Consider the following 72,089-nt stretch of genomic DNA (forward strand, 5'->3'; position numbering starts at 1 on the left):
TTTATTTTTGTTTTTCTTTATTTATTTATTTTTGTTTTTGTTTGTTTCGCAGCACCACCACCCGCCACTGCCGAGCCACTTCGAACCTCCGCGCTGCCCCAGCCGTGCCCAGCCTCCTCCTGCGCAGCACCAGCCATCACGCACGCTGCCTCCACAGCAGTGAGCCGTTCCATGCACGGCCTCCTCCTGCGCACGTCCTCCTTTCGCCACCACTGCAACTCAGCTACCCATGCACAGCCGCAGCCACTAACCCCATGCATGCACTCCATGCATGGCCATCTTCTCCTTGCGTCGCGCACACACGGCAACACCACCATCCACTGCCACCGTGTGTTACCACAACATCCTCCACGTAAAACCCACGGTCTCCTCCACAGCATCTCCACCGCACTGCTGCAACACCACCAGTCAAAATGATGAGAACGGAAGTCAGGCGGAAATGCTGGGCAACTCAAACGAAAAGAAGAAAAAAATAAACATAAGAAGGATTTTCGTTTGGACGGACGCAGGGCTAAAAAAAAAAAAAAGACCCAGCTTGCGCGAAACACGCAGCAGAAAGAGGCTAAGGCCTTTGGCCTCTTACGGAAAGCACAAAAAAATAAAAGAGAGAAGGCCAGCGACGGAAAACACGGAGAAAATGCGGGACCTTGCTTTCGGTGGAGGAGAATATAAAAAGGCCTCTTGGATAGACGAAGAAGGCAGTTAGTTCTAGTTTTTCTTTAGTTTGGTCTGGGGGAGGAAGATGGGTAGCGCGGTTGTAGAGCTTAAAGCCCAATTGTCGCTGCCCAGCCTCCCTCCTTCCTCCAAAATGCAAGAGATAGTTAGGAGTACGAGTAGTGTAATTTAGTTTGCTCGGTCTTTTCTTTAGCTTTCGGAGAGAACTCAGGTGAGAGAGGGAGTACGGCAACGCAGCTGAGGGCTTAATGGATCAATTGTTGTTGCCGAGCTTTCCTCCTTCACTTGTAGCCCCCATCTCCAGTGTTATTTTTATTTTATTTCAGTCTGAAGTCTATGATAAATTATTGCAATCTCTAACTCTAAGCTTTCATTTTAATTTCTACTCATTTAAATTAATGTCATTTATTTTTCTTGCACCTTTAAATTTCAGTTAATTAATTTTAGCAATTTTAATTTATTGTCTTGCATTTCAATCTCCTACTTTTCATGGCTACACTCAAATCCAACAAAATGAATCTGGTTCATGACCAGTAACTTTTCATTTTCATTGCACTCTTCCATTCATTGTATATATCACCACTTTTATTTTTTATTTTTTATTTTTTCTCATTGTAAATATTTTCACAATTTCACATGAATTTGATTTTAAGCACTTTTTTTGAGGAGATGACCTAGGAATTTTATTCATTATTATTACGCGACACCCTTTTACACTTAGGATAGCCTTTGTGCTACTCATTTTTTAGTGAGTCAGCAACCTAAGTCTCATTTCATCTTAAGAGAAATTTCTCATTCCAACCTCATTTTCCACTTGTTTCTTAAATGGATCGTTCGTTCTTCTGCAAATTGCTACTTAACTTATATTCCAGAGATGAGTTTGAGGCTGTTCTTAATGAAGATGGGGGATCAACATCGACTCATTGTGGTAATCGCCAACGTCGTAAGTATATTCGATGTGATCATATTCAAGGGCACAAACAGCTATTTCGCAACTATTTTGACAGAAGCACTAGTATATCCCTCAAATTGATTTCGTATGAGACGTCTTCTATTTCTTCATATTCAACATGAGGTAGAGGCTTACAAGCCCCATTTCATCCAAATAAGAGATAATGCAGGAAGACTTGGTTTATCTTCTATGCAAAAAATAACCAATGCACTGTAATAGAGAGCCTGAAAAAAGTTACAACAACAATCGTAAATGTTTTTTTTTAATGAAAATTTGTGGTCCTCAAATGTCAATGATATTTGGAGAATGTTCGATTGCTCATTGTGGGTAAACAATGTGGATTTCCAATGATGTTAGGAAACATTGATTGCATGCATTGGAAATAGAAAAAATGCTTGCCTACCTGGAAAGGTATTTACTCTGGCTATAGTTGTGAACCAACTATTATATTAGAAGCGGTTGCTTCATATGATTTTTGGATATGATATGCATTTTTTGGATTACCCGGTTCTCATAACAATATCAATGTGCTAAAGGAATCTTTCATTTTCACTGAACTTGCCTAAGGGCATACTACTCCAGTAAATTATTTCATTAATGGCAATGAATACACTATGAGGTACTACCTTGCCAATAGTATTTATCTGAAGTGGTCAATTTTTGTGAAGATTGTTCCATCTCCACAAGGGAATAAGAAGAAATATATTGCAGCGGCACATAAATCAGTAAGAAAGGATGTAGAGCGTGCATTTGGTTTCCCTTCAACAACCCTTTGCAATCGTTCATGGAAATATTCAAATGTTCAAGATCAAGGATCTAACAAATATAATGAAATGATGCGTTATTCTACATAACCTGATCATCAAAGACGAGCGTGATGATAATGGGGTCTCGAATTCGAGTATGCATGATCAACTTGATGAGGATCGTCCTCAACTGCTACACAATCCTACAACTAAATTTATGGAGTTCATTCAGCGCCATCATGAAATTAGAGACACTTCGGCTCATCATCAACTCCAATTAAACCTAATTGAGCATCAATGGAAATTATTTTTCCAAAATTAGAATAGCTACAATCCATTATAATTTATTATGTTATCAGTAGTGACTCAATATTTATGCTTGTTCGATTTTCATTCCCTAAAAAATGCTGGTAGAACGACATTGGCCAAGTAAAGCTGTAATATTTTCGTTAATTGTAATATTATAAGCATTTTTAATGTTTTGTTTATCATTTTCTATCCATGCATAAAATCATTATCCAAAATATTAACGTGTCCATTCAGTCTCTTCTTTTATGTCGAACCACTCTTGGTCTAGCCACCGTCCGTAACACTTATCGTTTACAAGAGATGAGAAAGTGTTATTGAGATTAGAGGGATCTTAATCTCATCACATGTGAGAATGTTTTGGTTGGTGTCATTAAATAGGTTTAATGGGGCATCGCCTTTTGATCTTTTTGGTGGGCACAGATTCATTCTAATAAATGAAGATATTATAAAGATAGGGTGACCCAGAGCCATAAACACTTCTATATAAACCTGGGGAACCATACTTTCGAAAATAGGTGTTGTTACGAAATTCTCGTGTACCGTGTATATCGGCGCTGGCGGCATCTTTTCATCTAAAATAAGAATATGCTACAAAGTATAAAATAATAATATCTCCAACGTCAGCCTTTTGTTCTCTTGTTGTATTTTATGCCCCTCCCTTTTTAGATCATATTGCATATTCTCCTCTTTCATATGAAAAAACTCTTTCTCCTGAGTGTGTGACTCCTCAAGAAGAGTATACTTCATTTGTCTCTCCAACTAAATAACATACTTGTCTAGAACATTCTCCACCTCGAGATCATTTAATGAATCTACAATGCATTTGAGGTATGAGTCAAGGTTGGGGTCATCTTCGATCTTCGCTTCGAACCTTTCTTTTAGCAATGCTGAATCCATTTGGGTTGGTCTTTCAACAAGTGCCAACAATGCTCGAAGAAAAACGAGGTATTCTGTAGCATTTGGTACATAATCTTCGCTTTGTCAAACTTTCGAAAAAGTGACAAACAAAAAATAATTACCAAACTCAATCCAAAATTATATAAGAATAGCATCTACAAGAAGTTCAAAGTAGTGGATGGTTATACCTTGTCTTGCTCGATCATGCCACTTTGATTCAACCCTTTGACTTAGGCCGGTTTTGCACAAAATTTGTTGGTCTCATTTTGAATGGTTGACCACCTATGTATTAAGGTCCCAACGTCCGCTCAGTTCTACTTTGTTTATACTCATTGAAACTAATTTTATCTTAAAGTTGGGCATATTTTTTGTCTATTCCCTAGATGGCATGTATGCTAGTATTCAACCATGTCGAGACAAGTAACTTGTCTTCTTCTTCGGTAAAGGTCGCATCCCAAACTGATTTTTTACGGAAAGATTCTCTATTTTAGGTGGCGGTGGAGAGTCTTCAACTGTCACTAGAGATTGTTGAGTTTGACTAAGGTAAGTGTGGTCAATGTAAGTGTCCTGGCAGTGTAGGGTCATGAACTACATATGTCCATGGTCTTGGGAATCCATCTCTAACAAATTCTAGATGCAACAATTGGCAGACATGTTAGAAACTCAAGAACAATGGAGATGAGATTTTGCAAACCGGCTCAGGAAAGGAATGGAAACATATAGGAAGTGACAACATCCTCATTGGCTACAATAATCAGTTGCTAGTAGTTATTGGCAATCCCTGTTACTCTATCATGGAGTACATGCCAAATTTCTTATGTCCCACTCAACTCTGTCATCATCACAACAGAGGGGGATAGACAAGGAAAATGAACCTAAAGAAGAAACTAATCCAACCAAGAAAATTGAACCTTGGACTCCCCCTCACCATTTGACCCTTCTAAACCCTGGTACAATCACGCAGTCTCAGACTCATCATCCACTTTCAATCGCATCCTCAAGCGCTGCCCATCGAAGTCGGTAAGTTCCTACACCAGTTGAAATTTAGGGTTTATTACATGTTATGTGACTGATTTTGGTTGTTTTAGTGTTCAAGTCAAGCAATACTTGGTTGGTGCTCACTGTTCATGATAATACTTTAGATTCCATTTGGATAGAATCCTTTACATTTAGATTTTGAATAAATCCATAGATAGCTATATGCTTTATCCTGCCTTCTCGAAATATGTGTTTGGATTTAATAGATGGCACGTCTCTGACTATATATCCCTAATTTTGGTGAAGATTCAATAATACTTTCCTCCATGATATTATTTTCCAAGTCATGTTCACATAGAGAAGCACATGATATTTTTCTTCCATGTCATCAAGAAGAACACGATATAAGACACCACATGTATTCCTAAATACAGACCCAAGTTCCTAATACAATATATACACATGAGAAAGAAGCCACTAGTTTTATATCTTTGTTTTTGAAAAAGGAGACTTGAACACAAGTCTTTGGAGTTTGGTATAATTACAAATTAAATTAATGCAGAGTCACAAAAACTTGTCGTACTTCCATTATAAGATTTAGTCACACTCTAAGTAAATAGAAAAAAAAAGATGTTTCTTCAACAAATAGAAAGTTGTTGAACAAATGTAAATGAAGGTGATAATAAAAAGGTGTCTTCTTATCATATTGTGCGCTTTTAAAGTGGAAGTTTCCAAGAGGTTGGCAACCCCCCACACCTCCAACTACAAGTTATTTGACTCATTGGTCAGAGATTCTTTTCTTGTTCAAGTGACTCTAATTCCCTGCTTGACTTTTGATCAATGCATTTATATTCAGAGCCTTTTGAAAGAAAGGAAAAAATGCTTAGTCCTTGAACCTCTTGAAAGAGAAGGTCTATGATTGGGGAGGATTGATAGATATCATCCACACTTTGGGAAGCTATAAGTTTCATTGAGAATGACATGTAATGCTTGTTGGAACTATCAAAACAGCTGAAAAATCATTATCCGATCAACAAGGTAAAACAAAAATATAAAATAATTATTTTTCTTGGTTGATCAGAGAATGATTTTCATCTATTTTGGTAGTTCCTATAAGCATTACATGCCATTCATAATCTATGAAAGCATAACACTCTAACATCCTTTAGTGCTCTGTTCATTTTTGTTTGATGATGTTAGTGCTAGTAAAATCAAACTATATTTAATAAGCTTTGTCAACATTCATGAATACTTATTTTTATGTAGACATTGTGGCATCACATTTAAATTTTGGAGAAAACACATCATCTAATTTTTTGCTATATACCTCTTTGATTATGGGGCTGTTTTTGTGAGGATGTTTTGAATGTTTTGTAGGGAGTTAATATTTATGTTGGGCTCTGTTTATGTCATACTAAGTAAGTTGTGAATCCTTGGTTCTGAATCTAGTTGTCAATCCTTGGTTCTGAATCTAATCGTGAAGCTTTTTTGTCCGGTTCTATTGTGTTTTAGTTTTAATTCATGAATATTGAAGGTGCAAGCACTCCTACATCCACCTTTGCATCATGTTCAGAAGGACCACAACAGCATATTGAGGCTTCCATTATCAAAGAGTCTAGTGAGCCATTAGATTCTTCGATCAGCACTACTAATACCTTTCATCCTACCCCTCCCTCCACCAGGTAGTAGAACCCAAGAATAGGTCTGAGGTGTCTTCACAAGAGTCCCTAATTGTGATCTCAGTGAACCTACAACCACTTGTAACCATTTTCGGAGGTTGTGGAAATGCCATCCCAAGAGGTAGGGCACTTCAGCCTTGAAAGCACACATCTCCCTTTGTCTTAAAATCCGTAAGAGTAGATCGGACAAGGGTCAACAATTCTTCATCCTGGAGGCAAAAGTTAAAGGCTAGGACGGGTAAAGGCACTAAGGATGACCAAGTATAATGAGAAACAAATTAGGGTTGTCCTTGTTAGGATGGTGATAGTTGATAAGTTTCCTTTTACAGTTGTAGAGGGCCAAGGGCTTTTGCACTACACTAAGGCTCATTTTAGATTGAGAAACACTCTCAACCCATCTCATGTCATCTCACCTTATCATTATAACTTTCACAAATTCTCACAGAAAATACTATAAATAATTCAATTTTTTCAAATCTCAAAACTATAATAAAAATAAAACTAATATTCTAACAATATTTTATTCAACTTTTAACTTTCATCTCAACTCAACTCATCTCATCTCATCTCAACTCACTATCCAAACCTAAGCTAGACCCCTTGATCCTAGGTTTCCTATTTATTCTTGTTTTACAATAAGGAGGGATTGTATGAGTCTATTCTTGAGAGAATGATAGTTTGAAAAAAATGTTTTTGACTACTAATCAAATAGTGTGCTTGACTACCGACACTTAGACGTCTATCCAAAACATAAATTACATGTATATCACAGCTCATTTTATTGATAATAGTTGGAAGTTGCATAAGCGGATAATTTCATTTAGTTGAATTGGTGATCACAAAGGAGCAATGATTAGGAGGGCATCGGAGGAGTGTATGCTTGATTGGCGAATTGAAAAAATTCTTACTATAATAGTGAACAATGCTTCCTCTAACGACTCCACTATTGATTGGTTGAGAACAATTGAAGTTGGAAAATTGAATTGTGTTGCAGATCACGACTTTATTCACATGAGGTGTATTGCCCAATAAGGTTTAAAACAAGTTGATGAGTCAATTACAAAGATTTGCAATTTGATTAGGTATGTGAAGTCTTCTCCCCAAAGACTTGAAGTGACAAGTCTTGTATTGAGAGGTCAAAAGTTTCATGTAATAGTTTATTATGTCTTGACGTACCTACTAGATGAAACTCGACTTTACTTGTTTACAATGTGGCTTAGATATATAAAAAAGCCTTACATGGGCATGGGAGAAGTGGATTAGGAGCTCCAGTACTTGATGATTGGGAGGCTATAAGAAACTTTTTGAAGTTTCTAGGAGTATTTTATAATGGCACATTGTGCATTTCTAGTACATTATATCTCACTGTGAATCTGTATTTTCAAGAGCTCATTAATATTCATGCCAACTTGGATAGTTTTTATGACAGTAATAAACGACGCTTGAGTGCAATGGCCTTTAGAATGAAAACAAAATATGATAAATATTGAGGGGATCTTGGAAAGATAAGCAGGCTGTTGTTTGTTGCTACCATCCTTGATCCATGCTATAAGTTGGTTACTCAAGCATATTGATTCAATCAAATATTGGGCGATGAGAAGCATGAGGAATTTGTTGAAATCCTCAAGAGGGATATGAAACTTGTGTATGAACAATATGTTACATTTTGTGGTGAGTACACATGTGCGTCTAAGTCAAGTATTTCGGACACTCGTAATGAGAGTAGTATTTCTAACACTTCAATAGATCTCTAGTTTTTTTAGAAACTTCTATAAAGAGCGGAAATATGCAAACTTGATGGACTGTAAGTCAAAGCTAGAACGATATTTGTTGGAGGATGTTGAGATCCTTATAGAGAATTTTGATATTTTAATTTGGTGGACGGTCAACTCCACTAAATATCCATTTTTGCTATAATGGCAAGAGATATCTTGATTATTTTGATCACCACCGTAGCATCTGAGTCAGCATTTAGCATAGAAGGTCGTGTCCTAAATCCGTTTCGAGTTCTTTGGCTCCTAGAACTATGGAGGCTCTTGTATGTATGCAAAACTAGTTAAAGTCCACTTCCATATGCTTGAGTCAAAATTATTTGGATACAATTGATGATGTAGAGAATTATAAGTTAAACTCAGGTAATATATTTCAAATTTAATTAGTTTTGTTTTATATCTTGATTTGTCATTTTTTTACACTAATTTCTTATATTTTAAGATCTTAATGTAGAATTGACCACCAGTATAGCGAGTTTACTACATGAGGATGATTGAGGTTTAAAGTGCATTTGTGAAATTGTGTAATTTGTTGTTTGTTCAATTTAGTTTTATTTTTTTTATAAATTTATGTGCTATCTTATTTCCTCACAAATTTGTTTCTTTTTTCTTTAGGTACAGCTTGGAATGACACTCACTTTATTGGTTCTTTTATTGAAATAGAAACAACTTATTTGTTTGTTTTTGTTGTTGTTGTTGTATTTTTTTTTTTTTTTTTTTTTTTTAATGTTGGAATGAGAACTTCTTGTTGATGGATGATGGATTGGTTGGATAATTCCGGACGATAGATAATGGATGATGAATGGGTTCATGGATGTTAGATGATGGAAGATAGATGATGGATGTTGTTGGCTTTGTTTGGTTTTGCTTCTTGTTGGAATGAGACAATAACATGGAATTTAAATTGTGTTATTGGTTGGAGTTGGGTTTTAGTTTTGGCTTGTAAGTTTGTAACTTCTTGTTTTAGTAAATTAGTACTAATTAGTTCTAGATATGGTTATTTTTTATAACTTGTAGTGAGTGAATGATTTAGTTTTATAATTTTGGTATTGTATTTTTAATTTGTATGAATGGTTTAGCTTTGTAATTTTGGTTATGTATTTTTAATTTGTATCAATTATTTATTTTTGCAATTTTGGTTATATATTTTTAATTTGTATGAATTATTTATTTTTACAATTTTGGTTATGTTTTAATAAAATTGAAATTTGAAAAAATGTTTAAAAAAGAACTAAAATATGGAAGCCTAAATCTGATTAGTAACAGCTCAAAATTGTCAAATCAAAATTCCAAATGGGCTAAGAAAAAAAGGCAAATAAAAAATTCCAAATTCGACTTCACTCCGACAAATCAAAGTCGAAGTCAGATCAAAGGTTATAAGAATCAGAGTCAAAGTCGGAGTTGGAGGTAAGGCACTCCGACTCCAAAACTGTCGATGCTTAGCCCTAATTTAGCCAATTTTTAAACAAGACTTTATATATTAATAGATCATTTTATTTTTGTGGGCTTTCAAGTTTACTAAAAACATTAAAACAAAGAAAAAATAAACATATATTTATATGCAAAAACCAAGAATATATTAAAAATATTTCATATGCTATTCAAATATGAAAAAAAAAATTAAAAATTCTAAAAAAAACATTTCTAGTGGACACTTCCCCAACCATAATAGTGCCACTTTAAATATATAGTAAGCTCTAACTCCTAAATCAATTAAAAACAATAAAATGATTGTTCAACCATCTAGCCAAGGCCCCAAATAATATCTCACAAGTAAGAGCAACATGAGTCATCATGGTCCAATGACAATGCCCATCATCCAACCATCAACTGCTTAATAAATTACAAATAAGTAACACAACTAGTCAAATATTGTTCCCAACTACAACCAACAACCAACAAAACTAAAACATAACAACTTGAAATATATTATATTATCAACAAAATAAAAGCAAATATTCGGTAGCCCTAGCCTGTTCCCATTCAAAAAGAATGAAATAAAATTGAACAAACACAAGTTACACAATTTCTCTAATGTACCTCAAACCCCAATCATCTTCACATAGTAGTATAATCACCATATTGGTGGTTAATTCTACATTAACATATTAAAATATAAGAAATTAACATCACAAAATGACAAAATCAAAATATATAACAAAAATTAAAAAACAATTCTATATTACCTGAGTTTAACTTATCATTGTTCGTAACATCAATTATATCTGAATAATTTTGACTAAAGCAATTCGAAATGGACTTCAACCAATTTTGTTCACACATAAGAGCCTCTATAGTTTTAGGAGACAAAGAACTCTGAAACGGATCTAGAACATGGCACTCGTGCTGAATGTTGACTCAGATGCTACGATAGTAATCGAAATGCCCAAAAATCGCTTGCCAAAGACCAAGAACCAGATATTTGGTGGAGTTAACCCTCCACCAAATTAAAATATCGAAACTCTCCATAGAAATCTCAACATTCTCCAACAAATACCATAGTAGCTCCAACTTACAGTCCATCAAGGTTGCTGATTTTCACTCTTTATAAAAGTTTCTCAAAGTAGCGAAGGGGTCAATTGAATAGCTACTCTCCATTGATGTACCAATTTCATTACGCATGTGAGACATAGTTAACCTACACCCACTTGCGCACCCTTCACCAAACATAACATACGATGTTTGTAACTTTTTCTAACTCATTGTGTGTTGTTTTATCTCTCTGTTTCTCTTTCCTCTAAAAAAACATCTCCTTCCCCAATCTCATTATCCCTAGCAGGCTCGCATAAAATTGAAAAAAATGCCCTCATGAAACTGAGCTTGGCTCAGGTTATCATACACACCGGAATTCTCTCTTGTACCAACCCAAGTGTTGAGTTTTTTTTTTTCCCTCTTGTACAAAATTTTTTGTACTAATTAAATAATATGTACACAAATAATGGAATAAATTGTGGGCATGATACTGTTGTTTTTTTATTGATAATTAATTTATTTTATTTTTTATATTTCAAGTAAGACAAAGAGGGTTGTTCATTTCGACTTTAAATGCTCATTTCATGTGAAAAGACTTAGGTTTAGTCAAATATTTTTTAGGCATAGAGATTGCTTGATCTAAAAATGGCATTTCTTTATGTCAACGTAAGTATGCTTTAGAATTAATTTCAAATGTTGGTCTACTTAGTTGTAAACCTATAAGTTTTCCATTAATAGATTCCACAAAGTTTTAAATTTCAATATGATGATCATTCCTATTTAAACATTGGAATGGAATATTTCAGTACTGGAGCATTCTGCTATACCATTTCAGGATTAACTATATATATTGTTATATGTATATATAAACTGATAACTAATATAATAAATACATCTACATATAAGTGTGCATCATAAATGTGTGTGTATATGTGGAAGAATTGACGATTTAAAAAAAGAATATACGTTGAAAAAATTAAGAAAGTAAAGATATTAGTGTCAAAATATAATATTATAAAAGTCACAAACATGAGTTGAGACAAAAGAGAAAATAAAGAAAAATAGAAGAGTAGAGAAATTATTAAAAATAAAGATATATAAAAATAAATAGAATGAGGAAACATATTTCAAGTTAAGAGAAATTAGGATTATATAAATACCTTTTAAATTTTAAAATTAATTAAATACCATCGAGATTTGAAATTTACAAAATATCATTCAAACTCAAGAAAATTACAAAACTGACATTAAAACAATTCGGAATGGAATAAGTTCTAGAATGCCAATTTTGGCTGGACTTTGGCCAGAATAGCCAAAACGGGCCAGAATTGGTTGGAATTTGAAACGAAACAAAAGGTATAGTGTACCTGGTACTACACCAAAACAGAAAATTCCAGCCGAAATGGCCAAAACAAAAACGGAACTAAAAAACTATGTTTCACTGCAAATTGTCTAAAGATGATGGTAAATTACTTGAAGATATATCTAATTACAGAAGACTCATTGGTAGGTTATTATACCTCACCAATACTAGACCTGACATTACATACGTAGTACATCAATTGAGTAAATTTCTCGATTACCTTCGAATCCCACATATGCAAACAACTCTTATAATTTTGAAGTACATTAAGATGGCAAGATGATAGGGTTTATTCTTTTTACCTCATCATCAATCCATCTTAGGGCCATTGTTGATTCAAATTGGACCAGTTATCTTGACACAAGATGATCAGTTTCTAAATATTGTATTATTCTTGGTAAGTCTCTCATATCCTGGAAGTCTAAGAAGCAAACGAAAATATCTCAATCTTATGCTGAAGCAGAATATATACCCATGGCATATGCAGTTTGCAAACTCACTTGGCTTCAATCTTTAATTTGAGATCTTCATCAACAACATTCTCAACCTTCTTTCCTCTTTTGTGACAATAAAGTTGCTCTCCACTTGTGAATATTACCGGTGGACAAGATCTTTGGATGGTGATGGTGTCAATCTTCCCGTATGTCAAGCAGATGCAGACGACTAGGGATGTGGGCAGGGATGGGCTGCAAAGGTTGATTTACCCACCCCGCCCAAGAGGGACGAGGTGCAGGAGGCACAGTTACCCTCTCGTATAGGGCAAGTAACACCCCTAGATTTTTGTGTTAAACATTATGTAGATAAATTCAAAGTTCAACCAAAATATTTCTTTTTTGAAAGAAAAAACAAAGAATTAGCATTCAATAAAATTCCAATAAAGTCAAAGAAGATATTTATTCATACACCGTTGATATACAAGTGCTATTAATGGTGAGATATTGCCCTTGTCTTATATCTTTTCTTTAAAAAAAAAAAAAAAAGGAAAACATTTCCATTAATCATAAATCAACAAAGGTCAAGAATACAAGTAGAAACATTCCCCACATTAACAAAAGAAATGGAATTTAACAAAGAATCCTTAGCAAGTGCATGAGCAACTTTGTTGCCTTCTCTTCTAACATGTGAAACAAACCAATCTTAAAAAAAGCTCAACTAGTTCTTGAAATCTTCAATAATCCTACTTGTAGCTGACCAGTTTTCACTCCTCCTACTAATAACTGTTATGACTTCTTTTGAATCCCATTCTAGTATGATCCTTATAATCCCCATCTGCAAGCCAAAACATGAAGCTTCCATTGCCCCAAGTATCCTTGATGTTGCCAAAGTCCTCCCATTCTAATCTCTGATAATTATGCCTATGCCAATCATGCACAGTACCTTGTCAACTTCTGCATCCCAATTGAGTTTATAGACATATACCAAGGGGATTCCATGTAGTGATCACATTCTACAGTAAACTTTGTTGACCTGATGCAACTGTCGAAGAGACCCTCACTCCTGCAGAGTATCCTTAGCAAATTTAGCTATTGAATTGGGGCACTTGAACTCTTGTTAGAATAAAGATTGGCTCCATCACATCCAAACTCCCTTTGCAACCACTGTAAATTCCTCCACGAGTTCCTTACCTCCTGCTGCATCCAATTCCACCATGAGGTCCCCTATAGCAGTTGTGAAATAAAAGGCAGGACAATTCCATATAGCATGAATCACAGACTCTTCTTCCTTCAAGCAGATAGGGCATAGGGGCTTATCTACTACCCTTCTTCTTGTAAAGATTCTGGTAAGTTGGCAAACTTTCATGACAGGCTCTCCAAATGAACATCCTGTCTATAGGTGGAATCTCTAATTGCCACATTTTTATACCAAAACCTTCTTGGATTTGTGCTACTTAAAGCCTAACCTCTCTTAGCATCCATTATCTCCTTATGCAACTGAAAGGCACTTCTCACATAAAAGGACCCTTGAGCTGATCCTATCCAAATTAACTTATTTGATCTGTTATTGTATCTAATGGGAATCTGCTTGATCAACCTTGCCTCTTTGAGTGAGATCATTTCCTCCACCATACTAGTCTTCCACTGTTTTGTGGTTGAATCAATTAAGATACTGGCAGTAGCCTCAGGACCCAAACTACTCATTGGACTCTTAACTTTATAAGAAGACAACCTTGGAATCCACTTATCCTTCCAAGTTTTAATACATTCACCATTCCCTACCCTCCATCTGGTGCCATTATTCAATAGCTCTCTTGCAGCCAAAATACTTCTCCAAATAAAAGAAGGCTTACTTCTCGATTTGGCCTGAAAGAAATCACCATGAAGGAAGTATTTTGTTTTTAGTACATGAGATGCTAGAGCTTGAGGGTGATGCAACAGTTTCCATCCTTGTTTAGCCAACGTTGCAAGCTTAAAGCTATGTAAATCCTTAAAGACTAGCCCACCTGCATCTTTAGACTTTCCCATGGAATTCCAAGAGATCCAATGGATCTTCCTTTCATTCTCAATCTGGCCCCACCAAAAATTCCTCATTACCTTGTTTATTTCTTTCAAAAGGGACCAAGAGAGCTTGAAGACTGCCATACTATAGGTTGGCATTGCCTGCACCACTACTTTAAGAAATATTTCTTTTCCTGCTTGAGACAAAAGCTTAACTCTATTGCTGCTCAATCTTTGTCTAATTGTATCCAAAATGATCTTGAAAGATTGAAATCTTGACCTTCCTATTAAGGCAGGAAGGCCAAGATATTTCTCGGTTGACTTGACCTCACCTCTACAATACTCAAAACAATATCCTAATTCTCCTTCAAAGTGTTTCTACTAAACTGTATGGAGGTCTTCTCTTTATTCAAATGTTGTCCTAATGCACTTTCATATGTATTCAGCAAGAAAATCCTTCTTACTCCATTCTAGAGAATTTGCTTTACAAAAAAAGAGGTAATCATCTTCTATGATTGATATGAATTCTGCCTCTTGCAATAGGAACACCCGAGATTGCTTTGGTCCTTTCAACCTGATTCAGAATTGAGCTCAAAACTTCTACACAAAGGATGAAGAGGTATGAAGATAATGGATCTCCCTGCCTAATCCCTCTAGTAGGCTTAAAGGGTTCCTGAGGTATTCCATTAAGTAAGATGGAATAGGACATTGATTCTAGACACTTCATCACAAGCCTGGTCCATTCCTCAGCAAACCCCATTTTTCTCATCACCACTTTTAGAAAAACCCATTCAATTCCATCATATGCCTTGCTCATATCCAACTTCAATGCCATGTAACCCTCTCTTCCTTTAATTCTGCTACTCATGGAGTGTAAGGTCTCAAAGGCCACTATGGTATTATCTAATATTAATTTACCTAAAACAAATGCAGATTGTGTAGGAGAAATAATGTCTTGTAGGATAAGCTTCAATCTGTTTGCAATTGCTTTGGACACAATCTTATACAAGACATTGCATAGGCTTATAGGTCGAAAGTCAAACACTTTTGAGGGATAATTGATCTTAGGAATGAGTGCAATAGGAGTACATTTATATCATCAATCAAGCCATCAGAATTGAGAATGAAAAGGATAGCTTCACATACCTCTTAACAAACTAAGCTCTAATGGTTTTGATAGAAAGCTAGAGGGAAACCATCTGGCCCTGGAGAACTCAGGGAGTTCATGCTAAAGATAGCTTTTTCAACTTCCTACCTTGTGAACTTTCTAAGAATCTTGGAGTTCATGTCATCAGTAACCTTTATGTCTAAATGTTGTAAGCAAATTGGTATGTTATCAGGGTAGGAAATAGTGAATAGCTCTTTGAAAAAAGTCTGGAATTTTGAACTAATATCATCATTTGTCACTACCACAACACCAGTCTCATCAGCTATCTTCCTTATGAAATTCCTCTTTCTTCTTTGAGTTGCACACTAGTGGAAATACTTAGTATTCCTATCCCCCTCTCTTAACCATCTTTGCTTAGCCCTTTGCCTCCATTTTGTGTCATCCTCCTCTAAAAGCTGATCTAACTCTTGCTTTGTGCCCCTAATTGCTTCTGTCAAGTACCCATTGTTAGACTTTTACAAATTAGACTTTTACAAATTAGAGAACTGATTCATCTTAGCTTGGATCACCTTTTTAGAGTCACCAATTGCTGCTTTACACCAAACTCTGAGCTTATCTTGCCATCTAATCAAGCCTGCCATTGCTAGTTCCAGTTTGTTCATGGCCATCCTTGGTCTTTTCCAGGCCTCTTCCACTACCTTGTGACACTCTTCCCTCGTACAAGTCTTACATCTAAAAGGCCTCTCCCCTTTAACAAAAAACTGGGCCCCTGGGGAAATGGAAATAACTAAAGGTCGGTGATCAGATTTGTAGGCAACTTCTGATCTAACTAGGGTCCCCGAGAACATCTCAATCTATTTTGCATTGGCACAAGCCCTGTCCAACCTTTCATTTGTGAAATGAGACCCTTGTCGATTATTGCACCAAGTGTACTTGTCTCCTTTGTAGCCCAAGTCACTCAAACCACTTTTAATTAAAGCTTGTCTGAAAGCTTCAATTTGAGAGTAAGGTATGACCCCACCTCCAAACTTCTCTCCATCGTGCAAGATTTCATTGAAATCCCCTATACAAAACCATGGTAAGTTCTCCTCAGATCTGACTGCTTGTAAAAACTCCTAGCTATTTTTCCTCTATGAGGCCATCGGATGGCCATAGAAACCTATCAGGATCTACTCCTCCTTTCCTCCCCTTGATTCATTTTGAGAGAAATGTGAAATTGAGAGTATGATTCCAAAAACACATTAATTGCATTAGTCCACATGAAAGCCAGTCCACCACTAGCACCCTTGTTGTCCACCACAAAACAATGTTGCATGCCTAGCTTATATTTCACTTTCTCCACCTTATACCTATTGCATTTAGTCTCAATTAAGAAAATGAGACTTGGGATCTTAGACTTCACCAAAAGATGAAGTTCATGAACGCAGTTCCAGCTTATACAATTCATGCTTGTTGGTGGTGCTGCGTGGCAGCCACCACCAATTGTTCTTTCTTGACACCCCCCCCCCCCCCCCCATTGAAGGCACATTAAGTTTCTTCTGTTTATGAAGTTCAAGAAAACTGATACATCTTGAGCAGTATGAACCTCCCTCTTCAAAGGAGTTAAGACCTAACTATTCTTTCTTTCATCACAGTCACTATCAATCAGTTGCAATAGATGTTCTCTTGCCCTTCTCTTCCATTTTGAATTCTTCTTAGCTAGAGATAACTGTTGAATTTTATGGGACATAAACTGGTTAAAAGAATTGACCTGAGAGGCTATAAAGGACCCAAGTGCCACTTTATGAGAATCTTCTTTATGACCACTAGATAACATAACTACATCAGCAGAATCACCGGAGGACCCACAACCCTTTTTAGCAGCATTCAATCTTGTAACAACTTCTCTCAGATTTCCTCCCTCAGAATATTCCTTCTCAATCACCTTTCCACTAATTGGACTCTTCCTAACGAATAGCAGAAAATGAAATCTCTGCAGTCTTATCCTCGAGGATTTCTTTATATGGAAAGTCAACTTGCCTTTTCTATAAAGGAACCTCTTTGAAAACTGGGCATTTTGGCTTAACAGGAAGAGATTTCTGAGAATCAGAAAACTAATTAACATTGCCAAAAAGACCTTCTGCTTCTGCCTGTTCCTGTTGCTGTTGTGATGACTCAAAATTCTGGCCACCACCCGCATACCTCTTGGTGGCAATGCTACTTGCCTTTGGTGGGATTAACTCGAAACCAAGGGCCATATTCATTGCTTCTTCCCAAAGGACCCTTCGAACAAACTCCATCCTTGTGTTTGATGACTCCACATTGAAAGCAAAAAAATGGGAGTCTTTTGTACTTTATTGGCAACCAAATCTGCTTATTATCAATTTTCAACATCCTACCTCTTCATCAGAGGCCTTGTGATATCCATCATCACTTTCATACCTAAGAAAGGTGCATATGCACTGCCAGTGTCCATTCCTATGTCCATCTCTAGCACTTTTCCAACTCCAGAACCAATCTGCATTCCTATGTCACGGGACATACTCACCCATGACATATGGTGAACTTGGATCCAAAAAACTTCAGAAGAGAAGGCAATCTCTCTTGGTACTATAGTCCCATCAAAATCCTCCATGCAAACCAAAAATTTGTCAAACGTCCAAGGTCTTCCCAAAAGGACCTTCAACTTATCCTGTTCACATAGAAATTCAACCAAGAACTTGTTATTGCCCATCTCAATGAATTGAATCCATCCCATAGTGTTCCAAACCTTCGACATAGTCACGCGAAAAGCCTCTTTGTTGATCATTTTCTCAGAAATGACCAGTGCCATAATGCATAGTTTCCCTTTGCCTATTCCTCTGCCAACATCAGTTTTTGGAACCTCCATTTCATCTCTCTTGATTACTTAATGAGAAGCCTTGCCACAATCTTTCCAGTTTTGTCTCCATTGATCCCCACACCACTCTAGCCAAAGATTACCTTTGCTTTTGCAAAGACAATACCTCACCCTCTAGTCGGAGAGGACCCAATTCATTGCCCTTGTCTTATAAAGCTCATAGTAATGATACCAAGAATCTTCTCACAACCAATCAAAATTCCAATATTCTTGTGCAACTAAAATAACATAAATATATATATATATATATAAGATCTTTAAAAAATAATGATCACGAAAAAAGATATAACATTTTAGATTTACTTTACATAAAAAGAACTTAATAATTTCATACACTACAATTAGATCAATTTTACATAAAAATATATTTTTAAATTTATTGTACCATAGCAAACCATTTCCTTCAACTAAACAATTTCCTTTTAGAATAATGCTAGTTGTCCCCACGATCCATACCGATAATGGGTCTTGATACAATTTGTTTTTTCTTTTTACTTTGTGATTAAGGAAATGTTTTTTTAATGATGTTGTGATTTTTTTTTTAAATATTTAAGGGTATAAGAAAAAGGGTAATAGGATTACTACCCATTTACTAACAGTGTATTTTTTTTATCATTTGTTTTAAATATTTTTTTAACATCTTTAATCATTAAGAAAAAATAAAAAAAAATATATATAATCTTATTAATAGTCAATTCCTTAACCATTAAGTAAAATTAAAAATTAAAAAAAATCATATATAAAAAGAATAGTAAATAAATAGTAAGATAGTAGTAATCATGTCATTTTCCTAAGAAAAATGAATGAAAAAAAAAAGGTCAAATAACCTTATAATCGGGAGAACTAAAACGCCATCAGCAGCCGGCTCATTGTATGCAGGGTCAGGAACCTTCATAGATCGACAATGACAGGTTGGGGAAAGAGTAAATTCACACTTCCACTCTCATATTATCTTTGTATATTCACACTTCCACTATCGTACTATATTAAGAGCTCTCGCCTCACAACTCACAAGGGTTACTACTTAACTAACAGTCTAACATTGGGCACTGACTTGGTCCTGAATTGACATCATGAGTACCCCAATTCCTGCCGCCCCTCTCGTCTGTAGCCTTTGTCTGGGACTTTGCTGAAATGGAAAGAAAACAAAAACAACGTTATTATTTTTAGTATTATTTCTCTTTTTAAATATTTTTCTTTTTTTCTTGTTAAATAGAAGATAAGAAGAGCTCAGACGTGTTCACGACATGAGAAAGGGAACAAGACACAAATAATAACGTTACTTGAGCAGAGTGAGAGATAGATGTCAGACATGGAGAAAATAGAGCACGCAACTGTCGCCACAAATGGCATAAACATGCACGTGGCGTCAATAGGGACAGGCCCGGTGGTGCTGTTCCTCCATGGCTTCCCTGAGCTTTGGTACTCGTGGCGACACCAGCTTCTCTACCTCTCCTCCCTCGGCTACCGCTGCATCGCCCCCGACCTTCGTGGCTACGGTGACACCGATGCCCCGCCCTCCCCTGCCTCTTACACAGCTTTCCACATCGTCGGAGACCTCGTCGCCCTTCTTGACCAGATGGGTATCGAGCAGGTCTTCTTGGTCGGCCATGACTGGGGAGCTATGATGGCCTGGTACTTCTGTTGGTTCAGGCCGGATCGAATCAAAGCTGTGATCAACCTAAGCGTGCCATTTTTTCCCAGGAACCCGGCGTCAAATTTTGTGGATGGCTTCAGGGCTTTGTTTGGTGATGATTATTATTTTTGCAGGTTTCAGGTAAATTATCATTTAACTACATTTGTTGGGTAACTTTCGTCTCTTTGATTCACTTTGACAATGGTCAACATCGATCAGAGTTTATGGGTTGAGTCGAGGGTTTCCTTTCTCCTGGTAACTTCAATATCATATTATCATAATAGAATACTAAAAAGGATGGAATCAAACTCCAATCGCCGATAAGAATCGGAAAATACAACAAATAGTACTTTAGATCGCCGTAATACAAGAAGTTCCAAGCTTCTTGCATGGCATTAATTAAAATGTGCTGCAGGAACATGGAGAAGCTGAAGAAGATTTTGCTTGTGTCGAGACCGCAATACTAATGAAGAAGTTCTTTTCTATTGGTCCAAATCCTCTGATCATACCTAAAGAAGTGGGATGTAGAGGATTACCAACTCCAGAAGCATTGCCGTCTTGGTTGACAGAAGAAGATATTAATTATTATGCCACCAAGTTTAAGCAGACAGGTTTCACCGGAGGATTGAACTATTATAGAGCTAGCCACCTGTAAGTTTCACCGGAGCATTGAACTATTATTCACAAATTTCAAGAAACCAACTTTGGGTCTTTATAAATATATTCATATAGTACACATACACATATAAAGTTATTTATACGAGTTCATATATAGGAGTCGAGTTTGTCTAAATTAGTTTGTATAATGGCGCTTCTAATTGCTAGGGCTGTAAAGTTTTACTAAAAATATAGGTCCACCAGAGAATCTACTTACTAGCTAGGGACCGTAAACATTGTCTTAAATGGCAGAAACTGGGAGCTCACGGCGCCATGGACTGGATCACAAGTGAAAGTGCCAGCCAAGTTCATAGTGGGAGACCAGGATATCGTCTACAATATCCCAGGTGTCAAGGACTATATAAGCGGCGGCGGCTTCAAGAAAGACGTGCCGTGTTTGCAAGACGTAGTTATAATAAAAGGAGCATTTCATTTTATCAATCAAGAAAAGGCAGATGAGATTAGTGCACACATATATGAATTTATCAACAAGTTCTGAGTGCGCGATCAGAAAGTATTTTCAGGTCGAGGACTATGAGCTGGGTGTTTACCGTTTAGTTCCCATGTGTAGTGCCCGGCCCCATCTATGGAGCCGACGAATTAAATAAGCTACATGTATGTTGATTTTGTGTACTGAACAAATCAACGATATTGGTGTTATTTTATTACGTTATTTATGCCCAATGAATTAAATAAGCATGTAACGTTGCCTTTTCCAATGATGAATGATTTTATGTATTGGAAGGACCAAAAGACTAGTTAACAAAACGCAAAAGCATATATAAATATAAATAGTTAGCAGACTTATCTAAGAAACATGATATTGGCCCTTCCAAAAATTTCAATTAGATTTGATAAACCAGATATTGTATTGACGTTAGCTGTATTTAATATCAAATATTAAAAATATTTTTTATATTTAAGAATTAATTGTGTGTGTTGTAACTTTCTGCCTTCATCCATCATCTTGAAATTGGTCAATACATAATAGAAGTCATATCTCCTTATAAACAAAAATATTTAAAAAAATTATTAATGCAAAAGAAATATTAACAATATGTATTAAAAGATAACAACTCAGATATAATGTGATTACATAATAAAGAAAGAAAATCAATTGTTATGGTCATATACATCACTGATCAAAAGATCATTGTGTCCGTTAGGATCCACATGAAAGAAATAAAAAAACATCGACATGAGTTAGATCCATCCTATTAGGATTATCAAAATAAGTTAGATGATCTTCTGGATCATTGTAATTGGCAAAATTCATTTCGACCATTTTTCTTTTTTCCTTCATGAATGCTTGATATAGATCCATCAAATGTTTAGATGTACGACTGGTACATGACCAATGCCCTCTTCATACTATATCAGTGACATTTATCTTCATATTTCTTTATAAGTTTATTCTGCAAGCCTTTGTTTTCATTCTTGTTTTATCGCAGTGTGGTTCCACTTCTAGTGATACGTAGCATCTCTCTTTGAAAAACTTTGAGTACGCTCCATGATTTCGATAGTTTTTTCTACCACATCTACGACCACGATTTCCTTTATTATGTTGAAATGAGATTTCATTCACTTCAAAAAATAGATTATAACCGGTTAGATGAGACTGTTGATTTTTCATTAGTACCTTGTTGTTTGGTTTAGCCAATAGTAAACAAGATGTTTGTTCTGTAACACCCCAAGCTTAGGGCCCAAGCCCAAGTGCAAAACCCAGCACAAGTAGGTGCAAAACACACCGTTTTACAACTCTCAGAATTGTTTTCCCTCTCCTTTCCTCCCCCATCCCCCGATAACCCCTCTTCCCCTATTAGTTGTTACACGGCTCCACAACTCAAAGGACTTCTACCCCACTACGCCACCCCTCTGCACGTCCCCTTCTTTGTGACCAACAACCTCAACTCCCTCTCTATCTCACCGTGCCTCGTACTCACCAATCCCTCCCCATGAGTTTCTCTCTCCCTCTTACAAGTTCTCGCTTAGCCGAGCTCTCTCTCTTGTGCTAAGACCCAAATCACCACCACCACACGCGAGCAAACCCAACATTGAGAACCACCAGCAACCGCCACTGATTTCGGCGCAACCACTACCACAGCAAAGCCAAACCTAGAGAAACTACCCAACCTCAGCCCACGGTTAAACCACCCAAGAAGAGCCACTGCAGCTCCTCACGGTCACAACCTCAGTTCACGAAAAATCCATACAACCACTGCGTGCTCTTCCACAGCCAGCAACACGACCCGCAGAAAACCACCGAAAGAAACCTTCACCACTGCACGTCTTCCACACCACGGCGTTATTGCACCCATAACTCGGAAGCCTCTATTTTTAAGCAAGAAAACAGAGCAAGTTTGCACTCTGCACCTCCGCCGCCAACGACGCAAGTTGCCAGCCACTTGCCACCCGTTTCACCGTGGCTCAGTAGTGAGACGTTTCCCCATAGATTTGCACCAACCACCGTCAGTAACCAACTCAAAGCCGCAACACTATCTTCATTGGAGTAAGCCTAACCGTGGAAAAGCTCCACCATGCGCCACTTCCTTGCACCATCCCGAACCACCATACCCAACCCCGTGCCGTGGTGAGCCACCATCACATGGCATCTCCACCCCTCTCGGTCGCTCCCTGACAGTATGTCCCTCATTCTCTCTTTCCCCCACTCTCTGTCTCTATCACGGTGCTCTCTCTCTCTCTCTCTCTCTCTCTCTGTGCCTACTCTGCGGCCACACTCACCACCGTCGACCTCAGCCCATCTCCCTGCGCCGTCGCATGTTCACTCCTCTCTCGATATGGAACTCACCTCTTGTCTGCACGTAAGGTCTAGTCTGGAAGTGTTTGTAGTTTCAGAAAGCTGTAAATTCCAACCTCCCCCAAAGAGCCCATGCATGTTTATGGTCAAGTCCTAAAATACCCTTGTCATTTGGCTGGTGATTGATTTTTTTTAACTTATTTTGTGTGGACCTTGTTTTACGGGTAAACATTATTACAGAAAACAATGAACAATTTAAATTATATTACATAGTATTAAAATTTTTATAATTAAATTTCAGTAGTAAGTAATGAGTGTATAGTTTTATTTTGAACGTTTCAAATCTAGTTAAGTCTATTTTTATTAAATGATATTTCGCTGTTTATTTTAATAGATTTTGTTACAATTATGTTAAGTGATTAATAAATTGGAGATGTATTTTTCACAGGTTTAGTCTTATTTGAGTAAATATGTTAGTCATGCACTTTATTTTATAGAAATAATTTCGAGTGTAGTAGTCGGAGAAATTAAGCAGGTATCGATTAATTTCGGAAGTATTGATATTTTAGGGTTACGAGAATTTTAGATCTTCAGGAAAAATAGATTATTTAAGTATTCCAAGTGCAATTAGGAAGTACGAGTTCAATTGAAAATTTACCCAAGTTACATGACTTTTTATTGGTGACGATTGATATTCCATTGACACTGTTGTGAGAAAATTCAAAGAAGTTAAAAGGTCCAGGTAAGTGTGGTTCTTATGCTAGATTTTGCATAAAAAGAAAATTAATTTTACGAAAAATGTGCATTATATGTTTTGAAAAGAAATGTTGAAACAACCTTAGTTATTTATTCTGCATTACTCATGAAAATCTGTATAAAAGAGGAAAGTATTTTTGTCATGACTAGTATAGACATAAGTAAATTTTTGACATTCTGTTTCTGAACTATGCAAAAAGAGCGAATACAAAATTTATGAAAATCTGTGCGTGTGATGCACATGCGAAGATGTTCTGAATCTGTTTTTGAATATATGAAATGATATGAATTTGTTTTAGTACTTTTTTGTGATATGATGTGGCATCTGAAAACCTTTAGCATGACTTTCTGATTCTGTTTCTGGTCATGATTCGATAATTTCTGATTCTATTTTGCTCTGATAAATGGCCCTGTCATAAGTGATAATAGTGATCTATGGTCCTGTCACAGGACATAATAGTGACCTCTAGTCCTGTCACGGGATATAATCGTAACCTCTAGGCCTGTCACGAGATGTAATAGTGCCTGCCACGGGATATAATCGTGGTCTCTGTTCTGAGTGCAATCGCTTTAGTATCATGGTGATTTATATTTTGCTTGGCTTTCTGCAGAATGCACAACTCTACCACGGGGGTTAAATATGGTCTATATTCTGATATGATATTCTGATATGTTATGATATGATATGACATGATAAGATAATGATGTTCAGTCATGTTATGCCAAAGGAAATTTTTTAATATAAACATTTTGAACTGTCGCTCTGATATTAGGATAATATATTTTTGGATCTGCATTTATGAAACTAAAACTTTTTGTTTTACATTTTGAACTCTGTGAAAAGGCTCATGTTTACATACTAGTATATGTTCTCTGCTTACAGAGTTATTGATAACTCACCTCTTATCTCCACAATATTTTTCATATAATCTAAATATTTCAACTAAAGATCAAGATTATGGAGCATGGGTAAAATGATTTAAGTATAGTGGATTTAGCATAGAAGGTTTCTATACGTATTGACAAATTTTATTAAGTAATTTTGTTGTGTTTTAATGACTTGGTATTTTGGGAGGTAGATTATATTGAGATACTTAGTTTGAAACAATAATTTTATATGGCATTGAGAATTTGGAGTTTATATATGTACTGTGATATATGATTTTAAGTGAAAGGAAGTAACCCTTCGACCCTTCTAGGACCAGGGTGTTACATGCTCGGAATACTTGGTGAACTTTCACACTCGATATTGCTGCTACAAGAGCAAATTTAGGGCATAAATATGTTATATGTTTCATGTCAAACATATCTCCGTTAATAGCTTTTTCTGTACACAATTTTAATTGTGAACTTACTTTTTAAAAAGAGTGTATACTTATATAATGTATTCACTAATAATCTTACAACTTCGTGTGTATCTAATCATAATGAGTTTTTTGGAGAATCACGATATTCTAGTAATGGATCTTTAATTATGAGGTACTTAGGTCCCGTTTGGTTTTACAAATCATCTCATCCTACCTCATCTCATCTCAACATCCAAATATCATTCAAAGACTAACACTGTTGAATTTCAAATTTGCAACTTTGTCATATAATCATTACCTAATCATTACAATTTTTTCAAACTTTCAAACAAAATACAAAAAACAATTCGGCTTTTTTAAATTTTAAAACAAAGATGATATTAAAAAAATATATTTTAACAATGTTTTAACTTTATAATACTTTTATTCAAGCACATATTATTATATTCTATCTCCTTTCCAAAACCCCATTAAACATCTTAATTTAAACTATTTCACTACTATTCATTAGTTTAATTTTTCATACAGATGATCTGAAAGAAAATCATTGTTTTAGTGCAATCCTATAGGGATGCTTCATTTCCTTCCTTAATAGTATTTTCAGGATTTATTCATCAAGACGAATCTCAGCATCACAAAAGGTCCATGGTAAATAATTATTGCGAGAAACAGCGAGGACAACAAATTTGAGTTTTATAAGATTTGACATGATCAATAACAAATATATTAAATATTGAATGAGAAATAAATATTTAAAATCGAACTAACATATAGATCAAGACAAGAATATACATCGCATTGATATGATATTAACATTATACTCTATACATAAATCATATCAAGATTTTATAAAATTATTTCTATTAGAATAATGATTTATCAATATTTATAGAAAAAACTTGGTCGGAAAATGTTTCGCAAGTATCTTACAAAAGATCAAAAGCACAAAAATGGTTGGGTAGAGTCTCGTACTGATAATGTTTCGTGAAATTAAAGAGAAGTAGCAAGCTGAAAATAGAAAGATTGCAATATAAACTTAACTGCTTAGGAGCTCAATATCATTCGCTTCTAATTTCTTGTGTTATACAAATGATCCGCAAGGTACCCTTCAATAGACCTAGGAGGATAAGAAATATGAAAGGGTAATACATGAATTAATTAGTTGCAGTGATAAATTTAGGAATTCAAGGGGTTGATACATAAATGGGTTAGAATTCTAAGAGATGGAACCTAAATGGTTACCCACCAATTTCATATGTACATTTATAACAGTTCTCATCAGTGTTTGGTCTATGGCCTAATTTGATTATATCTAAAAGATGTAGGATTCAATGGATTGCCAACTCCAAATACCTTACCCTATGGGGGTTCATATATACATTTATTCTAAACTATTACAATAATACAAATTAATCTAAAACTATTGCAAATTAATCAAAAAATAATACAAATTTTTAAATAACTTAAATGAATAATAATTTTTAAATAAAATCTAAAATTATAACAAGATCAAGATGACTTTAACATTGACTTTGAGTCTGGAGATTAGAGTTTGGGGTTAGTTGGCAAGTGAGACTATAAAACTTGAAAAAAAAACTAAGAAAAAAAAATCGTAAATACAAACATTATATGTGAAAAAGTTAAAAAATTAAAAATACAAACCAAGATGAGATTAAGATCAAGATAAGATCATTGGGATTAGGATTAGGCATGTGACAGTAAGACTATAAAAGCCGAGAGAAATACAAAAAAAAAAATTGAATTACAAACATTATGTAGATACTACAAATAATTAAGAGACAAATTATACAAATCAATGGCAATGGTGAATCGAACTACGAAGTCATATTGCGGCCGATATAAACGTAGTTCAATATATTCAAAGTTACTTCGACAACTACGAAGTCATATTGTGTTGCTAATTGGTAAATGCCGGCCAATTAAATTTGAATATAAGTAACAACACAATATATTACAAGCAAAAGCGATATTGTAGCAATATTAAAGGTATGAGCAATTACCGGATCTAGGTTGATCAACACCCGTCTCCTTGTCGGTCTCCACAAAGTCTACCACCTCCTGAATACGAACTGGCTCCTATTGTTCCAATTTTGAGTGCAAATCAATACCTCTAAAGTGATAGGAGCCAATGAACTCTGAAATGGATCCAATATGCACTCTCGATGCTAAGGGCCGACTCTGAGGCTACGATTGTAATAGGAATGACGAAAATGATGTGGGCTATGTCTCCAAGAATGAGATATTTGACGGCATTGGCCTTCCACCAAGATAAAATATCAAACCCCAGCGTAAATGGGAGTATTTCCACTATCAAGTATCTATACAACTCCAACCGTGTGTTTAAAGGCTGATGACGTTCAGCAGCCTAACCCAACCTCTCACCCACTTTAACCTATGCCTTTTCTCCATCCCGACTTCGGGAGGAGGTGATGTGGTAAGTGTAGGTGCCGGAATATTACCACCCGTGAATGCGACAAACTCATCAAACAATCCTTTAAGGGTTTCCCTAACCTTACCGCAATATGATCCACCATGCCTTCTCATTCACCAATGCCAATCCAGACACCATTTCGTCAATTTTGTATTGGGGGTTCAGAACAATAGTCACATATAGAAAAATGTCTATCTTACTCAACTCTCCTTAATACGTATTAGACTTAGTCTGCATGCTGATCACCATTTTCCACAGCCTAGTTTAGTCACTCCCGCACATTTCATCCAATTGTTCTTTCACTTGACATACTTGCTAACAAAATTCATTGAATGTAACCTACAAAGAACTAGAAATGGTGGTCGTGACCTCGTATAAAAGTCTCAAAAAATTGATAAAAGTCCCAACAACAGCCCAATCATCTTCATTAGGATTGCCCAATCCTCCCTCATCATTAAAATGGTTGACAAATTGTACGTCCTCCTCACCCAATAAGTGAAAGGCCTTTCTATACTAGATTGAAACCCTAAATTAATTTAGGGGTTTGGGTTGAACTGATAGATACTCAAGCACAATCACACAAATCACATCCAATCTCCATAGCACACAAATCACAATCCCATCCTCCAAAATCCATTAATCAATCTCAACCTCCAAATCCAAACATCAAGACACAATCCATTGTAAAACTAAAAAAAAATGGCTCACGACACTTACAAAACGTAGGAGAGAAACGCTCGGCAATGACGATGACGACATCGACTGAGGGTGTGAGAGTGAGAATCTAAGAGAGAGGTTGGGAGAGAGAGAGAGAGAGAGGTAGGTTTGGGAGTCAAGATTCCAACAGGAGTTTAGGTTTTTAGAAAAACAAAACGGCATCATTTTACAAAGTATAATTTTTTTTCAAATACACACACACATATATCTATGTATGTATGTATGTATGTATACAGAGCAGGGCAGGGGAAATGCGAATGGGGGCCCAACTCGTACCACCCCTTGCACCCACGAGGATGCCTAGATGTGAACGAATTACCCTGCCACTCACATATGATAGATGAGACCCCCTCCATGTCTAGGTAGGGTAATGGGGGGCCCACCTCCCTACCCTACAAGACATTAGATATATTTACAATAAAAAAAAAGTTTTACAATATGATATTTCACATAAAGTCATGCACAATGCTGTGTTGTGTACTTAAGTGCATCGTGTCATGCAGTGTACTCGCTCATGTACCTGTTCTCGCCTCGTGCACAATGGGATGTGTGAACTCAATTGTCGCCCTCTCTTTCTCTTTCTTTATCCAAGGTAATTGTAGATGCAAAATTTTGGCTAGGACTAGATGACTAAGTTCATAAGTTTGGATATGCCTAAGTGAATAAGATGATAGAATTTATCTTATCTTTGGTTTTCTAACTGAGATGAATGTAAAACAGTTTGACTGTACCTATGACTATTTTTATTTTATCTAGAGGTTGTTAGGAAGTGTTTTAGATAAGTCAAAAGTGTAGAAGCCAAATTCCAAGAGATAGATTTTATCAAGAAAAGAGTTTGAATGTGAAACTGTTAATGCTGAGAAGATAAGTATCAGGCATCAGTAGAATCCAGTAGCAGAATTTGTCAACAGAGTTTCATTGTGACTCAAACTCCAATTAGATTTTTTCCATCAGCAGAATCCTACTGCAATTCAAATTAATATTTAGGTTGTTTATTTAAGGGATCCTACTGGTTAGGATTTGTAAAGATTCAATTCCGGATATTTTTTAGAACATTTTCCAATGCATATTTTGGTGAGAGAATTCCTTAGAGATTTTTCATATTGTTTCTCTCAAAAGGTTTAATTGTTAATCCAAAATTGAGATTGAGTGATCTTGATTTAGCGACTGGAGTTCCAGGAGAAAAATCAATGTTTAAAGATTGTCAGAGGTTCTGGTTGCTACTACGGTAGAGACAAACGAGTGGTTTTTCTGTTCAAATAAGAGTGTCAATTGACAAAAGTTTTATAATTGAATATTGCTTGTAATTGATTTTCAAATAATAAAATTGATTTTTCTAGGTTTGGTTGCCTCGTAGGGTTTTAACTTTGAAGAGTTCTTTAAAGGATTTCATTTTGATACCAAGATTGGTGTTATGCAATTTATTTACTTTATATTATTGCTTTATTATTAAATAATTGCATGATTGATGGTTAACCAATTTGTTGAGTGAATTGGTATAACGTTGGATTACAATACAAAGGTACTTGGATAATTTCAATTGGCATCAGAGTGTTATTCATTCATTCGAGTGTGATCTATGCCCCTGTAGATCATGTTGTCGTCGTTATATGTCTCACCACACTTTGATGCGGAAAACTATGCTTATTGAAAAGTTCGTAGATAAACATGTGTGTGACATTAAGTGATAGGCACACTTGCATTTTTTTTTTATTTCCTGCACATCATTAGTCTAAGTCATGCATTTCACGTATTTTTGTTTTCTTTCATTGTTTTTGAAAAAAGGGTTTTTTATTATTTATTTTTCCGCTTTGTTAAGTTTGGCAATGATTATGCTTGGTGTGTTCAGTTATAAGTACTCGGACCCTCATATTATCCATAGTTGGAGTTGGAACATCTCTATATTTTTTTATAATCTACAATGTGAGTGTAGACTCTATGACTCATTTTGGCAAAGTTGACTTTTAGTGCACTGTGAGAAACTTATTGTCCACATTTTATTCATTATGTATGTTCCATAAAGCCTCATTGATGCTATCCAAAGGGGGACTTCTAACCTTAAATTGACTAATACTAGTTGAACCTAGTACTAAAAGTCAAGATGTCTCTTATTGCTGGACATAAAGGGTTGATCCATATAGAAAACGTCGGTGTTTCTACATTGTAGAAAAAGACAAACATCTTACACGTATCTTGTCCCTTAAGTCCTTATAGAAAAAATCGTTGCTCGATTTATTGCGGAAAAAAATGAGCAATAAAATGGATATATCAAGGATTGTGCAACCTTGTATTTGGAGGAGATACTCTTTCAAGTATCTAAGCCCTAGCATAAAGTTTGACTTTTGAGGTCAAACATAATCCATTTGGAAGTATTGATCTATGTGAAGGAAATAAAAAAAATAAAGGGCAAAATAAAAATATATATATTTAAATATTTGATGGTGGTAGTAAGTTACTTCACTCACACACCCACATAGACTTTAGCCATGATGACATTGTGGTGTGTCCACACTTTATTTATTTATTTTTGGACTCTTTATTTCAAATAAGAGAGTATGAACCTCTTTCAAGGTTGGTTGATTGGTACATTGTACTTGGACTCTTGGTGCATTTAGGCAAGTGATTTGGCTTCAAGAGAATTAAGTTGCTTAAAAAACAATTTGAGGGTGTGGGTCAACCTTTATGTTATTTATCTTTTGTTTTTGTGATTCTTTTTATTTTTCATTTTTTGTATATGGCATTTTCTGTATGAGAACACAGTTTGTTTTTTGTCGTCGTGTATATGGGGTCTGGGTGTGTTTTACAACAGTAACTCTATGTCCCAGTGGGACTCTGAGACGTTATTACTAGGCCTATGTGATTTGGACTTTGAGGCACGTTTACTTACTAAGCCTAAGTTTTAGCCGCACACACCCACGTTATTTCCCCCACTCCCACGTCTCTCTCACTCTTTGTGCTCTAGCAGAGCACCACCTCCCACACCATTAGTGTTCTAGAGCACTTTGGTTTTTAGAAATTGCACAGATCATATCGCCTATTCAAATCCAAGTCAGGTATGTGCACTCCTTATCTATTTCCTCTTGTTTTTTTATTTCTAGGATTCGGAGCACACTCATATTTTGGGATTTTTGACATTCTCTTTGACCTAAGATTTGCGATTTGGTCTCTTGATGTTTGGGTTGTAATTTTGTGCCAATTATGATTGGTTTACGAGTGTTTCCCACAGTGTCATGTATTGAGGATGAATTTTGAGTGGGTTCAAGGCCTTTGCCATTCAGTTTCTATGGAATGCTCACTAAGTGTTTGATTTTTTGTCTCAACCAAATTTTCTCAATCTTTTGTAAATTATTTTACATGCATTCATATTCATACATCATTTATTATATAAATGCATGGTTGAGTTGAGATCAGAGGGGGTTTTGGCCATGTCAAATTAAGGAGTATCACCTTGTCTCTTACACGGCACACATAGGTTTGGATCTCATTCATTTTGATTATGATAGTGTCACTGATCTTTCATAGATGACAGGTTGGTGCAGCTATCATTGAAAATGCAGCAAGTGTTGGAAAATTTCATGGACTCCGACATGAAAAATATTGAGCCTTGTTAGATTAGTGACAAAAAGGCGAAGAAGGAGAGAGGACCAGATTCGTGGGGAGCTGAATATCTTTTGAGGGGGAGTTGAATGAATTTGCTGAAATGAATTTGTTGAGGTGGAGTTGAATGAATTTGTATTGTTCTGTTTAAGAGAATTTAATATTGAGGGGTATAACTAAATTCTGGTTTATTTAAATTCTGGACATAATTTTGATGTTGGACTAGAACATGCTCAGACTTTGAGTTAGATTTTAAATTTTGTGAATTTTAATAGTACTAATCTTAATCATTGTTCTATGTTAGTATTTTTTATTCTTTTTTATTATTTGCTTGGAATTTCTACTTGGTTTATTGGTCTGTTGTTTGTACGTTTGACAGGTTTTATACTACATTTATCAAACTGATTTTTGTCACCAATCTGCCAAAGGGAGAGATTGTAGATGCAAAAATTTGGCTAGGACTAGATGACTAAATTCATAAGTTTGGATATGACTAAGTGAATAAGATGATAGAATTTATCTTATCTTTGGTTTTGTAATTTGGATGAATGTAAGACACTTTGACTTTATCTATGACTATTTGATTTTATCTAGAGGTTGTTAGGAAGTGTTTTAGATAAGTCGAAAGTGTAGAAGCCAAATTCCAAGATATAGATTTTATCAAGAAAAGAATTTGAATGTGAAACTGTCAATGTTGAGAAGATAAGTATTAAGCGTCAGCAAAATTCATCAGCAATGTTTCATTGTGACTCAAACACCTATTAGATTGTTTCATCAGCAGAATCCTACTGCAATTCAAATTGATGTTTAGATTGTTTATTTAAAGGATCCTACTGGTTAGAATATGTAGAGATTCAGTTCTAGATATTTTTTAGAGCACTATCCAATGCATGTTTTGGTAAGAAAATTCTTTAAAGGACTTTCATGTTGTTTCTCTCAAAAAGTGTGATTGTTGATCCAAGATTGAGATTGAGTAACCGTGATTCAGCCACTTGAGTTTCAAGAGAAAAACCAATATTTAAATATCGTTAGAGGTTTTGGTTGCTACTGCAATAGAGACAAACAGGTTGTCTATCTGGTCCAGTAAGAGTGTCAATTGAAACTTGCTTGTAATTGGTTTTCAAATAAAAGAAATGATTTTTCTAGGTTTGGCTGCCCCATAGGGTTTTACCTTTAAAGAGTTCTTTAAAATATTTCCATTTGATACCAAGATTGGTATTATACAATTTATTTATTTTATGTTATTGATTCATTATTAAATAATTTCATGGTTGACGACTAACGAATTTGTTGAATGAATTGTAGAACATTAGATTACAATACAAGGGTACTTGAGTAATTTCAATAATGGTATAAAAATAACGACAGTTGAAAGGGTGAGAGAATCTTATCTACTCATTCCAAGATGACTTCAGAAGCCAAGAAATCCTCCTTTTCCCACGTTCTAGTGTAGAAAATAAATCAAAACCAACATATGGTGCCAACTGTTAAGGACGAAACTCACCACACAGACTGGAAGAGAAGAAACAATCATCCCTGGTCCACGATGACAGCTCAGGCCTCAATCGATGTGATTCGTTGCCTCGAACGGTGGTTCGGAGTGGTGGTTAGGTACCCCTGCGTACATCCATAACGTTGTTCGGCACGGGGCTTATGTCCACGGGTTGTTTGGAGGGAAAATCCATTAATATAGAAGTATTTTACAGTCTCTTATGGTCTCTCATATCTCATAATACAGCAGGGATCGAGACCCCTTTAAGACAGAGAAGATAAAAAATGGCATCTCGCCTCGTGAGGTTGAAGAATAAAAAGCTGCTTTCGTCTTGGCCCAAAGTCCTCATTTCTCAGATCCCTTTAATATAGCAATTGGGAGTGGTCAGGAGGTATTAGAAATCTCCCATCTTTCGTTGGTCCCAAATGGGGGCACTTATATCTGTACACATTACATGTCTCTCTAAGTTAAAAATCAATTCTTTTTGTTAATTACATGCACAAAATTATAGATAATTGGTCAATGATTCTTATTGTTGTTCAATAATATAACTGATGAGATGAAAATAGAGTCAAATTTCTAGAAAAAATTGATCTGATTCATGTTTCTTCCTAGCCTACTTCGATAGATTCCAAATCATCATTTGTATATTTCAATGAGAAAAAATCCATTTACAAATCTATTTGTTAAAACATTTAACACACAATTAACAATTGTCTATCTCAAAAAGAACAATCCAACCAAAGGGAACTTCCTTGTTATACCAATAGGCAAAAAGAGCAATATCCTGGTTACATCAATCCCAAAAGATCCACAAGGAAAATCCATAACTAAGCCCTCTCCAATTGGAGCAGCAATTAATAGAAATCCACCATCAATTATGATGTAAGCTGGAATGGGCAAAACTTTGGCTTCCCTCTGCGTCCATACTTTAGTAGATGTGCATCTTTTTTAAGTGCTGCAATGGCTCGTATTTAAAACAAAAATAAAAACAAAAACACAAAATCAGGCAATTGGGGAAGAGCATATTCTTCAAATTCTCCATCACATGAACATCAGCAAAAGGTACCCATCTTTATGCTTTTCCCAATAAATACCAAAGTTGTGTGACTGTTAAACAACAAAACCAACCAATTGGGGAAAATCACGATTTAAAAAAAATTATGAGAACAGATCATAGAACAAAGTTGAGAAATGAATGAAAGCAACATTTCCTCAAAATACAAACCCCAAAACCAAACCGAACGTACATATCACACTCTTTCTTCTTCTTTTTTTATTATGCTTATTTTTTTTATAAATTTACTATAGGAAGTTACCATGGATTTTAGCATCTTATTTCATTCAAATTCAAGAGTTGTAATGAAGTACAACTATTTGTTTCATTCAAGTCCTGATGTAGAGTATTTTCGTCTTCAAACTCTATATCTTTCTCATTCCCCTCTTCATTCCCATCATGAATTCTCTCTTTTTCTATTTTTTCTAATTGTCTTTGTAGTTTTTCTACAGCTAGAGAATCTTCAAAGCCTTTATTTCTAGGGTTCAAATAATTGCCTAAAGAAGCAAATGAATAATTGAGAATGAGCACTAAATTTAGAGGTTAGCAAGGCTGCTATAGGTGCTTTTATAAAGGACACAAAAAGTTCCCACTACCCTACTGATTGATCTGTGATTAAAAAAAAAAATTAGAAAAACAAATAGAGGCTACCATTGAATGATTAAATATGACAGTTTCACATTCTACATTTGAAAATTTGATATGTCAAGCAATCAATGACTTAACCAATCAACAAGCAAAAATGGCCTTACTCTTGGATTAGCTAGTTTTGGTTTAAAAGTACTTTAAGTAATCTTCAATCGACCTCATTTAAAATATTCTTCAAAGTTATCTCTACATGGAAAAAAAAATTATGTTAAACATATAATTAATTAAAAAGACTATATGAAAATAATTTTCAAATATGAATCTTACCGGTTTCTAACTTGTAACTTTCATCATCTTCCATTATATTTTGGGAGTCATAATTAATGGAGGGAGCCATCAACCAGTTTTGTGTTCAAATTAGCGATTCAACTGTTGTCGGGGCCAATGAGCTACGAAATGAATCTAAGACACGACCTCCAACGCTAAATGCCGACTCAGAAGCAACAGTAGATATGGGAATAGCTAACACATCTCGAGCTATATTGGCAAGGATCAGATATTTGATTGAGTTCACCTTCCACCATAGTAGAATATCAAAGTCAGGTGTCTATCCTTTAACACATTCCTTGAAATACTTATCCAATTCTAATTTAGACTCTACCACACCTTTTGTTGCTTTATATTGTTGATACATACTTAATATATCATCCACATTATCATAAGAAGTGCTGCTTTGGGTCTTGCCAACACTTGATTGGCCCAAACCTACACTGGATTTTGAATATTGCTTAGACATCTAATCATCCTCCTTAACCAATCAACAAGTTCAAACGCTCGCACATGGCCAAAAATATTTCTAAAACAAAATTACAAAACTTCCAACTTGAAGCGCGGATCAAGCATAGATGTAATAAACAACATTTTGTTCAATTACTCAAAATCCCCCCAATACTTGTTATATTTCAACAACATCCTCTTCGACATGGTTTTTAGCATATTACTCTCACTTATAGAAAATTTGTTCAAATGGTTATAGATTGTAAATATTTCTCTAATGAACAAATTTGAAGTTGCATAAACTGAGTCTGAAACCCACAAAGTCATATCATAAAAAAGCTTAAAAATTTGTACAAAAACCTTGATGGTTTCTTAATCATGTAAAGTTGACATTCCTTGTCCAACCTCACGTAAATATGGGCCAAACTCATTGTCTTCATCTTGGATTACCTCAAACACCGCATAATATTTTAGAGCCACACTCAACATTAGATATGTTGAGTTTCACCTAGTCGGAACATCAAGACAAAGAAGCCCACAGCCCAAAATATTATTAAGTCTTGCAGGAGAAGACTTCACATATTTAACTGCATTTCGAATCTTCACAATTGATTTATCAATTTCTTTCAATCTCCTGGATAATGAGATTCAAAATATGTGCACAACATCTTATATGCATAAGTTCATTGTCTAATACCATACAATCCCTAAGTTTCGTAATTTTCCTCAAATAATTGATTTCCATAGTATTAGAGGATGCATTGTCAACTATGATTGTAAATATCTTCTTTATGCCCCATCCAAGTACGGATGGCTCGATCTCTTTCCCTATTGTTATCCATTTATAATCAAGAACTTTATTAAAATCTATAATACTCATGCAAGATCCAATCATCATCAATATAATGTGAAGTTATGCACATATAATTAAGATTTTGAATTGATGTTCCCATGTCAATAGTGATGCAAATCTTATAATTGGATGCGATGAACATGTTCTTCAACTTATCTTTTTCTAACATGTACATCTTCAAATATTTGATTATATATGAAATCTATTCATTAAGTTTATTTTAACACAATTAAACTTTGAAATTATTATTAAGTTACATTTTATGTCCATGATTGATTAATTAGTTTATTTGATTTTGTTAACGAGTTTAAACTTGATCACTCTGAAATCTCATGAACAATCACTATTTACTAAGTTACGTTAAGAGTGTTACTAAGTTACGTTAAGAGTGTGTCAATTAAATTTATTATTAATTAAACTATATAAATGAAGTTATAAATAACATTAAATCCAGAAATATTGTATATTTCTTTTCCTCCAAAATATTTTATTAATGCGTACACGAGTTTTTTTCATAAAAAAATTATTAATACTATTATTCTTGTGATTACTTTATCTATAAATTTTGAGAAATCATTTTTGAGATGTATATAAATATATTTATATAGTACTACATGACTAACACACACAAACATATATATACATACATACATACATACATACATACATACATACATATATATATATATGTTCATACGTACCTGGCCAAGTCAAGACTTATATATTCACAAGAGTTTTCACGATATTTATCTATTTAAGAACATAATTCCCTTTTATATTTTTAGATAAAGAAAAAAATCAATATAAAACCAAAAGTAATAATATAACAATAATAAAATTGTTTAATAAAGTAGTAAAAAAATTTCTTTTAACTTAATTTATATAGTGAAGAAATCAATTAGACAGGCAACGAGTTTACAAGGCTTCGTTTGGATAATAAGAGCATCTCAAATTATCTATGAATAGCAGTGATATAGTTTGTAAATAGTAGTGAAGTGGTACTCTGAGAATATCTTAGAATAGTTGTGTTTGCAAACAACCTAATGTGCTTGAGTTGTATTTAGCGAAAATGTAGATCCCTAATTGGAAAGGGTAAGGGGATGTTTGGTAATGTTTTTCATTTCATCTCATCTCATCTTATCACATTCCATCACATTTCCTACTCAAACATCACTCAAATATAAACAATCAAACTAATCATTATAACTTTTTCAAACTAATTATTAAAAATTTTCTAAACTTTCAAACAAAATATAAAAATAATTCAATTTTTTCAAATTTCAAAATAAATATAATATTAAAAAAATATTTTCTAACAATATTTTGACGTTATAATATTTTTATTCAATTTTTTCTCAATCCTTTTCCAAAACTCCATAAAACATCATAATTCAAACCATTTTATTATTATTTTTCACAAATCATTTCACTATTATTCGTAGATTTCTCATCTCATCTCATTCCCCAAGCATCTCCTAAGAGTAAGGCCATATTTCGGACAAGAGGTTTTCTCAGATATTTTTTTTCCCAAACATCACTTAAACATTAAACACTTTTCAATTTCAAATATTCAAATTTTTCATCTAATCATTACCTGATTATTATCTAAACACAAAATACAAAATTATTTTCTCAAACTTCTAAACAAAACACAAAAAATTAATCAATTATTTCAAATTTTAAAACAAAAATATATTCAAGTAATTTTAAAATTTTATAATATTTTTACTCAAATAAAAGAAAAATACGCGAGCAAAAGTTTTTTGCAATTCTGGTTTGCGTTTGATTGTATGTTGCATATATGCAAGTTTCTTAGACTCTTATATAGTTTGAAGTCTCTGTTTTGTGCTCAAGTGTTATGAAATTTTAATTATACTCGCAGGTGCACAAATTGTACCGAAATATAATTTAGCAAGAATGATATGGAATCCACAGGGACTTATAAAAACCTAGGAAACCAATAAATATAAATTAATAAATCTAATCTAGTTCAGAAAAATGAGTTCTAAAATAAAATTAGAATTTAAGAAGTAAAGAATGAATCAAAGCAAGAAATAATTAATTTAATGAACTAATCACAATAAAAAGAGCTAAAATAAATTATAAATCTGCAAATTAATCTAAAAAGTGAATAAACTACTAATGAAGAATGATCTAAAGTTTTGGTATCCACCTCATTAATTCATAATAATATATTTATGATAATTAATTCTTCCCAAGCATCTACAAAAATAATATAGAAATCAATCTTGTTATCATGAAAAATATCATCGTTGAAAACTCTTTCTCTAAGAAATATTTAAAGTATGTTATTCTTCGCTCAAAGATATAAAATCCAATAATCACTTGTATCTGTTAAAACCAACCACAAAAGATATTAGATTTTATTTTTAATAAAGTTATGAATCAGACTTTCAATTGATTAAAATTATTCTAGATCATGAGAAAAGCATGATTGAATTCTTATAAAGAATTATATCTCTCAATTGATATGAAGTAAAACAATAGATCATTGAACACACAAATAATTAGAAAAAAAAAATCAATCTCATAAATAATATTACTAATGTTCAAAGAGGTTTCATCATCAACCTTAGTTAAAAGTTTAGCTAGACATGTTCATGAAAAGAAACATCAAAATCTGAACGTAAATAAACATCAAAGCAATATTTAAAAATAAAAAACTGAAAATAAAAATTACAACACTCTCAAAACTGAAGAAAAATAAAAATTACAGTACTCTTGGAAGAAAAATAATTCTTTTAAGACTCATAAAAATATACAAATTAGTACTACATAATTATGATAATGCTTTATTTAAAATATAAAACTATGCACAATTCTACGTATGTACGTTGATTATGTGTGTGTGTGTGTGTGTGTGTGTGTGTTTGTGTGTGTTTAGAGCATTCTCGTTGGAATAGTTAAAGGAAAATACAGTCCTTGAAATAGCTATTAGAGACTGCATTGAATCAGGCAAACTGATCTGAATCAAGTTTTAGCTATAGTATATCCAAAATTAAAGTCAAATTTACTTGCAACTATGGATGGAGCAAATGTTTATGAAAAAGTCTTGGGAGCAGCCCTTGTTCATGCATCATCCAAAACACACCTTACATGACTAAGTAAATTGACAAATTTATCTCTAAACAAATTGATAAAGTCCCACGAAGGCCCCCTTCCTACCCCCTCCCCGGAATTCGAAAAGTTGAAAACACTCCATTGCTACTGAGGGCTGATTTGAGCTACGATGGAGAGGGAGAAAGGAGTTGTCATGACTAGGGGACAGTGGGGGTTGTTGCAAGGTCGTGAGGCTCGGTGGTGGTGGTTGGGTTGGTGTACGATGGCAGCATGGTGGCGAGAGAAGGGGAGACTCATTTCGGGTTGGGCTGATTTGAGCTGCAATGGGGGGTTGCCGTGACTTGGGTTCAATAGTCGGGGTTGCTGGGAGGTCATGGGACTCGGTGGTGGTGGCTGGGCTGGCTTACGGCGGCGGGCGGCGACATTTCAGGACTAAATCCTTATGAGGCCCATTTTTGGAGTGGAGAGAATGATGCGCATAGATGCTACGCATGGAGGCTCGAAGGTGGCTGGAGAGGGAGTCGGTGATGGTGCTGCTAGGTGGTCGACAACGGTGGAGAGAGGCCGAATGCAATTCGGTTGCTTGGCCAAGAAGTAGTACGCGGCGCGGCGAAGGAGGAGTACACGAGCATCAGCATTACTGATGGTGGGGCTGGAGGCTGACGATGGTGGTGGCCGGTGATTGCAGGTGGTGCACGGCGGGGCTGGGTTGGCTAAGAGAGGGAATTAGGTGGGGGTAGGAGCTGAAATGCGTCGGTTTTGGATTAAAAAATAAGTAAATAAATAATACACGTCACATGTGCTACCAATCAGCTATGAGCAGTGGCTGATCTGTAGCACAACTCTTAGTTTATTATTTCTTTGGAACACTCTCTCTCCTCTTAATATATTCTCACGCAACTACCATCAGTTTCTTTCCCTCGAATTTTTTTCCAACTTTTCACGTCTCTGTTCTCTACTGCTCTTCCTTGTTTCGCCTCGTGAAATCATAGAAGGAGCGGTTTTATCCCATATTTGGACTGCACCACCAGGGTCACCACCACACCACCCTCTCCTCTCTTTGTCTCTGATTCCATGTGGTCTCTTCCTCTCCCAGTTCCACCAGGTATTTCATCTTCCTCACATAATCATCTCCCCATCTGCTTCTCTCTCTCTCTCTCTCTCTCTCTCTCTCTCAAAATCTGTGTGCAGATGAACTTGATCTTGTTCATTAATTTATCATTTGTTATATGGAGAGAAGTTTGGGACTGGGGAATTTAGGGCTTAAATCTGTGAAGATCTTTTTTAGGTTTATTGGGGGTTTCTAGGGTCTAATTTATTTTTTCAATAATTTTGGTTGGTTTCTAAGAAAGTGTGGGAGAAAAAAAAATTAAATCAAAGTTATGGGGCCTTTTGTATTATGGCTCTAGAAATTAAAATCATTGTTAACCTTGTGCTTCTTTAACCATAGAGGAATCGCAATATGTCAGTTGCATGTTTTTTATACAACTCATGGTAAAATGCCTTTACTTGATTGATGATGTTCATTCATACCACTTGTAGATAGTCGTTTATCTACAAGTTTGCTTTCTCATTTTTTTTTTCTATAACGACAACAAAAGGACCTGTTGGCCATTGGCCTCATTTTTGAAAAATAAGCTTTTGTTAAATAAATTATTACCTTGTTAGGATCGAAGAAACAAAAGAGCACACAAAATATTATCACTTTCCTTAGTCCAGATTTTTTCGTAGAAAAAAGTTGATAGATTTCAAGCATGAAGATTGAGTGAGCGATAGAGAGAGATGCTGTTTGGGGTGGAATTATTTAAGATATTTTTTCCAGGAGAAGACTGGAAGGGAGTGTCTTTCTGTGGGATTAGAAATCTCTACATCCCTATTTATAGCTCTTTACAAAATGTTTTCAAACGAAATAAGGTTTTGTAGTGTTGAAAGTTTGGTCAAACCATCTTCATTTAATTGTGATTACTGAATTAAGCGCTTGTGCTGGTCAATAGAGTTTGGTTGTTCATTCATAAAATAAAAAAAAAAAAAAAAAAAAAAAGAAAGGTTTGGTTATATGTTGTGATAATTACATAAAGAGATCCAATTATGTATCACAAACACTCGGTGGATGGTTCTCCACAACACTATTAGTTATACGAGCTACTAAGTGGATTTTAATAGGAGGTGTTCTCAGCTTTATCTTAGGTAGTCTTTTGCATACGAGTGATTTTATATTAAATAGCCCTCATCTTGGAGTCATTTTGCTACTTGAATACTGAATGGAAATAGCATATGATTGTAGAAAAGGGTTCTTGGACCTGCTTTATCTTAGACAATCTTTTGCATGGATAAAAGAAACTTTGGCAAAAGAAGATGGTTTGATGGAAAATGTAGTGGATATAATTGTTGGATATAAGAAAGTTTGGCAAAAGAAGATGAGTCGATAGAAAATTTTATAAATATGATTGTTGGATGGAAGAAAGTTTGGCAAAAAAATATAGTTGGATGAGAAATATAGAAATTTGATATGAAAAGACATTGATATGGAATTTTAGATGGGTTTAATTAGGCGCTTGTGATTATTAGTATTAAATAACCATTGAAAATATGATTTTTTAACTAATAATTTAATTAGAATATGATTACTAATTAATATATAATCAGTAGAATGATAAAATATGATAAAATTAAATAAATTAAAATTTAAAACAAAATAAATGAATATTATTTTATTATTATATAATGAATAAATGTAGAGATTTAATGTGAATAGAATAGGTAAAAGTAAATTCATCTCATATTAGCTAAAACTTGGATTTGGCTTTGACCATTCTAATGAGAGTACTCTTACGTATTGTTTCCCAATTAAATTCTAAGGTTGTTATCATATATGTGCCCTCGGTATTAAACTCAATATTCATAATTCCATCCATATCAGCTGGAGTGTTTTGTGGTTCTAAATTAACGTAGAACTCCCTATTGCAATATCCTTAATTACCAATTGCAGCTAATGCCATCTCATCAAACATCTCAATCTTTTTATTCAAATATTGCTCATAGTTCGAAAGTACTGTCTATTAAGACATGAGATCAGAAATACGAAATTACTTGTTGTAATTAAATGCTTTGGCGTAAAATATGTTAAGGAAGATAACATAATCTATTATTTCCTCTTCATACATACCTTCTTAGTGTAGGTAGGTAATAATGATTTTCAACTTATCATCCCATCCAAACCCACCTCATAATTTGTTGCTAAGGATTTTTTTGATAGTGTTCCAAATTGACTTTACTGTATACTCAAAATATAAATTTTATTTTTCCCATTATCTAGTGACATTCATCATTAGAGGTGGGCAATGGGGCCCGCACCCCGTGGTCCGGCCCGCCCCCCACATGGCACGCATGGGCTGGGGGCGGGCTAACCCTAGCAAGGCCCTGCCCTACCCCGCTCCGCTATTAGGTCTTATATTGCTTAAGTATGACTATTGTATTGTCTTAATCTTCAATATGAAAATTGGCCTAGAAGACCAAGTCAATCTAAAATACAACTTTAATCAATTTAAATCATTTTTCTATTTATAAATTTTAATTTATAATTTTAATTATATTATAATTCGGGTCCAAAATATTTGTGGACCCAATGGGACATGAGTAAATATTGGCCTGGGTAGGGGCAGGGTGGGTAAGATTTTCGACCCCGCCCTCCGGCACCAGGGAGGGGGGTTGAATTGAAAAACCTTTCCCCGCATGGTGCAGGGCGGGGTGCAAGGAAGGGTCCACGTACCCCGCCCTGCACCATGCGGGTATCACCTCTATTCATCATCATATTTTTTTATAAAATATATTTTAATTAGAAAGAAATTATGTTCTCATTTAATAATAAATGGTGTGATATTGCCCTTGTCTTTGTCTAACGGTGGGGACCGCCTTACCCATTTTTGCGTCAAAATTATGTAGAAATATTCAAAATTCATAAAGAAGATGTCAAAAAAAAAAAAAACAAAAAAAGATATTTCTCATGCGAGTTTTGTTACTCATCATTCTTGCACGCTACACATCACATTTTTTTAAAATTTTTTTAATTTTATTCTTTTTAAAATAATTAAATTATTTTACTTATCATTCATATAACACATATTTGATAAGAAAAAAAAAAATCATGTGTAAAATGTGAAAATGATGAAATTTTTTGTTTTCTTATCACACCCACTTGATGTAAAGTGCTACTGCCCTTCTCTTCTCAAGCTCTTCGTACTGATACCCATGGTATGACATTTCTACGAAAACTACCAATTTCTGAAAAAAAAAATGATTCATACGTAACATTTTTTACCATTATATTTTAAATAATGGATATTTTTATAAAATATTTTATAAAAATAACATTATTTTACAAAAGTATTCTTATTTTATAATATTATTGTGTAATATATTGTATAATATATTATGTATATATCATTACTCATTTATGAATAGATGATGCTATAAGAGTAGCAACTGATAGTGTAATTTTATTGTATTTTTCTTTTTACATATTTTTTAAATACTTTTAAATTTTTAAAAAATATATAAACTCTGATTCCCATTTTATCGTTTTTCAGCTCTAATCGGTGGACATCTATTTTTCTTAAATAAATTTTTACAACCTCTTCATACTCAATAATCCATATTTTTTTAATTTTTATTATTTTTTTTCTCTTATCAAATAGTTATTATATGAATAATGAATAGAAAATTTTAAATAATTTAAAATGAATAAACTCAAAAAAAATTTAAAAATCTTTTCGAATAGACATGAGTTGGTCCTGAATAGACAGTACGCCAAGTCCTGCCGCCAATCTCGTTATTAAAGGTTGATTTGGAGAGACAGATATGACGATAATTTTATGAATATTAATAAAATAATTTATGAATAGTGGTGAAATAGTTTGAATAGAGTATTTATTGAGTTTTGAAAAAAATAAGGAAAAAAATTGAATAAAAGATTTTATAAAGTTAAAATATTATTAGAATATAGTTTTATAATATTATTTTTATTTAAAAATTTAAAAATTTTGATTTTTTTTTATTTTTTATTTAAAAGTTTAGAAAAATTATAATAATTTGATTGAAAAAGTTATAATTATTAGTTTGAAAATTATATATTTGAATTATGTTTAAAAATAAAATGTGATGAGACGGAATAATATGAAATAAAAATTTTGACATAGATCGATTTTAAAAGAAGCTCTAAAACATTTTTTTTTTTTTAATTTTGTTTTTGAGTGGAACTTTGGAAGATTAAAAGTCGGTGAGCTGCCTCACGAGTCCCAAGGCCCGTCTCTACTCTCTAGTCATGAATGTGATCTCAGGCACTGCCGCACTGGAATACTTTATCCATGCCCCTGCAAATACAGATCCCCTGAAGATCCTTATTATTGTAAGCTAAAATGAAAATTGACCAGATTACTAAAGTTTTTTTAAACCAAAGTGGTTGGAAAAAGTGTCAAACCTGATGTTTGACCAGTATGCCTGCTTATTACATATAGGAAAATGATAAAATTACTATTAAATAATAATTTTTATCACTTATATAATAAAATAATATTATTTTGAGTTTAATTTTGATTTTGATTTTTAATTTATTGGGTTTGAATATAATAAATAATATTATTATATTTATAATTAGAGTAATGATATATATACAATAAATTATATAATATATTGTATAACAATATTATAAAAGAAAAGTATTTTTATAAAATTATGTTATTTTTATAAGATATTTTATAAAAATATTTTTATTTAATATATTATTATATAATATACTGTACAAAATATTGTGTTGAGATCAATTTCCTTTTAATTATTTATAAATCGTGAACGAATTGTTAACTTATTACTATCCTACCATGTAACTCTCAAATTCTTTTACCCGAGAGTTTTTTAGATATATAAATATAGTACATTTTTTTAAAAATAAAATAAAATTTATTATTAAAAAATTAATTTTTTATATAAATTTTATTTTTATTAATTTTTTTTAAAGGCGCGGTACTTCCACGCATTCAAATATCATTTCTTTTTTTAATTTCAATTATTAGAAAGTCAAAACATCAACTTTCAATTAAAGTCAATTAAAGAAAGAAACTTTATTATTTACTCTTGTCTCTCAACTCATTTTTACTTAATAAATTGGGAGAAGACCATGTAACCAGAAGCTTACAGAGATAACAAGCGCAGAGCAAAGCCCAGACGTGTAAAGTTTACGTCTCGAGTAAAGAAAGAGAAGAGTTCAGAAATGGAGAAAATAGAGCACACGACGGTCGCCACCAATGGCATAAACATGCACGTGGCGTCGATTGGGACAGGCCCGGTGGTGCTCTTCCTCCATGGCTTCCCTGAGCTCTGGTACTCGTGGCGACACCAGCTTCTCTACCTCTCCTCCCTCGGCTACCGCTGCATCGCCCCCGACCTACGCGGCTATGGCGACACGGACGCCCCGCCCTCCCCTGCCTCTTACTCAGCTTTCCACATTGTTGGAGACCTCGTCGCCCTTCTTGACCAGCTTGGCATCGAGCAGGTCTTCTTAGTCGGCCATGACTGGGGAGCTATGATGGCCTGGTACTTCTGTTGGTTCAGGCCGGATCGAATCAAAGCTGTGATCAACCTGAGCGTGCCATTTTTACCCAGGAACCCGGCGTTAGATTTTGCTGATGGATTCAGGGCTTTGTTTGGTAATGATTATTACTTTTGCAGGTTTCAGGTAATTAATTATCATCTCAACTCCATTTTTTGGGGCGATTTTCGTTTCTTTGATTCACTTTGACAATCGGAAAATACAACAAATAGTACTTTAGATCGCCGTAATACAACAAGTTCCAAACTTCTTGCATGATATTAATTAAATTGTGGTGCCTGCAGGAACCTGGAGAAGCTGAAGAAGATTTTGCTTGTGTCGATACTGCAATGCTAATGAAGAAGTTCTTTTCATTATTTGGTCCAAATCCTCTGATGATACCTAAAGAAGTGGGAGCTAGAGGATTGCCAACACCAGATGCATTGCCTTCTTGGTTGTCAGAAGAAGATATTAATTATTATGCCACCAAGTTTAAGCAGACAGGTTTCACCGGAGGATTGAACTATTATAGAGCTAGCCACCTGTAAGTTTCACCGGAGGATTGAACTATTATTCACAAATCTCAAGAAACCAACTTTGGTTCTTTATAAATATATTCATATAGTACAAATATACATATAAAGTTATATATATATATATATATATATATACGAGTTTATATATAGGAGTCGAGTTTGTCTAAATTAGTTTGTATAATGGCTTCTACTTGCTAGGGCTGTAAAGTTTTACTAAAAATTATATAGCCCCATCAGAGAATCTACTTACTAGGGACCGTAAACTTGTCTCAAATGGCAGAAATTGGGAGCTCACAGCGCCATGGACTGGATCACAAATCAAAGTGCCAGCCAAGTTCATTGTCGGAGACCAGGATATCGTCTACAATATCCCAGGTGTCAAAGAATATATAAGCGATGGCGGCTTCAAGAGAGACGTCCCATGCTTGCAAGACGTAGTTTTGATGGAAGGAGTATTTCATTTTATCAATCAAGAGAAGGCAGATGAGATTAGCGCACACATATATGAATTTATCAACAAGTTCTGAGTGTGCGAGAAAGTGTTTTCAGGTCGAGGGTTGTGAGGGTCATGTTTTCTGTTTAGTTTCCATGGGTGAGTGTCCCATCTATGAAGCCAATTAAGGGATTAAATAAGCATGTAATGTTGATTATGTGTACTGAGCAAATCAACAATGGTGTTATTTTATTATGTTATTTATGCCTAACGAATTAAATAATATTGTAAAGTATCTGAGCTAGCTCGCTGCTGGTGTTTCTCCAGAAAATGGCCGAACTATTTCTCATAGCTGCTTGCAAGTATTTAATATATGATCAACATGATAGACTTTTAAACGTTTAGCTCAACCTTCGATTTACGGAGAAATATCAACATAATGGGCTGTTTCAGCTGTTTCCAAGGTGTTTAATGTCCTCCACATCTAATTCCATTAATGTGATGCATAACCAGTCACCAACATTGTAAACTAGTAAAACACTCTCAATGATGAATGATTTCATTTATTGGAAAGTCCAAAATACTTTTTAACAAAATGCAAGAGCATATATAATACAACTTCATTACAAATGGCCGGCGATCAGGGGTGGGCAAAATTCCAATGATTCCAACTTTTTACTAGAGTCGGAAAATTTCGAGTTTGAAATCGGAATCGGGGTTGAAAAAAATTAACGGAATTAGAGTTAGAATCCGAGCCGATATAAGACATTTTTTCTTTTTCGCATTTCGAACTCAGGCGTTTGGCTGTGGAGAATTCCGAACTCCGGTCGGCTATTTTTTGTCGCATTACGAACTCAAGTTGCAAGCTATTATAATCTTTTTTGGAAAATATTTATCCACAATATTTTATATAATATATTATATAATAATATATTAAATAAGAAATATTTTTATAAAATATTTTATAAAAATAATATAATTTTATAAAAATATCTTTTATTTAATACGTTGTAAAAATAAAATAGTGTAAGCATATTATTAATCATCTTTTTTAACTTTTTTTTATGGATTAGTTATTGTTTTCCATTAAAATCCTTTCAACGTACTGGCAGACAGTAGCACAAAGTGGTAGGGCAAGTGATATGACTTTCGATAGGACATTTACACGCCCGATCGATGAAACTGTGTTCTGTGCATTTAATGGAAAAGTGGATACCCAAGTCTAAGTAGAGTAATTTATTTTGGAGCGGTGCTACCCCACCGTTCGGAGCTCCCGTAGATTCTCGCTAGTAATTTTAAATTTTGTTTTTATATTTTTTTATATGTTTTTTTAATATTTTTAAATATTTTTTGAAAAATAAAAAATATTTAGAATATTATTAAAAAATATTTATTTAATTATTAAGTAAATAATAATAATAAAATTATAACAATAAAAATTAGTGGTAGAAACTAATAATAAGAATAATATTGTCCTAAATTACTCTTTTAATCACTAAATAAAAATAATTATACAAACAGTCAATTAAAACGGTAAGAATAGAACGGCAGACAATCATTTTCCTTTTTAAATATAGAAAACGTATATCGTACGGTTCTTTCCTTTGAATTGGGTAGGGTTGCTGAGAATTGGTGTGGCTTCCACTGTCCTTTCATTGATTTTTGTCAACAAATAAATAAGTATATTTTTTTTCTGTCAAGTGCTTCTACTCTCACACCCTCTCTCTCTTTAATAATGCTAGCACACTGCAGGGATCTCCTAATATCTAAAATAATAAATAGTTTGCAGACTTATCTAGGTAACATGACATTGGATCTATCGAAACTTTTAATTAGGTTGAATGAATCAAATGACCATAGCTCTAATTAATATTATGAAAAGAAAGATATAGATATCCCTGCTTGATGCAACCGACGTGTCTACGTCATTTATTTATTTTTTCTTCCACTGCTTTTCTATTTAATTTTTCCTCTCTGACTCAAAATTTCATTTTTTCCTCTATCTCTATCTCCATCGAATCGCTCCCTCTCCTTTGAAATACTTAGTTTTCAGGAAACCAAATAGGTATGACCCCCTTTTTTGAGCAAAGAAATTATCACTGTCACAAACCTTCAGGCTTCAGTGAATCATCTCCACCTCGTAGCTGTTGTCACCACACATGAATCCCTTCAAGCAAGGCAACTCCAACCATCTCGCAAGGCATTGCTTTACATCGGAGACTCCATGTAAACAACTCAGCAAACCTCCCAGCTGCCATTACTCCTCTGTTTTAAAGAGTCAAAATAGAGCAATTTTGTGCTCTAAGCCCAAATACCTCACACGCATGACCACCCAATTAAAACCGACACCAACTGCACCCAAGCCACTGTAAGCCTCTGTTTTCCGCACCAAAACACAGATCTTCTCCTTCCTCCCCTAGCTAAATTTCCTCAGATCTTCTCCTTCGACGACCCTTACCCTTTTCGAAGCCCAACAACCTCATTCATCTCTCTGCAAAATCCCAACCCTCAACCATCCATGGGTGAAAATAGGTTGGTGATAGAATTTCACACACCAAATCAAACCAACCGACCCTCCCCCAAGTTTAATTCTTATTGTTTCTTTGGTCTGAAAAACCAAAGCGTTCTCTCTCTCTTTGCTCTCTCTTGTTGTCTGTACAAGTAAACTTTCTTTCTCAACCACACACAAACACTACCTAACAACTTGTGATGAAAAGGAGCAAAAGTGTTCCTCTTTCTCTTATTCTTGCAAAAACCCAACAACAAAGTTGTAAAATAAAAGGAAAAGAAAGAAAAGTCAGTGTTAGAAAAAGTATTCTCATGTGGTTTGATTAAAAAGGAGAATAGAAATGGATGCTAAGAGTTGCCTTTATTAAAAGCAAAGAGAGACGTAAAGAAAAATACCGTGTTTAAAAAAACTACGGGAGCTGCAGAGCAAAAGCTTGCAGAAACAAAAGTAGCAAGAAATAGATAGAGGCATAATTCTTATGGAGTCTTCATTTTTTCTTCTTATTTTCCAAAGTGAAATTAAAAATCGACTCTGAAGCAAGAGAATACCGATTACCCATCAAAGAAAGTTGTCTTTGGTTTTCCTTTGTTACCAGTCTCTTCTGGGTTTGGGACCTTGCCTTTTTCAGTTAGATGGTCTTCTTCCCCTTTTTCATAAATGCTTTTTTCCTGTTTTTCATTTTATTTTTTGTTTTGTTTTAATTTTTGTCAGATGCTGCCACGTCACACATGATTACACAGTGGTTCTGCTGGGCGGTTGTACCTAGCAAAATTGTTATGAAAAATGATTGAGGCAACTGCGGGGAGAAATCGGGCACAATTGCATCTCATGTGGCATTAAATAGAAACGGCACATTTTCATTTCTTCGTTTCTCAACACCATTCATTCTCATTTCCACACTTCGTCTCAGAGTCTTTCATCTTTCCCAACCATTCATTCATCTCAAAATCGAACAAGCACACTTGTTCTTTCGTCTTCCCCAAGCACAGAGGTACCCTCTTCGCCTTCCAGCTCGTCTTCCAGTATAGAGGTTCATTCGTCTTCCAAATCAAAGGTATTTACTTCAATGGGTTTGTTCTCCTCTTTCTGAGATGGTGAGGAGTTGGGTTTTAGATTTTGCTTCAATTTCCCTGACTCAAGCTTCGTTATCTCAGCTTGGATTATTCTTTCATGTTCATGGAGCTCTTGGATATCTTCAATGGCGTTTTTTATTATGGAAGCCTTATCCATTTGAATGTCAACTAAAGGATATTTGTACTAATTAACATACCAAAAAGGGAAATTTCTCCTTTTAAAAAAAGAAACGAAGCTTGTAATTCAACAAGTGAAGTGATGAACAATAACAATGGCCCCTTCGTCTTCTCCACGAACCCAAACTAAATAAAAAAATTCAACCTTGTTGGTGCTTAGCAACTCAGTATTCCATTTGTGGTTAACTAATTATGAAAGAAAATAAATCTTATGCAACAGATCGGTATAAAGTAAGAAAAGGGACTGACCTCAACGAAGATTGTTTTCAAAAGCCTCCCAGAAAAAGCAATGATGTTTGCTGTAATGATTTTGAGCTTCAAACATTCGAAGGCCTCACAAAGTTTCACCATTGTATCTGTTCTTTTAATGCATGTTAGACTCACCACCACAATTTTCTTTCCCATGTAACTCGCCATGAGCTGCACACCCACCAAATATTTGACCAAAATATCCATCTCCAAAAACATATCAACTCACCCTGGCAAGTCGATAAATCTTCTTCGGGTTTGTTGTGAGGATTGTGGTTGGGCTGATGATGCAACAGAAACTGCTACAGGTGCTGGGATGACAACAAGAAGAGGGGGCCTGGGGTACAGTGAAACTGATAGAGAAATAAAATGAGGTATAGAAAACTATTTCTAAGATTTTCATTGACAGATATAAAAATGAAGGGGAGAGAAAGAGGGCAGAAGAAAGAAGAAAAAAAAGAGAAAGTGGACCCAACTCTGTCAGTCAGTTACACGACGGTTGCACACACTGGTTGTACGTAGCAACGTTGTAATATTATATATTCAATATATTTCTTTATCTTTAAATTGTGCATGATGTACAACTGTCTGCCAGGTATAGATCTTCACCAATCATATTGGAATTGGACAACGCATCAAAAGAAGCCATATCTCCTTATAAACAAAAATATGTATAAAATTTTATTAAGGTATAAGAAAGTTTAACAGGATATATTGAAAGATAAAAACCAACACAATGTGATTATATAATAAAGAAATAAAACTAATTGTTATAGTCATACGCATCACTGATCAAAAGATTATTGTCTCTGTTTGGATCTACAATGAAATCAGAAATACCAAGATGAGTTAGATCCCTCTTAGGAGGATGGATCTAACTCATCTTTCCACTCGGTAGGCGAGAAGAGGGTCGTGTGGTCTTTGTGACCTCTACTCCCGTTCATTTGTGACCTTCACACTAGTTATATTCAGCGCACACGACATCTACTCAGTGGGATAATTCATCCCAACTGGGATCAATCTCCTGCTGACCGCCAAATTCGTGTTTCGCAATTAATCTGTTGGTGACCAAATCCTTCCAAGCTCCGATATTCAAGCCACATATCACTGAATCTTCCATTTTAGATAATCTCGTTATTTTTAGGATAATTCTTTTTATGTTAACATTTATCTTTAGAAACTAATTTCTAGATCTTTAAGCTAAATTATAGTCACAATTATCTTGTTTCTAGATTTGAATTTCAATATCTATTTAATCTTGACTTGTGGGATGAATAGAGTTTTGAATCGAAGTCGAGAGTTTTTATAATTTAGAGTCTGAGTTTAGAGTTCCAAAATTTATTATTTAAGTGTTCTTTCGAGAAGGCGGAACTGGAGGCAAAGGTAAGAGCCGCATGCTTCATCAACCAACTTCAACGAAGAATGCTAGTTTTATTTTCTTTTTTTTTTCAATTCCATTATGAACTAATTCTATTTTCTAGAGTTTTGATGTAGCCTAGCATTGAACATACAGTTTATATTCCAAGTTATTTTATTTTCAATATTTCCATGATTAAGTATTTATTTCTTATTCTTAATGCTTATAATTTTCTAATTAACTATTGTTCAATTTTTTGGATTGCAATGAGACCGATAAGTGATTTGTGATTAAAACTCTAGAATTAAACACTATTAGTTGAGCAAAAGTAGAGATGTTTTATTGCAACTAGTGTGATTTTCAAGAAAATCCAAAGAACTTAATGAGTCTCCAATTAGTTAAATTCACATAGAGATACGGAGTTATTAGTTAGAGATATTTTTGGTATTGTTCGAGAGAAAATATTGAATAGTTAAGGAATTTTTATCATCAACTTGGGATAATTGGAATTCTATAAAAATGAAGAATAAATTGTGTGGGATTTGTTAGGTGAAGTTAAATACTCTAGATCTATTCTTATTATTTTTAAAATCTTAATTTTAATATTTTTTTTTCTTCATTTTAATTTAGAAAAACTATTCTTCAAATTTCGATTTTTCAAATAGTAATTAATTTAGTCAATTTCAATACTCAATAGCATAATTATTCACTGTGGGTTCAATAATCGTTTTCTTTAAAACATTTTACTGCTTGTTAAGATTCTGTGTACTTGCAGATATATTTTTATGCTAACAGATTCCATTCGGTTTAGAGAATGAAGTAGAACCAGTTAGACGAAACTAGTGAGATTTCATTAATAACTTGTTGTTTAGTTCAGTCACTAGTAAACAATATATTAGTTCAAAATACTTAATGAACTTTCGCAGTCGATATTGTTGTTGCAATATCACATTTGAGGCATGGATTTGTTATATGTTTCATTTCAAATGCATTCTCATTAGTAGCATTTTCTTTACACAATTTTAATAGTGAACTTATTTTTTAAAAAACAGAAAAAGTGTAGAGTTGTATTCACTAATAATCTTACAACTTCGTGTGCATCCAATCATAATGAGATTTGGGAGGATCATGGTCTTCTGGTAAATGTATCTCTCCCTTAAACTATTACATAGAATTAATGGATTTTTAATTTTAAGGTACTTAGTTTTTCATACAGATGATGGCAAAAACAATCATTGTTTTAGCTCGATCCTAGAGGGATGCTTCATTTCCTTCCTTAATAGTATTTCCAAGATTTATTCTTCAAGATGAATCTCAGCATCTAGGGTCCATGATAATAATTGTTGCCAGAAACATCGAGGGAGACAAATTTGGGTTTTATAAGATTTGACAGAATCTATATAACAAATATATTAAGTATTGAATAAGAAAGAAATATTTAAAATCGAACTAACATAAAAGACAAGAATATTCATCCTATTGATATGATAACATTATACACTATATATAAATGATATCAAGATTTTATAAAATTATTTATATTCCAATAAGCGAATATCAATATTTATAGAATATAAACTTACAGTGGTCAAGAGATGTTTCGAAAGTATCTTACCAAAGATCAAAAGCACATAACAATTAGCTAAAGTCTGTTGTTGATAACATGTTGTGAAATTAAATAGAAGTGACAAGAGAATAGAAAGGTTGCAATATAACCTTAGCTATTCAGGCACTCAATATCATTCACTTCTAGCTTAATTCTTGTGTTATACAAATAATCCTCAAGGCACCCATCTTTTATAGGCATAGGAGGATACGAAATATGAAAGAGTCATATATGAATTAGTGAGATACATTGATAAATTTAGGAATTCCAAAAGTTTATACATTAATGGGCTAGGATTCTAAGAGATGGAATCTAAATGATCATCAACCAAGTTTATATATACATTTATAACAATTCTCGATTTTTGGTCTAGAGTCTAATTTGATTATACCTAAAGATCATGTAGGATTTAGTGGATTGCCAACTCCAAATACCTTGCCCTTAGGAGGTTCTGCAGAAAGTATTTAGTATTATGCCACAAAATTTAAGTACATAGGTTTTATCGAGCGAGTACTGAATCGAACCACGATCGAGCTAGCGACTTGTAAGTTGCAACCATATTTTTGTTGCTTCTTTTATAAGTACCATTGGGCGAGAATTGCTAAGTCTGTTGATATTACAAATGAACTTATAAATTAACGTAGTTTGATGCACGATAATAAATATATTTACAATAATAAAAAGAAAAAGTCTCACAATTTGATGTCTCACATAAAGCCATGCATGTCAGTTTGTAAGTTCGGTACTTTTATAAGATTTTTCGATAGACCAAATATTTCTCTTTTTTTTTTTTTTTTGAGAGAGAGAAAGGTTACTTCGTATTAATAACTCAAAAGAGATGATTGTGAATACATTAAGGATAATCATCTACATGAATTGAGTCCTCAGATAAGTCTAGAGAACTTTTAGCCAAGCAATGCGCCACTATATTGGCTTGTCTAGGTACATGACAAACAGACCAAGAAAGGTAAGTGCCAAGTAATTTCTTGATGTCTTGATAAATCAGCCTCACCGTACTCTAGTCTTCAGTTGAACCATTTATGCCATTTACCACTTACTTTGAATCCCCTTCGAAAATGACATTGTTGAGACCAATCTCAATGCCAAATTGTACTGCTCGCGAGGCAGCAAGTGCTTCTCCCAGAAGGATCGGGAAAGGAAGGACAGGGGCTCCTGAAAGTTGCTGTCACAAGGCCAAACCAATCTCTGATTGACACCCCGATACCCACCTTGCAGTTAAACTTGTCGATGGCTGCATCCCAATTTAATTTGTAATAGTTGGTTGGAGGTTTACACCACTTGGCTGGAGGTAGATTCTGAGGAGTTATCTTTTGCTGGTTCCTTTCTAGCTCATCTAACTCTGTGATGCTAGTGGAGACAAGCTTTAAGACCTGTTGAGGTGAAGCGAATTTGGATTCAAAAATAAACTTGTTCCTTCTGTACCAAAGTTCCTTAACTGTGAGAGCTAACTTAGTGTGTTCCTCTAATGGAAAAGTGGATAGAAGCTCTGTAAGCAATTCATAAAAGGGAGCCTCCTCAGTCCTACTTTTTTGTAACCTTCTTGAGTTAATGCTCCATACATCCTGGCCTCCATACATCTTGAGTTAATGCTCGATAGTACATGAGACACAATTTCTGGATGAGATAAGCATATTGGACACATGGGTGAATCAATGATCTCCCTTTTGTGCAAGTTTACTCTAGTGGGAAGGATTTCCCTAGCTAATCTCCAGAGGAAAATTTTGATTTTGTTAGGCACTTTAAGCTTCCATTGCAATTTCCATAGGACCTCATGTTTGGTAGGATCTGAGGCTTGCCCCTTATTGAGATCATTTACAGAGACTTGGAGATGGTATGCTGATTTAACTAAGAAGATCCCATTCTTAGTGTACCTCCAAACCTGCTTGTCATTGTTGTTGCAGAGACTAATATGAATTCTAGAAATGATAGCAGCCCCCTCAGGGATGAAAACACTTTGAACAAGGGGTAGGTTCCAAGAGTGAGTGTCTTGGTCGATGAGAGAGTTGACAGCTGCTTCTGTGCTGAGCACCTTGGGAGGAGGCTGAGTCCTGTATGACGTTGGAATAGGCAGCCATCGATCTGACCAAATCTTCACTTTGTTTCCATTACCAATCTTCCATAAAAGTCCCTCATAGAGTAGTGGTCTGGCTACTGTAATACTTTTCCACACAAAGGAATCACCTATTCTAACTCTTGCTGCAGAAAAATCAGTTGAAGGGAAATATTTGGCTTTTAGGACTCGAGAGGCCAAAGATTGGGTGTTGGTGATGAGTCTCCACCCTTACTTAGCTAACAAAGCTTTGTTGAAATTTTCAAAATCTTAAAACCCAAAACCCCCAACCTGTTTGCCCTTTCCAAGCCCCTTCCAATTTAACCAATGCATCTTGGAATTCTGGTTTCTAATCCCCCACCAAAGGACTGCATTAGTTTATTAATGTTCCTCAAGATACCTTTGGGAATTAGAAAAATGCCCATGCAATCACCAAGTAGAAAATCACCAAAAGGACTGCATCAGTTTAACCAATGCACATTTCTGATGCATATATAGCTATTGGAAATTGGAATTGGAAGTAGAGCTGCGCTCCAGTCAAGTGGTGTATTTTTAGATCTATTCATTAAGTTTATTTTAACACATGCAATTAAACTTGAACTTATTATTAACTTACATTTTATGTTCATGAGTGATTAATTAGTTTATTTGATTTTGTTAACGAGTTTAAACTTGATCACTCTGAAATCTCATAAGCAATCACTATTTACTAAGTAATTTATTATTATTATTAATTAAACTTTATAAATGAAGTTATAAACATTAAATCCAAAAATATTGTATATTTTATTCATGTGTTTACGAGTTTTTTTTCATAAAAACATTATTAATACTACCATTCTTGTGATTACTTTATCTATTAATTAATTTTGAGAAATCATTTTTGAGCCGTATAAAAATATATTTATATAGTACTACATCACACACACACTGGTCTGTGAATATTCGTAAAAACATCTCTGCCATGTATGTCTCGACATGAACTGCACAGACACAAACCATCTCCGACATGTATGTCTCAGACATGAACTGCATGGACACAAAACATGTCCACCATGTTTATATGTCTGAACATGAACTGCACAGACAGAAAACATCTCAGCATGCATATCTCGGACATGAACTGAACGAATAGAAAATATCTTAACCATGTACACCTCGGACTGCAACTGCATAGACAGAAATCGCTCAGACAACAACTGCTCGGCCACTACAGCCTCACCTCTCTTGGTCACCTGCTGCACGCATGCAACGTGCACTATGCACGGTACATGCATAGGGCACGCAAAGACGTGCCTGGGACACACAAGGTGGGTCTAGGGACCCACCACCTCTTCAGCCACAATGCTCCACAAGAAAAACACAGAGAGACAGACAGACAGACAGAAACAAAGACAGAGAGAGAGCAACAAGTAGCGAGCAATTTTAGTAAAACAAAATTGGCTACAGCAGCTAAAATACACTGGTTTGTCTCTCTCAAAACTTATGTATATTTCATTTTACTAACATAATTGATTCCTGTAATGCGAAACATCGGCTACACAACCCTCGGGCATCTTCGGGCGTCTCAATGTGTCTCCATCGGAGTCAATTTCTTGGTATTAACATGCACGCAAGCACTCCAAACCTTCATCATCGTAGAAACCTGACTGCCCACAGGCCTCGTCGGTGCGTCTCTGACCTTCGCCACACACGAGTAAGATGATTTAGGTTTGCAAATTTCACACTTATGATTGGGGTATATTTATGCTAACTGGTTTGGCTTTTGTAGCCTAAGCAAGCGCTCTGACTACTTACCTCCCTCACACTTACGAGGATCAATGAGGCAAGTCCAGTCTTATGAACTACTCAATTTCCACCCAAGTTTCCTCACATTTACGAGGATTAACGAGGTGAATCTAGTCTTACGAATTGTCTGACCTCCGCCCTAGTTCCCTCACATATACGAGGGTCAACGAGACGAGTCCAGTCTTGCAAACTGCTCGACCTCCTCCCGAGTTCCCTCACTTTTATGAAAGTCACCGAGGCGAGTCCAGTCTTACGAACTGCTCGACTTCCTTAACCTTCCCTCACTTCTACGAGGGTCAACAAAGTGATTTCAGTCTTACAAAGTGCTCGACATCCACCATGTCAACAAGGCGAGTTCAATATTACGCTTTGTTGACGTTACTCTTGGGACAACATCTCCACTTGCAAATTCTGGGTGTCTGCACTCATGCCATAATCACTGCCAGCAAGTTACATTCAGGAATGAGTCAACGGGCTCTAAAACTGCCTAAGGTGGACCCAAAGGGTCGACAAGCTCCTTAACCACTTTGCGTGTGTTACTAAAAACAAATTCTAACGCTGACGGCAAAATGGAAACGTTAACAACAATGCACATCGGAAAAGGAAAAGTCACAAACACCTTCGAAAACTAAAACATCAGATGAATTTACGCTTTTCGACAACAACAGACATTCATACAGAAGATCTACTCGACTTCCCTCACCTCTATGAGGGTCAACAAGGTGAGTCCAGTCTTAGGAACTACTCGACCTCCTTCACGGCAATAAGGTGAGTCCAATCTTACGAACTGTTCGACCTCCCTCTAGTCTACGACGGCTAAAGAGGTGACTCCAGTCTTTCAGCTACTCGGTTTATCACCACTTTCATAACAAGTCAACAAGTGGGAAAGGTCATGGACTGCCCGACCTCCTAGGCGCCCGAATAGGCCGGCAAGTCACTTGACTGCCCGACCAACCTCATGAGCATAAAAGCTGAGCTTCACGCTAGCACCTTACGAGATCGCATACATCTCCTGCCAAAGCAGAGCTCTAGGCTCGCGCCTTACGAGGTCAAACCAATCTCTCGCCTAGTCTCGTGCTTGGAAATCTTTATCACTTAAATCAAGCGAAACAGAAAACCAGGGACCCACTCCCAAGATTTATCTTTTTACAGATTTCTACGAACTAGCTCTATCGCATATTTTATCTTGAAGATTCTCAGGACCTTCTTTTGGAGCGAATTGGCCTTAAGAGTTGTGGGCAACTAGAGGGGATAAAATATCTCAAACCCATGATAGGTCTCCAAGCTCAACCCAAGGTGGGGTGACTCACCAAGAGGGAAGAAAGAGAGAAGGAATTAGGGAACAAAAGGTTGAGGGAAGAAAATGTGTCAGGAGGGAAAAGATGAGATGTGATATAAATGAGAGGTGATGTGACATAAAGAAGACAAGGGGCAGAGGATAAAGGGAAGAGACCAAAACACTTCAGAGGGGAGTTGGGAGAGCTTCTTCGAGAGGACATTTTGGGTGAGACTATGGCTTCAACTTCTCCAAAGATAGCATCTCCCTTAGAAGATAGATCTCTGATCTCCATTATACAGTGAGGATGAAAGTCTATGAGAGACTGTAAAGCAAGCATATTACAGTAGATTTTTCCTCCCAAAACGCCTCATGGACATAGGCCTTATGCCGAACTACGTAATTTTGAGTATCTCCCTCTCTTTGACTTTTCTTGCATTTATTTCCTATTCATTGCTATGGATGTATGCACGGGTACCGTACAGCCACACCAGACCACCTCCGGAAGCTCTAAACTACACTGATCGAGACCCGAGTCGCTATAGCGGGCCGATAATAACTCTTTCTCCCATTCTGGCATATTGTGTTGTTTTTAGGCAGTAACAAGACTACTCATTTTATCAGTTTTATTTTGAAATATAAAATTTAAATTTTAAATGTCATTATTTTCAGCATATCAATAACTAACATATAAATTTTTCTTAAATAAATTTAACATTTTTCTTAAAAGAAATCACTAGATAAAAGCAATAATTGTAAGATGTGAGGTCCCGGCCGGCCAACTGTTTGTAGTAGTGGAACGTTTCATAAGCCTTGGAACTTTGCTTATGAGGTCCAAGGAGCTAGCCGCCATTGATGACCAAATAGAACTCGCAATTGAAAAGTCTCATGTTCGGTAAAATTTGAAATATTAACAAAATTTTTATGATTTGATATGTTTGTTAATATATTTTTATTTCATAAGTCATTAAGCTAGAGTTAGCAAAACTTTAAAATCCTAATTGATATATTATAAAATAAAAATTCGAAAAAGTCGATAATATTTAGCGAAACGACAGTTTTATATATAATTTGATATATCACAATTTCTATTTTAAATAAAAATATATTTACAAAAATGATGTACCATAATAGACTACCTCCATTTATAAAGTTTTATATTATCAAATATCTTCGTCAATCACACAATTTCTTTTTAAAAAGCCATCAGCAGCCGCGGTTCATTGTATACGGCATCGATGATCTGGAACCTTCATAGACCGCATCGACATGATGAATACGCCAATTTCTGTTTTTTTTTTTTTTTTTCTTAATTTTGTTTTTAACTGGAAGATAGGAAGCTCAAAGCAAAGCCCAGACGTGTAATTTGTGAAGTTTACATCTTGAGTAGGGAAAGAGAGAGTTCAGAAATGGAGAAAATAGAGCACACGACGGTCACCACCAATGGAATAAACATGCACGTGGCATCGATAGGGACAGGCCCGGTGGTGCTCTTCCTCCATGGCTTCCCTGAGCTCTGGTACTCGTGGCGACACCAGCTTCTCTACCTCTCCTCCCTCGGTTACCGTTGCATTGCCCCTGACCTTCGCGGCTATGGCGACACCGACGCCCCGCTCTCCCCTGCCTCTTACACAGCTTTCCACATCGTCGGAGACCTCATCGCCCTTCTTGACCAGCTTCGCATCGAGCAGGTCTTCTTGGTCGGCCATGACTGGGGAGCTATGATTGCCTGGTACTTCTGTTGGTTCAGGCCGGATAGAATCAAAGCTGTGATCAACCTGAGCGTGCCATCTTTTCCCAGGAACCCGACGTTAGATTTAGCGGAAGGCTTCAGGGCTTCGTTTGGTGATGATTATTACTTTTGGAGGTTTCAGGTAAATTATCATCTCAACTCAATTTTTGGGCGATTTTCGTTATTTTGATTCACTATGACTATCGGAAACTTCTACAAATAGTTTAAATCGCCGTTATACATCAAATTCGAAACAGCTCGTTGCATGAGATTAATTAAAGAGTAATTCAACGAATAATGTGCATAAATATCACGTAATCGTTTTGAAAAAGAATGAGATTTATTATTAAAAAAATATTTTTTTTATATGAATTTCAATATTTTATTTATTTTTTTAAAAACAATTAGATAACGATTGCATAATTTACAGTTGTAAATATTTTTTCTCTTAATTAAATTGTGGTGCCTGCAGGAACCTGGAGAAGCTGAAGAAGATTTTGCTTGTGTCGATACCGCAATACTAATGAAGAAGTTCTTTTCTACATTTGGTCCAAATCCTCCGATGATACCTAAAGAAGTGGGATTTAGAGGAATGGCAACACCAGATGCATTGCCTTCTTGGTTGTCAGAAGAAGATATTAATTATTATGCCACCAAATTTAAGCAGACAGGTTTCACCGGAGGATTGAACTATTACCGAGTTAGCCACCTGTAAGTTTCAAGCATCTGTAATTTGTGCCGATCGATTCTTTTATGAGTATAATCTAATGCATATCTACGGAAAGTTTATTCAAATATATTAATCATTAGTGTTTATTCACTGACCTTCACTCCGGAACTCCTCAAGCTAACTGCCATATATTACTCTGCATTTATGGAAGTTGAATTTAGAAATTCTTGTCTTTATAATGAATAGGATCCGGCTCAATGCAGGACCGGAATTGCCTAAGGCCCCCTAATTTCTGGCTACTTCATCCACAAATTTCTAGATACCACTTTTGGGTCTATATAAAATTATTAATATATTATATATATAGTACACATTGATATATAAAGTTATATATGAGTTTATACAAGTCGAGATTGTCTACATGTTTTCCAAACTTAGTTTGTATATTAATGAACAAACCAATCTCTCAAGTCTCAACTCTTCTGGCTTCCAATTAGCTAGGGCTGTAAAGTTTTACTAAAAATACAACTCCATCAGAGAATCTATTTACTTGGGACCGTAATCTTTGTATCAAATGGCAGAAACTGGGAGCTCACAGCACCATGGACGGGACTACAAATCAAAGTGCCAGCCAAGTTCATAGTGGGAGACCAAGATATCGTCTACAACATCCCAGGTGTCAAGGAATATATAAGCAGCGGCGGTTTCAAGAGAGATGTGCCATGTTTGGAAGACGTAGTTGTGATGGAAGGAGTATCTCATTTCATCAATCAAGAAAAGGCAGATGAGGTTAGCGCACACATATATGAATTTATCAACAAGTTCTGATGATGAGTCGTGTGCGAGAAAGCGTTTTCGAGTCGGGGGCTGTAGGGTCATGTTTAGTTTCCATGGGTGAGTACTGACCCATGATCTATGAAGCCAACCAATTAAATAAGTGTGACGCCCTGACTCCTACGTACAGAAACACGAGAATCGTGACGTCGGGATGATAACAACACGGTCACGCATCTCAACGATAATGTCAAGTGTGTGTACATGCAACAGTATACAATAAACAACGTAGCGAATAATTTAAATAAGTCAACTAGGGCAAGTTTGGGGGATGAGATGAGAATTTTGTGTTTTGTTTGAGAGTTTAAAATATTGTGTTTTAATATTATTATTGTATTAGGATTTGAAAAAGGTGAATTGAGATTTGAAAAAGTTGAATTGTTTATTATATTTTGTATAGGGATTTGAAAAAGGTGTAATGATGAGATGAGATGAGATAAGAATTTTGTGTCTCATCCCATCCCCCAAACTTGCCCTAAGTACCAAATTTTTAATACAAATTTACATAAGTAAAATGTTAAAAAGAGTTATACAGTTATCTCAAGATAAAAATATAGTACAAAGCCAAATACAGATACGAGTGCTCCCAAATCATTCTCTGGGCGGAGTCGAATCCTCAGGCTCACCCTCAGCTTCATCTGCATCAAAATCTGCGTTATCGTAGAACGATACCTCAAGTAAGTATAATCCAAACAACTCTCGAGATAAAAACGCATTAATGCAACCAACAAACATATCCCAAAACCTCATTTTTTTTTTCAAAAATGATTATTTTCCAATACATGCCAAAAATCCCATTTGACCATAAACACGCTATGAATAATATCCATTATTTTTCTAGAAAATGTGCTCGTAACTATTAAATCATAAACCGACAACAAAAGTCATTTATCAGACGCTGTAGAAGGGAATCACAGGCAGGACTCTACCACCATCGCTACCGCATGCACCGTAGGCGGGACTATACCACCATTCCTACAACGTGCACCGTAGGCGGGAATCACTGGCAGGACTATACCACCATCCCTACAGTTCCTTTTCACACAAGAGATACTTATCAGAGCATTGTAGGCGGGAATCACAGGCGGGACTCTACTACCATTCCTACCGCGTGCACCGTAGGCGGGATTCATAGGCGGGACTACACCACCATCCCTGCTTACCACCATCCCTACCACGATGCGGGAATTGCAGGTGGGACTCGCAGGCGGGACTCGCAGGCGGGACTATACCACCATCCCTATAGTCTCTTTTTCTTTTTCTCAAACCAGTCAATCTAATCATTTCAAACATATTCAAAGTCATTTCTCACATGAAAATCTAATTTTTAATTAAACATATGAACATGTATGCAATCATGCAAAAATCCATATTTCAGTTACAAACATGAACATGCGTGCAAATGCAATATACATAAAACGACGCATTATCCAACAACCAACAAATCACAACACAAACCAATCACACAAACAACTCCATCTTCCAATCCATCCGACCCTCTTACTCCTCAGACTCAGTCCAGCATAACCAACTAGTTCACAGATAAAATAAGTTAGTGTAAAAATACATTTAAATCATGAAAGTTCTTTGGGAAAATACTTACAGCGCTATATTATAATTTTCGAAGGATCACGGAGCTGCAAGAAGTAGCCACACAGCGACAGAACAGTGTCAAATGCACTGTGGCCGTGGGTCTCAAAAACTCACTTTTGAACGGGGACAAACCAAGTCCTGAGATTGATAGGGAAGAGCTTAGGGATGTCGGTGAAGCTAATGGTGATGGTGATTGGCCGTGGGTGGCGGCGTAGAGGATGGTTGAAGGCTAAAATGCTCAAATTGAAAATGTTGATGAATGTGCTTCACCGGTGGCAGATCGGGGATGAGGATGGGTGCATTAGAATGCTAGGAGGTCGATGATGAAGTGTTGAAGAAATGGTGGCCGGAGGTGGCGCGACGGTGGCACGCGAACACAAGAGGTACCCAGGCTTTGCGTCGTGCGTGGTGACAAACGGCGGCGCGAGAGAGACTTGGATTGAAGGGTGGTGGTCACTGGCCAGTGGCGAAGGGAAGGAGAGGGGCGGTGTCGGTCACGGCGGTGCGCCGCGGTGGCTGGGTGGAGAAGAAGAAAACGCATGGGGAGAGAGAGGGGGGAGTGCAGCGCGCGGGAGAGGAGAGAGAGAGAGAGAGAAAGAGAGAGAGAGAGAAGAAAAGAAATGGGGGAAAAAGAAAAGAGGAAAAGAAAAAAGTGAATGAAAGAAATGAGGTCCAATCCTCACATCTTGGGTCACAAAAAATGATCCAACGAAAAATATTTCAAAACGGCAAGTTAAATAAAATAATTTAAACGTAGTGATAAAATGAAAATAAAATAATTAAATTCAACAATACAGTAATTTTAAAATCCACAAACAACTACTTTAAATTAAAGGACAATTTAAATAATGAACAATTATTAATAACAAGAAAACATATTGAATTAACAATTAAAAATCTTAAAATAATATAACGTACATCATCTAAAATTTAAAACAAGAAAGCTCATAATCTTAATAAATGCAATAATTTACTTAGTCAAAATACACGTAAATACGGGATATCACATCCTCCACCCTCAAAATAAAATTTCGTCCTCAAAATTTGTAAGGTCAAACATTAACGCCAAAGCAGGATACAAGATACAACCCAAAACACACTCGAGACAAACATACCATCAAAAACTCCCAAACAGGCATGAGTAATGCTCTCTCAAGTCTACTCCCAAAGGCGATTTCATCATACTCGCATTAGTCTTCCAATGACACATCATGTCTATTACTCCTAGGGCGCCCATGTAATCCAAAATCTCAATTTCCACAAAAACATGAATACAACACTCGGCAAAATCCAATGATTATTATTATCGTAACACGAACTGCGCTAACCTCAATTAACTCTTATGCCTAATCTTCCAAACTTTCATTGTATTCTACAAGTTCGTAATCTATTAGCCACTTCCAAAGTTAACCATCAAAAAGACTTTCCAACATCCAGACCTATTCCCTCAAAATCAACAAGAATTATATCTTAAATCCACACCACCAAAAGTTTAATCTCTAATTACAAGTATCATCTCAAATTTTCAAATCAACAATAATCCCTTAAGATCAACACAAGGTTTGAATCCTTAATTACATCACAACATAACACCATCGAGTACAAGGTGGCTCCATACCTACTAACCAGAAAACTCTTACTACCTTTTGGTAGAAAATATTCTCTTTCCCAAAACCAGGAGTTATCTCTCATATTCTTCAATTAACTTCAGTTACTCTGATCAAAATCAATATTCCACAAAATACATCCATTATCATAGACAGAAACCCAATATCAATCAACCTCAGCATCCCAAATTGAAAACAAGTAACATCACCTCAAAATATATCTGTCTCATCTAAGATAAGGAATATACCCTAAAAGGTTCGATTCTAACTCGGCCAACCAATAAGAGCGCCTATAAACTTCTACCCGACAGCCTAAACCCAAAAGCTCACCACCTACATTCTGAATAACATATAATCTAGCGGTGACTAAACTCTTCACCAAAACATTATCAAAACCTTCTTGGTAACTCGTCCACCTACTTCTACTCCTATAAGCTAGTATTAGCACGACTAGTTCCTTCAATAGCACATCACTATTAAACCTCAAGGCAAGCCATACTGCTCAAATCTGCAATCCACCAAAAGCCATTGCAAAGCACCCATAGATCCTAATGTTTTATTAACTCACATACTTGATCATATTATCCACCGCTGATGCCTAAGCTTCAACTTCCAAGATCTTATCATACACCAAACATGACGACCCATCAATCTCTTTTCAAGTTAAATAACAATGTCCTTAATTCAACCAACTGGATGCTCAATCTCCAAAAGAAAGTATAACCTCAAACGTCACAATTAATTCCTGTAGATAATCACAACAATTATTCTCAACCATCATTCCATTGAATAATCCGCTTCGACTACAAACTCCGGTCGACTCACCAAAAAAAAAACTCCAAGCCAAAATCTCTTGAATATAATATTATTGTATTTACTCCTCTTCAACACCTACCCAAGCCACTTCTTCCAAGCCAAAAATGAGACTAGGACCTGTACTCGCCGAAATGCATACACACTCACCACTACTTCACATTGATCTCATGCACCCTTAGCCAAAACCAATAATCTTCCAAACGTGCAAGTGGTCCATCACTACCATTTCCTAAAATCTGCAAAACCTTAAACTTTTGGTGAAATTCTCGTAAATCTATCCTTAAAGTTTGTTGAACTTACAACCTCCTATTCTAAAGCCTCATGTCAAATCTCCACGAAATCTAAAACTTCAATTATCCTACTCCCCAAAGAGATCACCCAAACCAAACTGTTCCCTTCATGCCTCAAGATTACAAAAGCAAACCAAGTCGATAAAAGTTCAAGCCTATTACACTAGATGTTCAAGCCTAACAATGGCATTCACAGTCGTATCATCTTCCTATCATAGCACAACATTTAACCCACTTTTCAAGTCCGAACAAAACAAACAAAACAAAACAAAACAACATAAAATAAAATAAAATTTCATAAATAAATAACATACGACAAAATAAATAAAACAAATGAAGTAGTACACAATAAAATAATTAAAACAAATAAAATAACCTACCATAAAATAAAACAAATAATATAAAATAACATACAATAAAATAAACAAACAAACAAGTAGTATACAATAAAATAAATAAAATCAATAAAAACAACATACTTTAAATTAAATAATTTCAATTTACAAACTTTAAAATTTCTGGTACCTCACCTAAGGGACATGTGGTTTTATCCAGAGCCGAACTGCTCTGATACCACCTGTGACGCCCCGACTCCCACGTACAGAAACGCGAGAATTGTGACGTCGATATGATGACAACACAGTCACGCATCCCAACGATAGTGCCAAGTGTGTGTACATGTAACAGTGTACAACAAACAACGTAGCAGATAATTTAAATAAGTCAACTACGTACAAGAATTTTTAATACAAATTTACATAAGTAAAATGTTTAAAAAGAGTTATACAGTTATCCAAGATAAAAATATAGTACAAAGCCAAATACAGATACGAGTGATCCCAAATCACTCCCCAGGCGGAGCCGAATTCTCAGGCTCACCCTCAACTTCATTTGCATCAAAATCTACTTTACCATAAAATGTACCGCAAGTAAGTATAATCCAAACAACTCTCGAGATAAAAATGCATTAATGTAACCAACAAACAGATCCAAAACCTCATTTTTTTTTTCGAAAATGATTATTTTCCAACATACGCCAAACATTCCATCTGACCATAAACACACCATGAATAATATCCATTATTTTTTCAGAAAATGTGTTCGTAACCATTAAATCATAAACCGACAACAAAAAATCATTTATCGGACACTATAGGCGGAAATCACAGGCGGGACTCTACCACCATAACTGCTTGCCACCATCCCTACCACATGCACCGTAGGCGGGAATCACAGGTGAGACTATACCACTATCCCTGCTTACCACCATCCCTACCGAGTGCACCGTAGGCAAGAATCACCGGCGGGACTATACCACTATCATTGCTTAGCACCATCCCTACAGTTCCTTTTCACACAAGAGATACTTATCAAAGCACTGTAGGCGGGAATCACAGGCTGGACTCTACCACCACCCCTACCACGTGCACCGTAGGTGGGAATCACAAGCGGGACTACACCAGCATCCCTACCGCGTGCACCGTAGGCGGGAATCGCAAGCAGGACTATACCACCATCACTACAGTCTCTTTTCCATTTTCTCAAACCAGTCAATCCAATCATTTCAAACATACTCAAAGTCATTTCTCACATGAAAATCCAGTTTTCAATTAAACACATGAACATGTATGCAATCATACGAAAATTCAATTTTCAGTTACAAACATAAACATGCGTGCAAATGCAATGTACATGAAACAACGCATTATCAACAACCAACAAATCACAACACAAACCAATCACACAAACAACTCCATCTTCCAATCCATCCGACCCCCTTACTCCTCGGACTCAATCCAGCATAACCAATCATTTCACAGATAAAATAAGTTAGTGAAAAAATACATTTAAATCATGAAATTTCTTTGAAAAAATACTTACAGCGCTATATTATAATTTTTGAATGATCAAGGAGCTGCAAGAAGTAGCCACACAGCGACAAAACAGTGCCAAATACACTATGGCCGTGGGTCTCAAAAACTCACTTTTGAACGGGAACAGACCAAGTCCCGAGATTGATAAGGAAGAGTTTAGAGATATCGGTGAAGCTAATGGTAGTGGTGGTTGGCCGTGGGTGGCGGTGTAGAGGATGGTTGAAGGCTAAAATGCCCAAATAAAAAATGTTGATGAATGTGCTTCCCCGGTGGCAGATCGGGGCTGAGGATGAGTGCATTAGGTTGCTAGGAGGTCGAGGATAAGGTGGTGAAGAAATAGTGGCCGGAGGTGGCGCAACGGCGGCACGCAAACACAAGAGGTGCTGCGACTTTGCGTCGTGATTGGGGACAAACGGCAGCGCAAGAGAGGCTTGAATTGAAGGGTGGTGGTCGCCGGCCAGTGGGGAAGGGAAGGAGAGGGGCGGTGTCGGTCACGGCGGCGCGCGACGGTGGCTAGGTGGAGAAGAAGAAAACGCACGGGGAGAGAGAGGAGGAGTGCAGCACGCGGGAAAAGAGAGAGAGAGAGAGAGAGAGAGGAGAAAAGAAATGGGGGAAAAAAGAAAAGAGGAAGAAAGAAAAAGAGGAAAAGAAAAAAGTGAAAGAAAGAAATGAGGTCCAATCCTCACATCTTGAGTTACAAAAAATGATCCAACGAAAAATATTTCAAAACAGCAAGTTAAATAAAATAATTTAAACATAGTGATAAAATGAAAATAAAATAATTAAATCCAACAATACAGAAATTTTAAAACCCACAAACAACTACTTTAAATTAAAGGATAATTTAAATAATGAACAATTATTAATAACACGAAAACACATTGAATTAACAATTAAAAATCTTAAAATAATATAACGTACATCATCTAAAATTTAAAACAAGAAAGCTCATAATCTTAATAAATACAATAATTTACTTAGTCAAAATACACGTAATATGAGGTATCATCCCACTGCTCCCAGTTTCCAACAAATCTCTTCATGATCCTAGCGTGGTCCTTTGCTGTGCCCCACCACTCACAATGGGGGGAAGGGGAGACGGCGTGAACGACTAGAGGATAAGGAACCGTTGAAGATGGGCAATGTTTATTGGCGGCAAGGGGTAGGGATGGCAGCTGAAGAAAAGTGGCGATTTCTGAGATAGAGAGTGAGGGATAAGGATGAGGTATTGTAGTTTTGATGTTTGTGAAAATATGACACATGAACTGGTTCTGGAAAAATCCATTACCCATCTTGTTTGCAACAAATAAAAGTCGAGTTTTGGGAGAAACTATTGATGGGAGGGATTGCGAAATATCGTGGCAGGTATGGGATGGCATGTCAAGTTATGACAGTGGCTGGAGTCAGACTCGGTTGGTCAATGCTGCCCAAGCAAAGAATAGGCATTCAAATGGACAAGGGCGTTGGCCTATGAAGGAAGAACCTGTCATCACCTGCCATATCGAGTTAATCTTGTTCGAAAAGGATGGAATTGTGAAGAAAGAGCCCGAGACCCAGTTGGCAACTAGCAAGTCTAAGAAGTCTGAAGCTTTACGCAATGGTGCTTCATCCTGAGTGGCAGTTTTAGAACTGGCAGTTTTAGAACCTGTTATGTAGTTGATTTAGGTCGCATTTGTCTTATTTCAAATTATGGTTAGTTCAATTTCAGTGATATTTTTGTTCGATATTTTTGGTTGAAAAGACTATTAATTCAAGAGTTCTATATACAAGACCTCACTTTGCTTCTTTTCTCCTACCCACGCCAACGACCACTCTCTCTGCTTTTACTCCTACATGAAGACGAAGATCTGTCTCATTTTTTCTCCTACGTCACTTTGTGTTTTTTAAATGAGTTGAGGATAACTATAGTGGACTTGATGTTTTTAACTACAAGAAGAGCCTGTTATTTCTTTTGTTTATCAGCTCATGTTATATCAGCTGATGTGGCAAGTCGATTCCCTTGCGGTTTCTTATGCCAGTTGTACGTAGAAAATTTGTAGTTTTAATAAACAAACAAGAGGATATTGGTTGAAGGGCATCTTTTGTAATAACTAAAGACATGCATGTACTTTTTGGGAAAGTACCGTTCAATACTGAGGGAGATTTCAATAGGGCTCACCAGAATAGTGGAGGACTGAAGGAAAGTGGTTGACCGGCAGTTTCTGTGAGTAAAGCTAAGCACTCCCAGCTCCCTGTGGTGGTTGGCAGTGGCAGCCATGTAGGGCTGTAATCAAGCCGAGTCAAGCCGGTCTTTGGCTTGTTGAGCACTGCTCGACTCAAAATACTTGAACTCGAGCTCGAGCTAGAACTTGAGAATTTTTTTATTCTTTGTTCGAGCTTGACTCGATAAGCTAAACTCTCAACTCGAGCTTGTTCTGCAAACGAGTTCGAGTAGAGTCGAGCCGAGCCTTTATTGAATAAAACTTAATCAATAATAAAATAAATAAATAAATAAAAGATCTAATATTGAATTTATACAACTAACAAGTAAAACCTCTATTAAATTATAAAATTTTAAAAAATTTATAAATAATTGATATCTAACTAGTTGATATTTATCCAAAATAACAATATATTATATGCCTACATATATTATTAATATATACACTTAATATGATAGCATATCTCTATTTCATATATGGTTCTCAAATACTAATATATGTATCAATATATGAATGAGTTTTAATCAAGTCAAGCTAACGAGTCGACTCAAGCATAAACAAGCGGGCCTTAACAAACCTTAGCCGAGTCGAATCAAGTTTTGTCGAGTATGTGTCATTTACAAATCGAGCAGGTATCTGCTTTCACAAACGAGTTTTTTTTTTTCACGAGTCGAGTTCGATTTGAGTTTAACCAAACGAGTACCGAGCAGGCTATTGAACAGACTGGTTCATTTACAGCCCTTTAGCCATGGAGTACACAAAGGAATTTGTTACCCACAATAGAGAGAGAAAAACATGGAGGAGAGAGAAGATGACTTACCG

At 35.4% G+C, this 72,089-nt stretch overlaps 4 protein-coding genes across 4 annotated transcripts; 3 read left to right on the forward strand and 1 right to left on the reverse strand.

Annotated features, from left to right (window-relative positions):
- Window positions 1–13,415: 13,415 nt before the first annotated feature.
- Window positions 13,416–14,422, reverse strand: LOC121262032 (uncharacterized mitochondrial protein AtMg00310-like). The gene is made up of 2 exons (XM_041164469.1): window positions 13,744–14,422; window positions 13,416–13,501 (listed from the first exon to the last, which is right to left on the reverse strand). The coding sequence occupies exons 1-2, from the start codon at window positions 14,420–14,422 to the stop codon at window positions 13,416–13,418; spliced, it is 765 nt and encodes a 254-aa protein (XP_041020403.1).
- A 5,141-nt stretch (window positions 14,423–19,563) lies between these two features.
- LOC121262540 (epoxide hydrolase A-like) lies at window positions 19,564–21,117 on the forward strand. Its single transcript, XM_041165048.1, has 3 exons — window positions 19,564–20,041; window positions 20,316–20,551; window positions 20,810–21,117. The coding sequence occupies exons 1-3, from the start codon at window positions 19,568–19,570 to the stop codon at window positions 21,054–21,056; spliced, it is 957 nt and encodes a 318-aa protein (XP_041020982.1). The 5' UTR covers window positions 19,564–19,567; the 3' UTR covers window positions 21,057–21,117.
- Window positions 21,118–46,201: 25,084 nt separating this feature from the next.
- Window positions 46,202–47,839, forward strand: LOC121262536 (epoxide hydrolase A-like). The gene is made up of 3 exons (XM_041165046.1): window positions 46,202–46,722; window positions 46,881–47,119; window positions 47,392–47,839. The coding sequence occupies exons 1-3, from the start codon at window positions 46,258–46,260 to the stop codon at window positions 47,636–47,638; spliced, it is 951 nt and encodes a 316-aa protein (XP_041020980.1). The 5' UTR covers window positions 46,202–46,257; the 3' UTR covers window positions 47,639–47,839.
- A 13,184-nt stretch (window positions 47,840–61,023) lies between these two features.
- Window positions 61,024–62,901, forward strand: LOC121262537 (epoxide hydrolase A-like). Its single transcript, XM_041165047.1, has 3 exons — window positions 61,024–61,524; window positions 61,855–62,093; window positions 62,634–62,901. Exons 1-3 carry the CDS (start codon window positions 61,060–61,062, stop codon window positions 62,878–62,880), a joined length of 951 nt encoding a protein of 316 aa, XP_041020981.1. The 5' UTR covers window positions 61,024–61,059; the 3' UTR covers window positions 62,881–62,901.
- The last annotated feature ends 9,188 nt before the right edge of the window (window positions 62,902–72,089 follow it).

The sequence above is a fragment of the Juglans microcarpa x Juglans regia genome, chromosome 4S (assembly GCF_004785595.1).
Source record: "Juglans microcarpa x Juglans regia isolate MS1-56 chromosome 4S, Jm3101_v1.0, whole genome shotgun sequence".
NCBI lineage: Eukaryota > Viridiplantae > Streptophyta > Magnoliopsida > Fagales > Juglandaceae > Juglans > Juglans microcarpa x Juglans regia.

Coding starts and splice junctions, on each gene's coding strand:
- LOC121262032 (XM_041164469.1), bottom strand. CDS start 14,422: ATGGCAGTCTTCAAGCTCTCTTGGTCCCTTTTGAAAGAAATAAACAAG. Junction 13,502..13,743: donor GATAATGGATGCTAAGAGAG/GTTAGGCTTTAA, acceptor CAACTGCTATAG/GGGACCTCATGGTGGAATTG.
- LOC121262540 (XM_041165048.1), top strand. CDS start 19,568: ATGTCAGACATGGAGAAAATAGAGCACGCAACTGTCGCCACAAATGGC. Junction 20,042..20,315: donor ATTATTTTTGCAGGTTTCAG/GTAAATTATCAT, acceptor AATGTGCTGCAG/GAACATGGAGAAGCTGAAGA. Junction 20,552..20,809: donor TATTATAGAGCTAGCCACCT/GTAAGTTTCACC, acceptor CTTAAATGGCAG/AAACTGGGAGCTCACGGCGC.
- LOC121262536 (XM_041165046.1), top strand. CDS start 46,258: ATGGAGAAAATAGAGCACACGACGGTCGCCACCAATGGCATAAACATG. Junction 46,723..46,880: donor ATTACTTTTGCAGGTTTCAG/GTAATTAATTAT, acceptor TGGTGCCTGCAG/GAACCTGGAGAAGCTGAAGA. Junction 47,120..47,391: donor TATTATAGAGCTAGCCACCT/GTAAGTTTCACC, acceptor CTCAAATGGCAG/AAATTGGGAGCTCACAGCGC.
- LOC121262537 (XM_041165047.1), top strand. CDS start 61,060: ATGGAGAAAATAGAGCACACGACGGTCACCACCAATGGAATAAACATG. Junction 61,525..61,854: donor ATTACTTTTGGAGGTTTCAG/GTAAATTATCAT, acceptor TGGTGCCTGCAG/GAACCTGGAGAAGCTGAAGA. Junction 62,094..62,633: donor TATTACCGAGTTAGCCACCT/GTAAGTTTCAAG, acceptor ATCAAATGGCAG/AAACTGGGAGCTCACAGCAC.